We start from the raw sequence: 72,089 nt of genomic DNA on the forward strand, positions 1-72,089 counted from the left end.
TCTAACTTAAGTTGGCCTCAGCCAAATGTTATGAAACTTATACACAATGCTAATTACACCAAACCACAGCTGAAGTTTGCTAATTACCACAAATTTAAACACAGATCAAGTTCGAATTTTGGTGGTGTCACTTTTAACGTTCTAGAGTTATTCCCCTTTACAAATGGAAAATTTGCTGGATTTTTCGTTTCGTTTCACTTACTAAAGTTTGCCACAACTAAATGTTATAAAACGTATGCATAATGCTAATTGCAACAAAATGCAGATCAAGTACAAATTTGGGTAGAGTCAGTTTTTACAAATCTTGAGTTATGTCCCTTTATAACATTATATGCAAGTGTGGAAATCATCTGTGTCCCATTGACACTTTCCACATTTATTTATTTCTCCACTAAGGACAAACTTATTTTTTGTTTTAATTTAAAACACTTTATATCTAAAAGTTCTTTCTTTTACAATGGCTGAAAATAAAATTGAAGGAGAGAACAGGTTAAAAAGATTGTACGAGTAAAACAATCTGGGATAAAATTTGCCAATAAATACGACTCCTTTTATTTTTGTTGTGCTACTTGTACATGTGTTTATATATTCTTGTACACTGGTAATGCAGAGTTAAAAGCTTTTTCTATGCTGATTTTGACGAACTTTTTTAATAAACACTAAGGCTTGATCGAAGGGAACTATTGGTAAAGGTTTCATCCTCGAGGGTATCACTAACCCATTATTCAGCACTTCTGTGTTGACCTTAATTATTATTCTAATGATCATATTTATAAATCAACTATTACTAGACTTTGAATTGATAAAAAAGTAGGGTTCTACCCAGGAATAGATTTACCTCATATGTATTTGCAAAGCCTTTCGAAATTTAAGGCCCTCGTGGTATTCAACTTCTTAATTTATTTGGGGTTAAACATTTTTATCTTAGAGTTACTGATGAGTCTTTTGCATCTGGCGTACACAATTATAAACCTGGTATCTTTGATAATTTTTGTTTATTTTAGTTTTGATGTTTCCACCCATTCATGGAAACTAAAAGAAGAGAATTAAGATCAGAGAGAATTGTTTTGCCTGTCCCAATATCGTCACTGGTTGTGTTATTTTAATGTTTTATTATTTAGAGAATTTGTTTTAAATAGAAGATATTTTGTTGCTTCTGTTTAATATTGTTTTTTTTTCGTCGTTTGGTAGACCATTCTCAGAACTGATATAAACTTTCTAAGAATTATTATATGTTTGCTATTGATATGACCCTTTTCCTTCCGCTTCGATATCTTACGTTTTAAAAAAATAAAATAAAAAGTACAAATGTATCGATATTACGAACCAGTTCAGGATATATGATGTGCTAGTCATCCACCATCGACATCTTATACAAGTTAACTTAATGCGTAAATAAGCGGTACTAAGAAGTCTTGATAGAAACTAAACCAATACTTCAAAGGAAAATATAATACGATATTTATTCCATTCGTCTGAAGCTAGATAATCAAAAGTAAAGAATATTGATATGAGTTGCTGCTACCGGTATAGAAACATATCTTTTTATCAATCGTTTGGTTTTAAACTACGTTTAAATGGACCATGTCGTAAAACAATAAGAAACAGGAAGAATGACCACCACAGAATAGCTAATAATGCTGAAAGTGGTGTTAAACACCAACATTCAATAACCAATCAATAGAATGGACTACGTAAAACAACTGACTTTAAGAAAAAGGGAGAAGTCCTGATCTAGATATAAGAAATCATGAAACTTTTCAAATTCAAAAAGATTTCAGTTACAATACTATTTAATAGTATTCAATTTGAAAACTTTAGCTTTGGGAAATACATAAAACTCATGAACACGGAAGAAGATTCGCAGATGCCCAGAGAAAAATAAGACAAAACCATACTACGTGTAGTTGTCACATGTTGATTTCTTAGGATATTCAATTGTATAAGTGCACTTTAAGGTTTTAACAATTATTTTTTTTTTATTATAGTGTGGCTTATTTCTGACCAGGTAATCGATTTATAAATGCCTGAAAATGTCCAAAAGTGCAATTTGGAGAGACATCGTAAAACAGTTGGAAATAAAGTTATATATTGTCTTTCAGATACAAATTAAGACATATAAACGGTTACTTCCATTCAATTTTTTTTTTGTAATTGAAATACGTATAAAAAAATATATGCCCGTTTCTGAAACACCTTAATTTTCAAGTCGAATTCGAAATTCACGCTTTCTATCCATGTCACTCATTCTGAAGAACCTAGCTACATGTATTAGAGATAATGTTAATTTAAGGTTGTCCTAAATCTATACATCTATACATTATTGAAATCTACAACTAGAGGATAAGTAAACAGCATTCGTCAAAACTGATGCATGTATTAGAAATATGTTTTCTTGTAAATGAACACGTTACAACATTGACTTAATTGATATATGCTACTGCTAGGCATATGTTTCAAATATGTATTGTTAAATAAGAACGAGATAATTTATATCTGCACCCAAGCTACACATATTTCTGTTCATCTGACTTCTGCTTTTACAAGCAACAAGAAGCTAGTTATCAAAGTATCAAAGATTGTGATAGTTATGGTATTTTTGGAAATTTCGAATAAGTTTCATTTCTTTCAGTGTCAAATAGTATCTTCACTACGTCATTACTACATAATTATCTGATCAAATTATCCTTTCTAATAGTACATGTATTGGGTGTTGTATAAATCTAATGCTTACTTTCCAATGCAGTATCGCAGATTAGTTGTCCCTGTAAATCACAGTATAAATAGTCGAACTTCATAAAAATCTAACGTTAGATCACTTGCAAAATATTTTCAACAGGGCCTTTCGGTATTTAGACATACTGTGAGTTGTGTAAACAATACCATTTAAGTGTAGTGTTTCTTTTATTTTTCTTGTATTGAGGTTCAGTTGTCGTTTGAACTGCACCGCGGAGGAGGTGGCATTACGTTTTACCATTGTCAATCCATACGTCCCAAAATGAGTTTCCTATGTCTATCTTTAGTATACCCCAACTAAATGTTTTGAAACTTTATATACAATGCTTATTACCACATAACACATATCAAGAATCAATTTTGGTATTAAGACCGCGGTGACCGAAGGGATGTATAGCCAGTCAAGGTCGTTAAACACTTCCATCATCATACCACTAGTCTGTCAACACTGATGTTGTGGATACGAATCCCATACATGACAGGAGCGCTCGACTCCAAACTTATAATTGACTAGGATTTTTAGTTTCCTTACCGTTCTTATGTTATGCCCCTTTATACATGTAAGTAAATGGAAAAATTGTTTTTGCGTCACTTTTACTGTTCGAGAGTCATGCCCCTTTCGAAATAGAAAAAAATGCATAATGTTTCGTTTCCTTCTCTAACTTAAGTCTAAACTTAACACGGCTAATTACCACAAAACATAGACCAAGTTCGAATTTGGGTGGTGTCACTTTCACTGTTCTGGAGTTATGTCCCTTTTATATATGTGGAACCCCCCCCCCCCCCTCCCCGCCATTCTCTATAACGTTATATACAAGCGGGTGCATCATCCACATAATCCATTTATTTTCATGTGTGACTTATATGGATCTGACGAGTCAATTTGCAACCGATTTTTATACGACCGCAAAAATTGAAAATTTTTTGGTCGTATATTGGTACAGACTGTATCACATTGGCGGCGTCGTCGTCGTCCGAATATTTTTGGTTTTCGCACTATAACTTTAGCTTAAGTAAATAGAAATCTATGAAATTTACAAGTTTATGACCACAAAATGAAGGTTGTGATTGATTTTGGAAGTTTTGGTCCCAACAGTTTAGGAATTAGTGGCCAAAAAGGGCCCAAATAAGCATTTTTGATTCCAACTGTTTAGGAATTAGGGGTCAAAAAAGGGCCCAAATAATCATTATTCTTGGTTTTCGCACAATAACTTTAGTATAAGTAAATAGAAATCAATGAAATTTGAACACAAGGTTTATGAACACAAAAGGAAGGTTGGGATTGATTTTTGGAGTTGAGATCTCAACAGTTTAGGAATTAGGGGCCAAAAGGGGCCCAAATAAGCATTTTTCTTGGTTTTCACACTATAACTTTAGTATAAGTAAATAGAAATCTATGAAATTTAAACACAAGGTTTATGACCATAAAAGGAAGGTTAGGATTGATTTTGGGAGTTTTGGTCCCAACAGTTTAGGAATAAGGGGCCCAAAGGGTCCAAAATTAAATTTTGTTTGGTTTCATCAAAAATTGAATAATTGGGGTTCTTTGATATGCCAAATCTAACTGTGTATGTAGATTCTTAATTTTTGGTCCCGTTTTCAAATTGGTCTACATTAAGGTCCAAAGGGTCCAAAATTAAACTAGTTTGATTTTAACAAAAAATGAATTTTTGGGCTTCTTTGATATGCTGAATCTAAACATGTACTTAGATTGTTTATTATTGGCCCAGTTTTCAAGTTGGTCCAAATCAGGATCCAAAATTATTATATTAAGTATTGTGCATTAGCAAGAAATTTTCAATTGCACAGTATTCAGCAATAGCAAGAAATCTTTAATTGTACAGTATTGCGCAATAGCAAAAAATCTTCAATTGCACAGTATTGTGCAATAGCAAATATTTTCAATATCACAGTATTGGGCAATAACAAGAAATATGTAATTGCACAATATTGCGCAATAGCAAAAATTTTCAATTGGAGTTATCTTTCTTTGTCCAGAATAGTAGTTGAATCAACTTAATTCATTGTTTTATACAATATGCAATGTATATTCACTTTTACTACAAACTGAAAGATTAAAACAATCTTTACCATTCAGTGATAACAAGCACTTTTTTTTTAACATTTTAATATTTTATGATGTATTTAAATGAGTAGTTATTGTTGCAAACTCCATTAGTAATTTGAAATAAGGGAAAGGGGGATGTGAAAAAAAATTGGGGGGGGGGGGGGGGGGGGTGTTCAATTTTTCTCATTTCAGATTTCATAAATAAAAAGAAAATTTCTTCAAACATTTTTTTGAGAGGATTAATATTCAACAGCATAGTGAATTGCTCAAAGGCAAAAAACAAATTTTAAGTTTATTAGACCACATTCATTCTGTGTCAAAAACCTATGCTGTGTCAACTATTTAATCATTATCCAAATTTAGAGCTGAATCCAGCTTGAATGTTGTGTCCATACTTGCCCCAACCGTTCAGGGTTCAACCTCTGCGGTCGTATAAAACTGCGCCCTGCGGAGCATCTGGTTACAGTTTGTTCTTATGTTGTGCAGTTGCACTATCTCAGGGGTGTGTTGTGCGCCCATAATTATATTTATAACCGCCACATTTTGTATGTGCCTGTCTAAGTCATAAGCCTATCCCTCAGTGGATATTTTCTCTTGCTGTTTGTTAAATTTGTTTTACGTTTATGGTTTTATACATAAATAATTTTGTCCATCTGATGAGTTTAGCCTTTTTCAACTGATTTTGATAGTTCGTTCTTATGTTGTACTGTTTTGCCACTGTCCCAGGTTAGGGGGAGGGTTGGGATCCCGCTAACATGTTTAACCCCGCCACATTATTTATGTATGTGCCTGTCCTAAGTCAGGAGCATGCAATGCAGTGGTTGTCGTTTGTTTATGTGTTACATATTTGTTTTTCGTTCATATTTTTTTATATAAATAAGACCGTTAGTTTTCTCGTTTGAATTGTTTTACATTGTCTTATCGGGGCCTTTTATAGCTGACTATGCTATATGGGCTTTGCTCATTGTTGAAGGCCGTACGGTGACCTATAGTTGTTAATGTCTGTGTCATTTTGGTCTCTTGCGGACAGTTATCTCATTGGCAATCGTACCACATCTTCTTTTTTATATTAGTTGTTTTCGATCTCATTGTTGTATATTTTGTCATGTCTGGGAATTTCATAACCATATTGGTTCGATTCTCTATTGAAGGTCGCACAGTTACCAGTGAATGCAAACGTCTACGTCTTGAGGTCTGTGGTATTTTTAAAACATGTCTTATTTGCAATCATACCCTGTCTTTTTTATATGTTAACTATTATTATATATATTTTAATGAAACGATGGTCCAGCTTATTTTATGATGTGCATTCAATAAATTTCAATTGAGTAATGAAAAAAGAACAAACACACAAGCATTTGCGTTATTTTTATTTCGAATGTCAACATATTTTAAACAGTGAACACAAAAAAAAATCAAGAAATGAATCAAATAGAGGTAGATTTGATGGTATGTATGACTGAATGTTTATATGTATATGAGTCCTATGGTTAAATAAAGTGTATTTGCAACCTACAATTGTTGCTTAAACTTGCGTTAAAGTGAAAGACAGTACAGTTGAAAGTGTAACATTTCACTTTTTAGTTTCAGTTACTTAATAAAAAAAACACCCCCTTTGATATCATCAGGTCTCTGTTAACCGGTTGTAATATATATATATATTGAATTGAATAAATAATAATAAATTGTAAAAAAAAAAACAAATCCCCTCTCTCAACAGACCAAATGAACTAATACACCCCACCCACCCACCCCCAACCTAAAAAAAACACAAACAAGCTATGAAATAATGAACTAATTTATATTTAGACTTTCAAATACTTTGACCTCTAGAATCACCGAAGAAGAGAAATTTAATTATTGTCGAAAGAAATCTGGCGCAGTTCAATATCATTATGTTCGAATCATCGTAATAACAATTCCGTCTTCTTTTCCTCGATTATGACATCACCGTCTTCAGACTTACCACCAAAATTTCGTAAGTACCATGAGCAACGTGTCAGGTGCCACTAGTGGAGTAGGATCTGTTTAGTTCTGGAGTACATGATAATAAACCTAGCTTGTTTGCTGGTGGGGTTCGTCAGTTAAAAGTCTTATGTAGTGTTTTGTGGACTTGTTTGAGTAGCTGAATATATGGATCTCTTTCCTAAATACCTTTTTTCTTCGTCAAAAATTGACAAAAATATGGATCTCTTTCCTAAATACCTTTTTTCTTCGTCAAAAATTGACAAAAAAAGGTTCAATATTCATGTCTCACAAACAAACACGTGCCTCAAAATATTAATCGATACCAGCTTCAGAGATACATTTCGACATTTAATGTCTTCAGTGATACCCTAGGTCAAACTATTTAAAAGTAAAAAACTTATAACGAACTTTAATGAGCTTATTTAACTGAATAGGGTTAACAGTACAATAGCCAAAACCTGACAATGATCCAAAGATACATGTATGCACGAGGTAGATGCAATGTGAATTCCTAAAATTTCAATAATTTTTAAAACAGCAAATTTTGTTAAACAATATTTGTTTTTTTCATGCTAGTACTGAAAAGTACTTACATATTTTTAAAACGAAAAAAAAGAGAAAAGTATATACTCCATTATCATTTTGTAATGCTAATCTTCAGAACTACTGACAAGTATTCATTTGTCTAACAACAACTATTTACGAACAATTTTGTTCAATATTAGTAAACGAGAAAACATCAGAGAAATGACTTCAGAACAAATTGCAATCATTTCATAAAGTAATGGTAAATACATATCGTTCGGAACATAGCCATTACAGTGTAAATTAAATGACCGATAGAGAAAATCAGTTTTACATTGTGGCAATGAAAAATTCAATACATAAATACATACAGTAGGCAACTTTTGCTAATGTATAATGTAGTCGAAAGTTAACAATGTTTACAAAATAAGTATGCAAGTTATTTGGTATAAAAAGTATGCATTACCAATATAAAGTTATTATATAATTTAGTCTTTTTTTTATTATTAAATGATGCATGTCAATAAAGCCAAACTAATACTTTATATACTACATTTTCCAAAAGCATACATGTAGCATGTATATCAATGTTCTGATAGATGAAGTATTCATTTGATTTTACCAAGTAATTTTGCATTGCACAGGATATTAGGTCATGAAATTGCCGTACAAAATCTACTCTGAAGTTTAGCCGACGACATTAGAGTGCGTCACAGCGGGGTTTTAATTCATCAATTGAGCTAGTTTAGAATTGCCCAAAACGATTTTTTTTAAATGGAGCATCTTTAGTATTGTATTATTCTTATTATGTAAGTATCATAAAAAAAATAAAAATATCGTACTTAGCTTGTCATCGAAATTAAAAAAAAACCAAAAAACAAAAAACAAACAAATCCCGTTTTCCATATTTTAAAATATTCAAATGCTTATTCAAAATGTTAATCTTTCGTTATGTACCGTTTGGATCCCCTTTAAGATTTCAAGCCTTCATTATATTTATGGGATCCAATATATATCTTATCATTAAGCCTCAACCATATATAGTCCTAACTCTGTTCCTCAAACTTAAACCTAACCATATATAGTCCTAACGCTGTTCCTCAAACTTAAACCTCAACCATATATAGTCCTAACTCTGTTTCTCAAACTTAAACCTAACCATATATAGTCCTAACTCTGTTCCTCAAACTTAAACCTCAACCATATATAGTCCTAACTCTGTTCCTCAAACTTAAACCTAACCACAAAATGAACCTACTTCTAACGTACAGTCTCCCTTACGTAATTGAAGTCTGGATTAACATCTTTCCTCCACTCATGACGATTCAAAGCTACATCTTGTATAGTCACGTTTTTTTGTTGAAGACTACATATATTCAGATCAAGGAAATGATGCAACATATGGCGACATCAATATTATAGATATATTTTGATATCTAAATCATAATGAACTTCTTTCATCTGCGTGTAAAACTTAACACGGACGTAAAATGGGATAATTAATAACATGTTATACAATATTTTTGTTGGTTGCTATCATATAATGATTCATATTTGACCTCAGATGCACTGCACTATACTTTAACATTAATTTTGTTCATATATTACCTCAGTAACTTAATTAGCATTTACTTGTCCTTCATTTTTTTTAACACAAATCCAGAAAAGCGTCAGAAAAGCATTTTTGGTTGCACGAAAGTTATATTTGTTTTTGAAATTTAGGAAAACAATGTATGTAGCTGTTTCCACTGAGTGGATCAGATAGTCATTGAAAGCAATGAATGCTCATATTTCTTGATCAGTACGGTTTTTGACGCCAACATTATGCTTGTATTAGATGTTTGTTTAATATTGAACCACGATAATAAATAAGAAATTTAAAAGAAAATGTTATTACGTTAACATTATTGTTTTTTTCTAGATGCATTGGAGTTTGAATAACACAACCTCTAATATATTCACCTGCGGGAAAACATATTCACCGCACAAAACGTCACAAGCTTTTACGTGTAAAGTTATTGTAAAATCGTTTGATGTACAATTGTATTTGGTAAATAATTGTCTTTTAAATTGCATACATTTTCTATCTCGAAACTCGAAATTCACAATTACTGTCGTTTTGTTTTAGTAAATATGGGATTTAATTGGCTTTTGAAAAACTGATAATTCAAAATCCAATAAAACCAAATGTTTCCCTGAACAAAAGAAACTAATTGTATAATATAAAAATACAAATCTTTTAAATGTATAATTCTTGATAACTGCTTACAGTGATACAACTTTTCACAATAAAAAAAAAAAAAACAACAAAAAAACAAAAAAATACAGAAAAAAAATCAAATGGTACAAAATTGAATATCATGACATTTGAGAAATTCTACATGAATGCAAAATTTTTGTTCTTTAATATAATGTTTTGTCACTTATTCAAACACAAAGATGCCAATTACGTTTTACATAACCTACTTACTTATATTGCACATATGTTTTGTTTATATCCAGAAGGCCCAACAAGTGCGGTAGCCGAGTTGCGACTAACATGAGTCAGAGAGAATATTTCCCCCTTATTTACATAAATGGAAGTTTTGGCCTCCTCGTAATCGACACTTTGAACATCAATAAAACAGATTAATTGATGGTTCCTCTAAATATCAGCATTTATGATTGGAAGGCCATATACCATACCCAGACTTGTGGTGTTTGTTTTTGAGTATATGCTAGATAAATAAATAAAAAAGATAATACAAAAATAGATAAGCAAAAAAATAAGATGTTAAATGGTACATTATGCCCAAATAAGATACTCGCAGGTTCAAATGTACGGGGGGGGGGGGGGGTGTTTTAACTTATTGACGGTATAACTTATTGACGGGAAATAAAGGATTTATGAAAACTACATGTACACAGTACACACTTTTTATATTTTTACCCTTGCAATCTTAAGATAAATATACGGCAACCTGCTAGAAATGTGGTAAAGATCTGTTACTAAGTTGTAAGAGAATTTCAGTGTATTTATTTAGTTACAGCCTTAATTAACCCTGTATACACTTTTTGCTCCTCTCCCCTAAGATCAATTCTACCAAATATTGATTAAAATCGGGTGCATGTTTAATTGTTACATTTTAAATATTATGATCAGCTGTATAACAAATTCACCTAAATAAGTATTTTAGTGGCCGTTTATTATATGATTTTGTATTTAGAAACACAGCATGCGGTTTCAGAGAAAAAAATATTTTAAATGCAAACATGCGACAGACTTAAAGTTACAAAAAAAGCTGCGTTTAAATTTAACAATTCAGATCAGAGGGCAAACACACAATGTTAATTTACGGACGGACAGACACCATTATAATGTATGATTATTCGAGCCTGACAAGTCGTTACTCGGCTAAACCCGACATGCACTACGATGACATTTTTTTATGAATCCATTTTAAGTATTTAGACACATTTGTGTACAGTCCATATTTGCCCTTTTCTCCACAGCCTTCCCCATAACTTGTTACACCCGTAACATACCAAGCAATGTCGCCATTTTTTCTTTTTACAGGGCACATAAGCGGGCCGCCACTGTCACCTATACAAGCGTCTTTTGTTCCTTTTTTAAAACCTGCACATATTTGTGAGTTATTGATAGTAAAACTAAATGCCTTTTTGCATTTCTTCTTTCTAACAATTGGTACTTGCACTTCTTGTAAAGCGTCACTACCTTTCATAGAGGTTATTGATTGTCGACCCCAACCTATAGTTGTACACAGCGTACCATGTTTTATTTTGTATTTTTTATCAGGAAGGCAAGCTATGTTCGTCACATTTGTCAATGGAATTTCTTTCACTAATTTAATTAACGCAATGTCATGCATCACAGCATTATAATCAAACTTAGGAAATGGATAAAATTCTTCCACCCTTGTTTCTATTTCTGTTCCTTCGTGTCTTTTCCTGTTATGTTCCCCTAAACGAACCCGTATTTTCCGTCGCTTCACTTTTTTTGGAATGCAATGTGCTGCTGTTAATATCCATCTTGGATGAATTAACGTCCCTCCGCAGAAATGTTTTCTCTTCTTTATCAAAATCTCGGCCTGTAAATATATAAGTATACGTTGTACATTGAAAGAAAATATCTTCAAAGCATTTCATTGATTATCCATTTATCAAAAATAAACGAAACATAAGAATATATATATTTGCCCTTGAATAATGTTGTACTGCACCGTATAGTACAAATGTTAATAAAATGTTCATATATAAAATGAATGTTAACTTTATAGACTATAGCAGTACAGTACTGTAAAACACTATTTTTGCGTGCAAAACACTAACAGTTTCTATTTATGTATGCATAATAATTTGAATTACTTTATGAATTTGAAAATAAATGTCAAGCATCTTTTAATATCTTCTTAGACATAGACCTCGTAGCTGGTTATCATCTATACTAATGGTTTACTGAATAACTTTGCACTCTTAAACTTCCCACAACAAGATGTTATAGTCTAGCCTTCTTAATTTGAATAACCACTTCAGAGATACAACAGTTTGAGATGTTTCTCATTTGTCATAAACTTCCTAGCTCCTTTGTTTCAAATGTCTGCAACACATATTCAATACAAGTTGACCTTTGAATAAATAAGTTCTGCATTTTTTTTTGTCTGAAACAGGTCACATCAAACTGCTTTACATGCAAAGAAAGTGACATAATCAGAAATCGGGTTTAGAGATGCGAGAGCTTGAGTGGAAAAACAAATAAAGAGAACCAAATATGCTGGTTTGACTTACAAACTGAAAATAGGCTACTTTTCTCATAAAAGTTCATGAATGAGTTTGCAATTATGTAACATTATAAGGCGCCGTATTTTCCACTTATTAATTAATCTTTAACAAGCAAATATCTGGCAGAATACTTGTAAAGCAAGTGAGATTTTTAAGCAAAATACAACGGTCACAGATGACCACGTGACCGCAATCCAGGTCTCCCGTTCCCTTTTATAACATCCTAATCGACATGTGTCATCGGATTTGTATATGCCATGGAAATCCGGACGGGTGCAACTTGCAGTGTAGGAACTGCTTAATTTATTGCAACGTTTCGTAAACTGTTTTTTTTTAATTTTTTTTAATATCTTTTTGTAAAGTGCTGGTTGTCTTTCTCAAAAGTTATCATGATAGTTTAATTCAGTGCCCAGTTTATATAAAGATATTCTAGCCTGTTTTGACTGTTTAGCAGTTTTAACCCGCTTTAAACCTTTATACATTGATGCTCATTATTGGAAAACCATCAAAGTTAACGTAACATTTTTACAAGAAAATAAAATTTATTTACTTATTTAGCAGTTTCCTTTTTATTTTGTTATGACTTAGGTCTCCCAAACGTAACCGTTCAGGTTTCTCTAAGAGAGCGTTTAACACAATAACATTATAATTCACGCGTAACTATATCGGTTTTATTAGTATAAATATTAATTTTGTTATCAGTAAATTAAAAGCTAACTAAATATTACTAGTATGTTATATACATATACCTATTCATGGATCTACAATCTGTCGATACCTGTAACTTGGCATTGCACAAGGTCATGTTTTTCTCTGGCTGTTTATGACGTCTTTACACTAACACTGGATGTTGGGTGTGTACGGATTGATAGTTTAGTCTCAGATGCATGATTGTTTTATTAGTATAGTGGCTTTGAACTAGCTGTCAGATAACTGCGAGTACTCTCAGATCTGTTCATTGTGTCTTTTTGTGTCGGGATGTATAAGTACCCGGCCACGTCCACTTGTATTTTTGTCCATCTGATGAGTTAAGCCTTTTTGTAACTGATTTTTATAGTTAGTTCTTATGTTGTACTGTCATACCACTGTCCCAGGTTAGGGACAAGGTTGGGACCCTGCTAACATGTTTAAATCCGTCACATTATTTGTGTATGTGCCTGTCCCAAGTCAGGAGTCTTTAATTCAGTGGTTGTCGCTTGTTTATGCGTTACATATTTGTTTTTCGTGCATTTTGTTTTTATATAAATAAGGCCGTTAGTTTTCTCGTTTGAATTGTTTTACATTGTCTCATCGGGGCCTTTTATAGCTGACTATGCGGTATGGGCTTTGCTCCTTGTTGAAAGCCGTACGGTGACTTATAGTTGTTAATGTCTGTGTCATTTTGGTCTTTTGAGGACAGTTGTCTCATTGGCAATCATACCACATCTTCCTTTTTTATATATTGATTACTACACATGAAGAAAAATGCTTTCATTTATCTATCATCCTATAAAGATGTACACACTGGATATATTTAAATGCAATTGATTTGCTTGTTAGGCAAGAAAATGTGGGAAATATGATGAGTTTGTTAAAAATTAGTATACAATTTGCTAAAACCTGACATAATTCAATATACTAGATGTTACCTGCCATGGCCAGCTATGTGGGTATGCTTCTCTTCCTCCAACAATTCTAAGTGAACGCCTCGATATTGCAGGCCGTACACCGCAGGTACCACCAGTAGATGTTGACACTATGAAAAAGCAAAAACGTATAAAAAAATATACAAAACTTTAAGGTCAATTTAAATAGGGAAATCCAATAAAACTGAAATATCAAAACGTTAGGTTAAAACTGCTATTAGTATCGACTATTGTGGTACTCTTTCAAGTTTATAATAGTATGTGACGTGTTCACTTGTATGTCCTTAGCCAAGAATCTTGCCAGATGATCCTCTTAACATTTTTATCCTTTTATATGGTGTTGATATCGATTTGTTAACTCAACCAAATTTATACACATTTTTTTATAGCTTTTGATTTTTGTGTTCCGAAGTTGTGCTGTTGTTTCATTGACGTGTAACTATATCCCATCTCCTTGACGTGTACTTATACCCTTTGTTTCAATTATGTGTATCCATAACTCCTGTTCTTATAACTCAAGTTAATTTTTTTGTTTTCACTGACGCGTACCCGTAATTCCAAAACAAGTGCCTGTGCGTGATTCCCGTTTCATTGACGCGTACTCGTAAATCTTATTTCAGTGGCGTGTACCTACATTTTACGTGTCCTGTTTTAAAATGTGCATTTTATAGTCATTGTTCTGTACAATAACTAATAAAAGGTAAATAATATAAAATACAACTCACCAACACGATGTTGTATTATACGAACGTTTTTATGTATTTTCACACTGTAATTTATTCATATCTTTTTTTTATTATAATTTTGAAATATATATATATGCATTATTTAAAAGTGTATTCAATGAATTGTTCCAAATGTTATTTAACGTGCATTGTCTCATTGGCATCGGGTTAGACGTCATTCACGACCGGACATGCGTATTAATCCATCCCACACAGTCAAACGGAAGCATCCTTCTTTGACATGGCTTTTATTGCCGGATGGGAGAAGTTCAGATCATTATATCATTCCAGATATTTATTTGTCTTTAATGTTGATAAATGAAACATTAATATCTTGTTTTGATATGTAAATGTTGCATATTCAAACTTTACTGGTGAAATCGAAATAAAATGAAAGTTGAGCATTGGGCGGACACTTCTCTGTGTCTTGCAGTGTACAAGTGTAAAATTTAATCAGGCATATAGAAAATTGTTTTCCATCCGACCTAAAGCTGATTTATAATAGCTGCGGTTTCCTTCTTTCCTTCTTGTCAAGCCATTAACCTGCGACTGTCTATTTTTTTTTTCTTAAGCCGCCTGGTATCCCCCCCCACACACACACAGTTTTGGTTGGGTTCGTGTTGCTTAGTCTTTAGTTTTCTATGTTGTGTCTTTTGTACTATTAGTTGTCGTCTGTTTGTCTATTATTGTGATGAAATTAGTTCATCTGTTTTATTTTACTAGGGTTTAACTATTCGTATAGTTTGAGAATTGAACGGTTGCCTACTCTCGGTTTTGTTTGTTTACATTGCTATGACGTTACGCGCGATGTTCGTACATGTAAGCGTAACACAACGTCGCGAATATTTCGTAACGTTCAAACCAAAACGTCGACTAGAACGTTGTTTTTAAGCAAGTGCGACATTCTTGTAAGACTCCGCAAAATCGACGGTACTTTTTAACTACTTATTGAAAATTGATGTATTTTACATTTTTGAAAAGTTAAGAAAAATAACATTTTAAATTATAATAAAATTCTACCATTATAAGAGCACTGATAAGCAAACAATTGACGTAAATTTGAGATGAGTTCGTTTTTACGTCAAAAAATGGCGGTGCGACAACCTTGTAAGCCTTCGAAAAATCGCTCATAAATTACCATATATCATTTTTCAGGATATTTGTCTTTAAATTCATAAAATTAAGCAAATTAACATTGATGAAGTAAATACAAATACTGATCTTTTTCCATTTAGATAAACGTTTTTGATTCTCAAATCTGGAATCCCAATTTTTTTTTTCAGTGGGACAAATTTGTCCTTGTAGTATGGAACGCTTTTTTTTCTATGACGTCATCATAACGTCATTAAAAAATGCATAAGAGACTGAATGAACCTTTCTGTTAAGTAATGGAAAAAACTGTTTTTCAAAATATTAAATAGTTTAGATGAAAATCATAGTTTAGTGGTTACAATAAATGAAATATGTTACGCGGGACAGTCTAAAAATAGTCGTTTTATTAAAATGAAGCTTGTCGCATGCAGCATAAAACATAGTTTCATTAATTATTTTTTTCATTTTTATTTTAAAAACCATTAATTTTTAAAATCCGTAAAATAGCAATGAATATGATATCACAAAATTATATATTTTGGACTTGCATCTTGCCAACTACACCGATTTTCCAATGAGGTACGAACATCGCGCGCAACGTCTATGGAAATTTATAATATTTAGAATCGGTAACGGACAGGTTGTGATTATCAAACCCGGAAATATTCCGATCGGTAGTTGTAAACATAAGGGCCGTCATTAAAACGTTTAGCAATAGGGGTTTAGGTATATACAAACACTCATAAGAATAAGACATTTGGTATCGTCCAAAGTAAATGGTATGGTCCAATACCTTAGTATATAAGCTGATATTGCGACCTCCACTACTTGTTCCTGACCCATGGCATCAAAATATGATAAAGCTCACCAAACGCCTTCGGGCACCGAGCCGACCGTGCGAGGGCTGTATAGCCAGTCAAGGTCGTTAAACACCACCACATATATATAACAAGGGTCACTTGTTGGATAGTCAAGACGTATATAAAAAGCAAAAAGGTAATTATTTACACTTTATAAAAGATTAAATAGATTCTGAATAAGAATCTATCTGCGTACCTGAATAAGGTTGCAGGAGTATTAAAGTTGTATTTACGTACCGGGTAATAGGTGCATAGGCGACTGTGCGGAAATACGTGCACTGGTTAGGCAGTCCACAGGCTGAATAAGCAAGATAGTGCACAGGTAGTAGTAGCGCATAGGTATACATCAGCAAAGTTTGGAATAGTGCACAGGTTAGCACTGGTTGTTGCTTAACACAAGCTCTGTTCAGAGACAGCAACACGTGCTACAAATTGTTATAGGGTGTCAGAGACCGAAGTTAACAAATTAAAGATAAAAATATAAGAAACGGTGCAGCTTCCAATATCCAGGGGTAAAGTTTGGTACGATACCCATAAGTCACTACCCTGAGTACGTGACATAATTTTGGTGGCAGCGGTGGGATATTGGCAAGTGCACCGATACTTGATTAAACATGGACGATTTACAACAGCATATAATTACGTTAGAGGAAGAAGAATGGGGGTGATTTTTTAAACACTACCTTTTAAACAGACATACCAACCAGAGAGGTTGAAGGCAGTTATCGGACAGTGTCGTAAATTAAGTGCATGTCATAAGCTGGACATTTCATGAGTGATGAGGACTCTGAATAATAGAAGTTGTTTTGAAGTCTAGATTAACAGGCAGTTTGATTTGTAATTAAAAGTGAGGGAATCACTACTGAAAAATGTTATTTTTGTTGTATATTTTAATATGTATGTCCGTCGGATGTGGACGTTAAATCCGAGGTCCGGTGTTCAAGAGTACCACGCTTTGTGCACGTTAAGGGCATACGATACAGTTACAGGGAAGGGAATGACGTTGCTAACGTAAAATGTTATTTTCGCGACGTCAAACTATGACATATCGGGAAAAGATACATTTTTCGACTGATTTTTATCATTCAAACTGATTTAATTTGAAAACGAGTGCATGGACTCCTATGTTTTAAAACAGCAATTTGTTTCATTTTGCAAGGAAATTATGTGACCCAAATTTTATAAAACTCTAAATAGCGCATTTTTTTTTAATTTTGATAAACATGCAGCAAAAAATGACGTTTTTTCCTCTATTCATGAACATTTGATAAATATAGAGTTATTTCGGAATAAAAATTGCATAATTTTTTATGATATTTATAAAATACAAAAATTAACGATTATTAAACAAAAAATAATTTGTGTTTATCTTTTTAAACAAAAATGTTATGTCTTTCTTTCGAAAAAGAAAATAGGGACACAAATCTTAATTTTGAGCAAATATACAAAATTTCGACCTCATTTTACTCAAAGAGTAGTACATGAAGGTATATTTTTTATTACATTTTTGATTTAATCAGGTAAAAAATAGCCTATATGCAAATTTTCATCAACTTGTAAATACAGGTTCAAAACTGTATCGTATGCCCTTGAGTGGTCCATAAGTGGCCAGTTGTTAGGCAAAATTATTTCATACCGGTTTTGGCTTGGTGATGTTTTCAGTGGTTTTCAAATGGTTTGGTTGCTCAAAAATATGTCAGCATGCACATTTGAAATAACGATGTAAAATAAAATAAGGGTACTTAGGATAAGTCGATGTGTTTAAGTTGGTGCCCATGTTAAATGTTTCCTCCAGTGTTAAGACAAGAGTATATGCATTTGAGCGGGAATCTTGTCATGTCGGGTAGATCATACATCTACGAGTTGTTCTAGTGGTTAGCTACTGAAGAGGTAACGGTTATATTTGTGGTTTTTAAATGGCACGGCTCGAGGCAATACCCGGATAGAGTTTGGGACTGAAAAATGTCCACTTGATGTAGATGTGCTCAATTGATTTCGATAAATGCGGGGACGCATTTCCTGGAGGCGTGGGTAATGTGATGAAATTAGTTCATTTGTTTTATTTTACTAGGGTTTAACTTATTATTACTTTTATTAAGCTGACACATTGTTATACGAACTCGTATAGTTTGAGAATTGAACGGTTGTCTACTTTCGGTTTTGTTTTGTTAAATTTACATTGCTATGGAAATTTATAATATTTAGAATCGGTAACGGACAGGTTGTGATTATCAAACCCGGAAATATTCCGATCGGTAGTTGTAAACATAAGGGCCGTCATTAAAACGTTTAGCAATAGGGGTTTAGGTATATACAAACACTCATAAGAATAAGACATTTGGTATCGTCCAAAGTAAATGGTATGGTCCAATACCTTAGTATATAAGCTGATATTGCGACCTCCACTACTTGTTCCTGACCCATGGCATCAAAATATGATAAAGCTCACCAAACGCCTTCGGGCACCGAGCCGACCGTGCGAGGGCTGTATAGCCAGTCAAGGTCGTTAAACACCACCACATATATATAACAAGGGTCACTTGTTGGATAGTCAAGACGTATATAAAAAGCAAAAAGGTAATTATTTACACTTTATAAAAGATTAAATAGATTCTGAATAAGAATCTATCTGCGTACCTGAATAAGGTTGCAGGAGTATTAAAGTTGTATTTACGTACCGGGTAATAGGTGCATAGGCGACTGTGCGGAAATACGTGCACTGGTTAGGCAGTCCACAGGCTGAATAAGCAAGATAGTGCACAGGTAGTAGTAGCGCATAGGTATACATCAGCAAAGTTTGGAATAGTGCACAGGTTAGCACTGGTTGTTGCTTAACACAAGCTCTGTTCAGAGACAGCAACACGTGCTACAAATTGTTATAGGGTGTCAGAGACCGAAGTTAACAAATTAAAGATAAAAATATAAGAAACGGTGCAGCTTCCAATATCCAGGGGTAAAGTTTGGTACGATACCCATAAGTCACTACCCTGAGTACGTGACATAATTTTGGTGGCAGCGGTGGGATATTGGCAAGTGCACCGATACTTGATTAAACATGGACGATTTACAACAGCATATAATTACGTTAGAGGAAGAAGAATGGGGGTGATTTTTTAAACACTACCTTTTAAACAGACATACCAACCAGAGAGGTTGAAGGCAGTTATCGGACAGTGTCGTAAATTAAGTGCATGTCATAAGCTGGACATTTCATGAGTGATGAGGACTCTGAATAATAGAAGTTGTTTTGAAGTCTAGATTAACAGGCAGTTTGATTTGTAATTAAAAGTGAGGGAATCACTACTGAAAAATGTTATTTTTGTTGTATATTTTAATATGTATGTCCGTCGGATGTGGACGTTAAATCCGAGGTCCGGTGTTCAAGAGTACCACGCTTTGTGCACGTTAAGGGCATACGATACAGTTACAGGGAAGGGAATGACGTTGCTAACGTAAAATGTTATTTTCGCGACGTCAAACTATGACATATCGGGAAAAGATACATTTTTCGACTGATTTTTATCATTCAAACTGATTTAATTTGAAAACGAGTGCATGGACTCCTATGTTTTAAAACAGCAATTTGTTTCATTTTGCAAGGAAATTATGTGACCCAAATTTTATAAAACTGTAAATAGCGCATTTTTTTTTAATTTTGATAAACATGCAGCAAAAAATGACGTTTTTTCCTCTATTCATGAACATTTGATAAATATAGAGTTATTTCGGAATAAAAATTGCATAATTTTTTATGATATTTATAAAATACAAAAATTAACGATTATTAAACAAAAAATAATTTGTGTTTATCTTTTTAAACAAAAATGTTATGTCTTTCTTTCGAAAAAGAAAATAGGGACACAAATCTTAATTTTGAGCAAATATACAAAATTTCGACCTCATTTTACTCAAAGAGTAGTACATGAAGGTATATTTTTTATTACATTTTTGATTTAATCAGGTAAAAAATAGCCTATATGCAAATTTTCATCAACTTGTAAATACAGGTTCAAAACTGTATCGTATGCCCTTGAGTGGTCCATAAGTGGCCAGTTGTTAGGCAAAATTATTTCATACCGGTTTTGGCTTGGTGATGTTTTCAGTGGTTTTCAAATGGTTTGGTTGCTCAAAAATATGTCAGCATGCACATTTGAAATAACGATGTAAAATAAAATAAGGGTACTTAGGATAAGTCGATGTGTTTAAGTTGGTGCCCATGTTAAATGTTTCCTCCAGTGTTAAGACAAGAGTATATGCATTTGAGCGGGAATCTTGTCATGTCGGGTAGATCATACATCTACGAGTTGTTCTAGTGGTTAGCTACTGAAGAGGTAACGGTTATATTTGTGGTTTTTAAATGGCACGGCTCGAGGCAATACCCGGATAGAGTTTGGGACTGAAAAATGTCCACTTGATGTAGATGTGCTCAATTGATTTCGATAAATGCGGGGACGCATTTCCTGGAGGCGTGGGTAATGTGATGAAATTAGTTCATTTGTTTTATTTTACTAGGGTTTAACTTATTATTACTTTTATTAAGCTGACACATTGTTATACGAACTCGTATAGTTTGAGAATTGAACGGTTGTCTACTTTCGGTTTTGTTTTGTTAAATTTACATTGCTATGGAAATTTATAATATTTAGAATCGGTAACGGACAGGTTGTGATTATCAAACCCGGAAATATTCCGATCGGTAGTTGTAAACATAAGGGCCGTCATTAAAACGTTTAGCAATAGGGGTTTAGGTATATACAAACACTCATAAGAATAAGACATTTGGTATCGTCCAAAGTAAATGGTATGGTCCAATACCTTAGTATATAAGCTGATATTGCGACCTCCACTACTTGTTCCTGACCCATGGCATCAAAATATGATAAAGCTCACCAAACGCCTTCGGGCACCGAGCCGACCGTGCGAGGGCTGTATAGCCAGTCAAGGTCGTTAAACACCACCACATATATATAACAAGGGTCACTTGTTGGATAGTCAAGACGTATATAAAAAGCAAAAAGGTAATTATTTACACTTTATAAAAGATTAAATAGATTCTGAATAAGAATCTATCTGCGTACCTGAATAAGGTTGCAGGAGTATTAAAGTTGTATTTACGTACCGGGTAATAGGTGCATAGGCGACTGTGCGGAAATACGTGCACTGGTTAGGCAGTCCACAGGCTGAATAAGCAAGATAGTGCACAGGTAGTAGTAGCGCATAGGTATACATCAGCAAAGTTTGGAATAGTGCACAGGTTAGCACTGGTTGTTGCTTAACACAAGCTCTGTTCAGAGACAGCAACACGTGCTACAAATTGTTATAGGGTGTCAGAGACCGAAGTTAACAAATTAAAGATAAAAATATAAGAAACGGTGCAGCTTCCAATATCCAGGGGTAAAGTTTGGTACGATACCCATAAGTCACTACCCTGAGTACGTGACATAATTTTGGTGGCAGCGGTGGGATATTGGCAAGTGCACCGATACTTGATTAAACATGGACGATTTACAACAGCATATAATTACGTTAGAGGAAGAAGAATGGGGGTGATTTTTTAAACACTACCTTTTAAACAGACATACCAACCAGAGAGGTTGAAGGCAGTTATCGGACAGTGTCGTAAATTAAGTGCATGTCATAAGCTGGACATTTCATGAGTGATGAGGACTCTGAATAATAGAAGTTGTTTTGAAGTCTAGATTAACAGGCAGTTTGATTTGTAATTAAAAGTGAGGGAATCACTACTGAAAAATGTTATTTTTGTTGTATATTTTAATATGTATGTCCGTCGGATGTGGACGTTAAATCCGAGGTCCGGTGTTCAAGAGTACCACGCTTTGTGCACGTTAAGGGCATACGATACAGTTACAGGGAAGGGAATGACGTTGCTAACGTAAAATGTTATTTTCGCGACGTCAAACTATGACATATCGGGAAAAGATACATTTTTCGACTGATTTTTATCATTCAAACTGATTTAATTTGAAAACGAGTGCATGGACTCCTATGTTTTAAAACAGCAATTTGTTTCATTTTGCAAGGAAATTATGTGACCCAAATTTTATAAAACTCTAAATAGCGCATTTTTTTTTAATTTTGATAAACATGCAGCAAAAAATGACGTTTTTTCCTCTATTCATGAACATTTGATAAATATAGAGTTATTTCGGAATAAAAATTGCATAATTTTTTATGATATTTATAAAATACAAAAATTAACGATTATTAAACAAAAAATAATTTGTGTTTATCTTTTTAAACAAAAATGTTATGTCTTTCTTTCGAAAAAGAAAATAGGGACACAAATCTTAATTTTGAGCAAATATACAAAATTTCGACCTCATTTTACTCAAAGAGTAGTACATGAAGGTATATTTTTTATTACATTTTTGATTTAATCAGGTAAAAAATAGCCTATATGCAAATTTTCATCAACTTGTAAATACAGGTTCAAAACTGTATCGTATGCCCTTGAGTGGTCCATAAGTGGCCAGTTGTTAGGCAAAATTATTTCATACCGGTTTTGGCTTGGTGATGTTTTCAGTGGTTTTCAAATGGTTTGGTTGCTCAAAAATATGTCAGCATGCACATTTGAAATAACGATGTAAAATAAAATAAGGGTACTTAGGATAAGTCGATGTGTTTAAGTTGGTGCCCATGTTAAATGTTTCCTCCAGTGTTAAGACAAGAGTATATGCATTTGAGCGGGAATCTTGTCATGTCGGGTAGATCATACATCTACGAGTTGTTCTAGTGGTTAGCTACTGAAGAGGTAACGGTTATATTTGTGGTTTTTAAATGGCACGGCTCGAGGCAATACCCGGATAGAGTTTGGGACTGAAAAATGTCCACTTGATGTAGATGTGCTCAATTGATTTCGATAAATGCGGGGACGCATTTCCTGGAGGCGTGGGTAATGTGATGAAATTAGTTCATTTGTTTTATTTTACTAGGGTTTAACTTATTATTACTTTTATTAAGCTGACACATTGTTATACGAACTCGTATAGTTTGAGAATTGAACGGTTGTCTACTTTCGGTTTTGTTTTGTTAAATTTACATTGCTATGGAAATTTATAATATTTAGAATCGGTAACGGACAGGTTGTGATTAGCAAACCCGGAAATATTCTGATCGGTAGTTGTAAACATAAGGGCCGTAATTTAAACGTTTAGCAATAGGGGTTTAGGTATATACAAACACTCATAAGAATAAGACATTTGGTATCGTCCAAAGTAAATGGTATGGTCCAATACCTTAGTATATAAGCTGATGCGCTGTCAGAACAAAGGTCGCTTGTTGGATAGTCAAGACGTACTTTTTTTGCGCTTTTACATACCTGTTTTTTTATGAGATGTTTTGCCTTGAATTACAAATGACTTTTTACATTTGCCTCCGATTGGTACACATTTCCTTTCTTCCTCTAAATAACCACCTTCACAAATTGTTGTCTTGCACATTCGACGTCGTTTACGAATGCATCTATTATTGCATGCTTTCCATGAAGTCCAAGGGTTATAAAACAAGTCATATAAATTATCAACAAGTCTGTTATTTTTCTCTGTAGAGTTGTGTACTTTATACGATGTAACAATGCAATTCCCTTTCTTTCGCTTACATTTACGTTTTTCTTTGATTCGGGATCTTCCGCAAGTTTTCGGAGATATACATTTCCGCTTTCTGGTCTGTTGACAATGTTGATTACACTTTGACCAACCAGTCCACGGGGAGTAAGATTTAGCAAATAAGTCGTTATATGAGGTAGAGTTGTGATTGTTGCCTGTAAATGTCTTTGTTAAGTTCTGAGAGGTACCCTGGTCATCCTTCTATAAAAGCAAAGGAAAAACAATAACTTATAAATGAAACTAAAATAAAATATAGATATAAAAAACTAAAGCGAACAACCATAATGTATTAATATGATTTATACCTAGCATATGTCAAACAAACTTTACACCAAGCAAGTGACAAACAAACAGTGCAATTCAAAAAGTTAGTAAAAATTTACGACAAATGGGACAATTTTTCGTTCCCTATTGTTAATTTTTCATTTTTAGATGGTGATGTTTCCTTTGGCACCATCTTACGGGTATTATATTACACAGCTCGTTCGCTATGCCCGTGTTTGTTGTGACGTTTTTGATTTCAACGAACGCAATCTCTGTATTACTGGTAAATTATTAAACCAGGAATATCGTTACCATAAATTACTTAAAACCTTTACTAAATTTTTCCATAGATATAAAGATTTGGTTTTGAAGTTTGGTTGTACCTGTAGAAAACTTATTTCAAACGGGATAGCACATCCTCATATTTACAGAAATGGTGTTAACCGTGCCCCGAAATTTAGAAATGATCCTTGTAAACGTATCACTCCTTTAAATAAACTTATTCTAAAAGGTTACCAATTCAACACTGTAATAAGATCATTGAATACTGTTTTTATTGGTATAAATATTGATTTTATTATCAGTAAATTTATAGCAAACTAAATATTACTAGTATGTTATATACATATACACATTCATGGATCTACAATCTGTCGATACCTGTAACTGGCATTGTACAAGGTCAGGTTTTTCTCTGACTATTTATGACGTCTTTACACTAAATCCATTGGATGTGTACGGATTGATAGTTTAGTCTTAGATGCATGATTTTTGTGACTTTGAACTAGCTGTCAAATAACTGCGAGTACTCTCAGATCTGTTCCTGTCTTTTTGTTGTCGGGATGTACAAGTACCCGGCCACGTCCACTTATATTGTTGTCCAACTGAGGAGTTAAGCCTTTTTCTTGTGTTGTACTGTTATGCCACTGTCCCAGGTTAGGAGGAGGGTTGGGATCCCGCTAACATGTTTAACCCCGCCACATGATTAAAGTATGTACCTGTCCCAAGTCGGGAGCCTGTAACTCAGTGGTTGTCATTTGTTTATGTGTTACATATTTGTTTTTCGTTGATTTTTTTTATTTAAATAAGGCCGTTAGTTTTCTCGTTTGAATTGTTTTACATTTTCATATCGAGGCCTTTTATAGCTGACTATGCGGTATGGGCTTTTCTCATTGTTGAAGACCGTACGGTGACCTATAGTTGTAATGTCTGTGTCATTTTGGTCTCTTGTGGACAATTGTCTCATTGGCAATCATACCACATGTTCTTTTTTATAAAGTCAAAATTACTCATCATCATGTTCAATAATACAATATAGAAAAGAAAAAAAAACACGATGCACCAGTTACAGCACGGACACGACTGGAAAGACCATTTAGGAGATAACTGTATTGTATTTTAAGCTCCGACGGCATCAATTGGGGATTTGACGGTCGCAACTTAAGTTTACTGGCGACGCGTTAGCGGAGACAGTAAACGGGTATTTGCGACCATCAAATCCCAATTGATGCCGTCGGAGCTTAAAATACAATACTGTTATCTCCATTCTAATGAAACTGACAGAAAACAACGTTAAAACATGTATTTAAAATCTGTCATATGCCGTCTACGCTTGCGCGTACGTCCCATAGCATCAATTGTCAATTGATGCCATGTAAGAAAGTGACGTTATCCAATCAAAATGAACGATATAAACGTTGTTGCATTAGAATTTTTAATCTTTCAAGATTCATTACTCCTGAACGGTGAAAGTGAAAATCGTCAATACCGAACTCCATTTTGTCATCAGTTACAACATTATACAAATTAGAAAAAAAGTTTGGTTTAATGGTTCATGAGTAAATGCACGGACACTGTTTTTCTGCCGACCTCTCGCCCGCCCGCCGTAATAAACGATTTTTACTTCGTGAATATGGTTTTTAAAAATTAATTCATAGTAGCTGTTTTATCTGCGTGTTCAGTAACGGCATTTTTTTTTTCAGTTCTTGCACTTAGTTTGAAATTTCGACAACATTTGTGAGGTAAATATTACAACGAAAAAGTAATTTCATATGATGTTTTGAAAACCAATCTTTCAATTGATTAATTTTCGCTACATAGCTCATGTCTATGTTGTAGAAATTCGTATATCACATGTGTTGCTCTTCACAAAAAAAACAAAATAATACAACGCTAAACATTATGAAGTGACTATAAATGCCGAAATTGTTTAGCAACGGAAAAATAGTAACCCAAAATACACATTGTTTTTGTTTCTATTTTAAGATCGAATTTATGAGGAAGACTTTTTCATTTTCATTCATGTAGTCATGACTCGTAGTTTGAATTAAAAGTAAGACACTTCAATTTGCGGAGATATTTTTATCTGATAGCCAGTGGAACTTTTAACAGGATTTGTTTAAAAAGGAATTTTTATTGATATTTCTCCTTTAATTCTACATAACTAAGTCACGATTTCACGTCATTATTGGAATTTATTGTATTTGTAATATACTGACGGACTTTAGAAACGCAACACTCGATTAGTTTTTTAGTTTTTCATTTTTAAAATACACATTCGCATGAAATTCTAAATTGAATGTAAAGTTGTTTCATTTTTTTCATCGTGTAAGGTAAGTTTGAGATTCGAAAGATTGGCAGATAGTTTAACTTATACTGTTAGGAATGTTCTCCCTTTTGATATTGCCCATTTCAACCCATTTTAGTCTGTTTTTGCAGTTATTTGGTGAACACTGAAACACTCATAAACAATACTAAATTGGATTATGTGCCAATTTAGCATACGAGAAACATTGCTGATGTAAATCTGCCCACCATAACATCCAACGACTTGGTAAAAGACTGACGTTGTAGCTGTTATACTGTTCTATACACGCTCTGAAAATGTATATCCTGTTCTAGACCGTATAAATTAGATGCAGTTCTAGACCCGGGTTCTAGACTGTATCTTAAACAGTTAAATCAGCGATCCTGTTCTAGACAAATAATTTGTTTAAAAAAAGGACCCTGTTCTCACCAGCAGGGCATGAAAAAGCGACACTATTCTAACCTGCAGGGCATGAAAAAATTGCCCTGTTTTGCGGCACACTTATAACACTAAAAATATAGGAAGTAACCCCCGGGATCACCTGTCTTTAAAATCAAATAATGTTTCAACTCTCCACGTTATCCAGAATAGAAAAGTGCAATTGAAGTGCCGTTTGAATGATACATTTGATAAATAAATATCATTGCTCAAAATAAATTGCATTTACGAGAAGAAAAAAAAAATATACCTTATCGTTCAGAACAATTTACCAAATAAGTAAACAAATAGTTTATGTGGCAGTTCAAATGAATGTGTAAATGATTCATTAACCCCCCCCCCCCCCCCCCCCACCAAAATAAAAACCAACAAATTTATATATAAAAAAAAAAACAATAAAAAAAAAAAACCAACAAACAAAAACAACAAACAAAAACCCAACAAACAAACAAGCCAAAAGTGATAATTTGCCACATCACCTTCAGTTCTATGACTTTTTTGCACTGTGAATTTGAAATAAAAAAATTTAAAACCATTTAGAAGGTATGTAATTATTAAACAAATACGCATGTTTGGAGGACGAAATCGTATTCCACTATCCGGAAACAAAAACACATTTGAATATATATTATCGTTGAAAGTAATTTATTTACTGATCTTATCATATCCTATAAGAAATTGGTGTTTCAATTTACAACTGTTTTATAAGTGGGTCACAACTAATCGTTTTCTAAAAATACTTTAACGCTCAAAGGATATAATAATTTCAATTATTCTTATCTGAAAGTCATAAAGAATATTTTTTGTTTGCAATGTAAAATTTCGATGACAGGAAAATACAGCTTTTAACAAAACTGTAGTAAACACCTTAAGATAATTATAGGCCTATATTTTACGGCTTTCTTTACATTTGTGTTCTTCACAAACTAAATTGGAAATTTGAATTTGACAGAAATGAGAATAAACACTTATAAAGCCAAAAATAGCCAAAAGTACTCCACTTACTTAATTACTTTGCTTAAAGTTCAGCGAACTTTATTTCATATCCAGGTAAAAATGGCGAATGTGTTATAAAGAAATGCTCTCGGCATAAAAATTGTCATAAACGTTTTGAAATACACACCAATCTTAAATTTTATTGCTAGGTACATGTATGTCAACGATGAGGAAAAATGTATACGAAAAAGTAAACTAATTTTTTATTTGAAATTTTCTGCATATTACTCACTATTCAAGATTACCTAAAGAGGACCGGTTTCTTTAAAGAGGGACACATTTTATCCCATTTTACCGTGGGAACTGTGGTGTCTCAATACAAAGTGCAACCAATGGTCTACTTTAGGCGACTATCTCTGTGCGTAAAGAACTGCAAAATTAGTATGCAATATTAAAACCGGTGATTTAAAATTATAAAAATGGTAAAGATTTTGCGGAGTTTACCTAACTCCTTTTGTTTCAGGGATTAAACAAAAGTATGCACATGGATAGGATGTCTCCCAGTGGAATATATAAGATATTGTGTTCCATGTCACGATTTTTCTTTTATTTGAAAGAGGGTTCCTGTCTTGAAATATAATATAGCTTCAACTTATGTCAGATGATATCGGATATATTTCATTTATCATATCCAATTTCTCCTTTTCTCGTTTATTTATTATAAGCAAAAAAAAAAAAAACAACAATTACATGTATCTCCAGATGACCAGAAACACGACATGTACAGCAAGTATCGGAGTAGGAACAGCTCATACAAGTTTACAGCGTACACGAGTTCGTTCTCCGGTTAACAGGGGAACAGATGTAAGCTTAACGTTAGTTTTCTGTAAACACGATGGATGCAGCTAATATTGGAGCAGAAACAGTTCATACTTACGGGGTTCTCGAGTTAGTTTTGTAACAGATTAGCTAAACATTAGTTTTCTGTAAACACAATGGATGCAGCTAATATTGGAGCAGAAACAGTTCATACTTACGGGGTACTCGAGTTCGTTCTTCAGTTAACAGAAGAACAGATTAGGTAAACATTAGTTTTCTGTAAACACGATGGATGCAGCTAATGTTGGAGCAGAAAACAGTTTATACTTACGGGGTTCTCGAATTAGTTTTGTAACAGATTAGCTAAACATTAGTTTTCTGTAAACACGATGGATGCAGCTAATGTTGGAGCAGAAACAATTCATACTTACGGGGTACTCGAGTTCGTTCTCTGGTTAACAGGGGAACAGATTAGCTAAACATTAGTTTTCTGTAAACACGATGGATGCAGCTAATATTGGAGCAGAAACAGTTCATACTTACGGGGTTCTCGAGTTAGTTTTGTAACAGATTAGCTAAACATTAGTTTTCTGTAAACACAATGGATGCAGCTAATATTGGAGCAGAAACAGTTCATACTTACGGGGTACTCGAGTTCGTTCTTCAGTTAACAGGAGAACAGATTAGGTAAACATTAGTTTTCTGTAAACACGATGGATGCAGCTAATGTTGGAGCAGAAAACAGTTTATACTTACGGGGTTCTCGAATTAGTTTTGTAACAGATTAGCTAAACATTAGTTTTCTGTAAACACGATGGATGCAGCTAATGTTGGAGCAGAAACAATTCATACTTACGGGGTACTCGAGTTCGTTCTCTGGTTAACAGGGGAACAGATTAGCTAAACATTAGTTTTCTGTAAACACAATGGATGCAGCAACTAGTGGCACAGGAACAGTTCATACTTACGGGGTTCTCGAGTTAGTTCTCTGTTTCAACGTCTTCTTTTATTATCTGTCCTCCAACTTATGACTTAGTCTACTTTTAATTTCAATACTTGGTGCATGAATATTACTATTTTATAAAGTCCATCTGATTGTTTCAAATGACATAAATATGCAAAAGTAATACGAGTTCTTGATTTTAAATTGCCATTAGTCATTAAGTATGATTAAAATTCTCAGATATAAATAGAATTATTTAATAACCAGTAAGAATATTTTTAAATTAAGACTATCTAAATTTGACATAAATATACAACAAATCGTATAAAAAGATTTTTCATGACGTCATTCAATATTTTTGTTGCTAATATCAAATTAATTGGGATACCTTTTTAATTTCATTAAGAAATTTTGTGTTTTGTTACATTAAAAAGGTTAATTTGACGTTAACATACATCCAAAATGTGACGAATTCACTTAAATTTTACATATCTTTTTTCTTTATTTTATTGGATATCATAAACTGCAAGGAAAGAATAAATCATGACATATTTATGTCAAACAGAATTTTATGTTGACCTCATTCACTCCAGTGTACTTTTATCTAATTTGATCGATATCTTTTACAAATATGGAAATGCAAAAGTTTTGGTGCATCTGATAAGAAAAAAAAATAATTATAAAACGAGAAATAATTTTCAGTCACTCATCTCAAGCTTATACATTGTATTTCTGTACGTGTAATCGAAATCTTAGTTAAACAGTTTTATATTTAGAAGATGTCGACATCAAAAACCATTTTTTAATTGAGTTGCATAAAAATGTGAAGATGTGGTATGATTGCCAATGAGACTACTCTCCAGAAGAGCCCAATTGGCACAGTAATTAACAACTATAGGCCACCGTACGGCCTACGACAATGAGCGAGACACACACCACATACCCAGCTATTGTACAGTACTACATAAAAACAAACTTCTAGTATCAAATTAAGTTGAAAAGGCCTTAACTCATCAACTCGACACAAGTAGAATTACATCTAACAAAAACAGTGTGGATATTTATTTATTCAATTTCTTTCATTTAATTAGAAATTGTGAATCGGTATAGACGAAATTTTTGATTTAAGTATAATAGTTCTACTAGTAAATAACTCGTTTGACTTGGAGATATAAAGGGTTAATACGTGTAAACCTAATTTCGAATTTGCCGTCATTCATAATGCATTCTACATGTTCTATTTTCGGATTATTTATAACTATGATATTCGGATATCTTCAACGTGTATTAACATTTAATAGTGTGTTACATTTATGCAAGAATGGTTACTTCTATATCTAGATGCAAGACATAATGTGAAAGTTTAAATACAGGTTGTGATCATTCATTTAAATATTCTTTTTTATATTTTATTAGAAGTCTTCAATAGGTATAAAATATTGATAGTTTTAATTTATTACATACGAATGGTAAAATTGACATAAAGATACAATCAAAACGTAAAAGCAATTTTAAGTTTTAAAGACCACGTGTACTGAAGATGATAACTTAAATATAAGTTTATTTTATTTTTTCCTTTTGACCTTTCTCAATCAAATTTCTTTGCATATACCCCCATCACTCTAGGACCGCGATTCCACTTCTATCTCAGAAATTGTGAAAATTTGGAAAGTCGAACTAAGATCGTGGTGGTTATTGTTAGGTCGAATTTAGGACGTGTCAATGCCTTCATCATAGTGGAGGTACATGGTCAACTTTGAACATTAAAAAAAAGATCGGCCCGGCGATCCATTTCGCAGACAAACATAACGAGGTCTTGGTCAAACTTTTAATTTTGTATTTCGTATCTTTCATCGAGGGTTCTTATAAACGTTTTTGGATATTTGTTTTTATCTTTATGGAGAATGTCAGTTTAAAAAACTTTTAATGCGACTAAAAAGTAAATTTGATTGGCTATGCAATCATGTGAACAGGCAAATTATTAAATCAGGCATTTTTTTTTGCAACACGTTACATACAACTGTTATTAAATCGTTCATAGATACAAAAATTTGATTTGTAAGTTTTGATTCTACCCGTAAAAAACTAATCACAAGCTAGTTTTCAATAACCGAGAATGCTCTTAGATCGGTACATTTGAACTTTATGTTTTTTGTGTGCTGAATGACGATCTGATGAGCCAAACATTTCGTAACTGATTTTTAAAGTTTGTTCTTACATTGTGGTGTCATACCATTGTTTGAGGTAAGGAGAGGGTTGAAAGCTCACAAACTTGTTTTAATCCCGAACATTTTTTGTGCGTCTATTTCAAGTCAGAAGCCTGCAATTAAGTTAGTGTCTTTCATTGCTTATTTTGTTTTGACTGATTTGAGTTTTTTAAATCTATCAGATGACATTCGTTTTATGTCGTGACGTCACAATATCAAAAGGTTTGCGAGGACATTTGACATCATTGACCCCTGAACATTACAATGGGAGAAAAAGAGAAAAGAACATCATAAAGCTTAGAATATGGGAATGATATGTATGTATGTAATGCTGTTTATCTTGTCCACAATTTTTTCTTAAGAATTGAATGCTTCTTTTTGTAAATTTTTTGGGGTGTAAAAGCGTTGACCGAAGTACATTTTGTATGAAGCGCGGAAGCGCTTCATTCTAAAAATGTGCGCACGGTCAACGCTTTTACAACCCTATAAAGTTACAAAAAGAAGCATTCAATACTTATAATTGCATTTTTTAGCTATGATCATGAAAACACGAATTTTATATATATTTTTTTATTGAATTCACCTGTGCACTTTATTGTTGGACCACGTGTTATCATGAATGAAAAGTTGTATTGAGCAATGCAACTGCTTACGGAATAAGACGTGATGTGCAGTTAGCCAATCAGAATAAAGTATTATAATGAAACATACCTCTAATGTAATTATAAACTAATAAAAGTATGTTAAATTTGAAACAGTTGAATTCTCTTAAGTTAACGCCTATAAAAACGAAATAAGAAAATACTATATTGGCATATAAAAAGATCTATTTTTGTAAAATAATTCAAATAAAAGGCTATTTTTGTTTATTTATGATTCTCATAAAAGAAAGAAGTAGATCATAAGTAATACCGGTATTTACTTACCAATAAAGATATAAATGACTGTAACAAGAATATATACATGTATACATATATACAACGGGTCTAAACATCAATCCAACAATGTTAGATCTGTAAATTTGTTCTTCCCTCTCCGGGATTCGAACCCATGCTACTGAGATATCGTGACACCAAATCGCCTGCACTGTAGCTGTCCCTCTAGACCACACGCCCTCCTGGGCTTCATAAACATGAAGCTTTCGGTGGCTGGGTGTTACCTTTCAAAGTCAGTTTTTATCTAGCGTCGTACTACAGTACATGATATATAAGGCATGGAGATGTTATTTTTACAGATCAGCTAAATTATCTATAGTAAAGGATCCTATAAGTTAATGTAAGATACAGTCACAGAAAATAATTATATTTATAAGTACGTCCGAGTCAGTGATAGATCTAACATTGTTGGGTTGATGTTTAGACGAGTTGTATATATATAATGTACACAGCCATGTATCACCATCACTGCTGGTGATCCGATGGATAAATCTGTTGTAGAAATAATTTGGAGGTTTCGGAAAATTAACGAGAACAAGTCAATATGAACCCAGAGATATAGCTCCATGGAAAAATCTTAAAGTAATAAAATGATACTGAAAATTTACATAAAACACCCAAGATCGTCTGATCATTTCATTGAATGGAAAATAAAATAAGGTTGCCTATTGATACTCAAATATTGTGTTTGTTGTACCAGTTCTTGTGTAAATGCTCTGAGCACTTTTATTTCTAGTTATATCTGGTATTAACTACTTTACAAAAGTTATCGTACTTGTATTTGCCGTTTGCTTAACTGTGAACTGAATGTACTTGGTTCATTGACCGATTATAGACGTTTGAATCTCACTTGCAATCGATATTACGAATGATATTTGCATTTTATTTTAGCATGTTATATTTTTGTCCATTAAATTTGGTTCCTTTCTTGATGACACGAAAAACTTTAAATTTCAATAAGTTGCAATAACGACTGCTGTATATTAGTACCCATAGTTTGACTATATTTTGACTGTTTCACCCTATTTTGTCTGTTTCGTCACGCATCGTTGTAAATTTGATGCGACTGTCATACAAGTGAGAGGTTAAGCGCTATAAAACTAGGTTCAATCCACCATTTTCTACATTTGAAAATGCCTTTACCAAAGCAGGAATATGACAGTTGTTGTCCATTCTTTTGATGTGTTTTATCATTTGTTTATGGACTTTCCGTTTTGAATTTTCCTCGGAGTTCAGTATTTTTGTGATATTACTTTTTGCTAGGTAAAGAGTTAAAAAAATTAATTCCACTTTTAGACATTTTTTCTATATTACTGAGCTTATAATTGGCAACATGAAACATGAAACTTTACTGTCTTGTAAATCGCGCCTATTTATACACATACTGTGTACTTCTTCTTTATCAATGTATTTGTTATCTGCCTGTGAGTTGCTAAATGGAATCGGAGAGTAAATGGAATTATTGGAGACTGGAGAATTGGGGTAATTACCGGACGAACTGAAAACAGTGTTTGAATTCCTGTAGACAATTATAATAATACATACTGGGTTATAAATGTCGTCATTTATACCGTGTGTATTAATCAGGCAATTGGTTTAAATAAAGCTATCCTGCTTCAAAGATCCCTTCCTAAATTAGTGAAAGCTATAACTTCGCATTTAACCATGATATCATACTATTTTGTCAATTATATGTAGCCAGTCGGGGTCGATGCCACTGCTGGAGGACGCTTCGTCCCCGAGGATATCACCAACCAAGTGGTCAGCACTCCGGTGTTGATATGAATATCACTTATATGGTCATTTTTTATAAATCTATTGTTTGCAAAATTATGAATTATTCGAAATACTAAGGATTTTCTTATCCCAGGCATAGAATACCTTAGCCGTATTTGGCCCATTTTTTTTTTTTGGAATTTTTCGTTTTCAATGCTCTTCAACTTTGTTTGGCTGCCTTTTAAACTTTTTTGATCTGAGCGTCACTGATAAGTCTTATGCAGGTACTAACTATATTTTGCTTTCCAAAATTAAACGTTTCTACTGTACACGAGTTATTGACAATTTGAATGCATTCAACTTTTGAAGTAATATAATCATTTGTCATAGTAACTTTAATTACTGCTCTACCAGGATCTTGAAATATTAGGAGTGCATTTGCTAGATTTGTTTTTCCAATTTCATATCTGACCTGGTTACTTTATAAAAGTTTAAAAACTTTATATAAGATACAAATCCAACTGTGAATTAAAGTATAAAACTGTTTATTGGTTTATCCTGAACTCCACCTGTATCTAAACTACAAAATATTTCTTTGGAAAAGTAATAAGAATCTGGCATAAAAATGTTTGCCAAGTATGTAACTACTGCTAAAACATACAAATAATTCTAAGAATTTTATCTCTGATCATTAATGAGAAAAAAATAATTACGTTTTTATGTTTTGTGTACAATCTGGAAAGTTTAAATTCTATTAATAGAAGTATTTCCATTAACTCTCACTTTACTGTACATGATATATTAGTCGTTTTTTTTAAATAACGACTTATTCAATGATTGAACTCTTTAGTTACTCTACTACTATTACAATAGTGTTAAGACACAACAATTAGCGTTTAAACAATACACCATGCTAAACATTTTATATTTCTTATTTACGCTAATTTATTAAAAATGTTGTTGATTTTATTCTCTCGTATGTATTTATTTAAATCTAACTTGGTCTCAAAGATATGTTCAATACACATCAGACCGTCAACCCTTTAACTGTTAACATATCCCACAAGTTTTAGGAACTCATGGCACGTCCAGTATCTATACCTTTGTAATTTGGTGTGTGAGAATAAAGATATATAGAGTCAAGTGAAAGAAACCGATACAAGTCTTCAAAGGGGTTTTCACACTACCTACTGCTAGGGTAAAATATCCTATATGCGCTTATTTTACTTGGGTTTAAAAAGAAAACTAATCGCCTTTTCGTACGAACACAAACATTTTATCCTTTATTTTGTACTGTAACATGTTCTCGTCTTGCATTTAAACTAACTATTTTCACTGCATGTTTTCAAACAAACAGTTTATCAATCGGCATAAAGACCAATAATTATATATATAAAACAGCCGTTAAATTACCACGGGTGACGACCAGGCTAAAACATTCAAAACAATTACATACACATCTAGCATATCAATTTCCTAAAGGTGTTCAAGGTTAAAAGGAAGTCCAATTTCTAGATCAAGTCATCGTAGCCACAGAATTTACTATAAGATCGGATTAAGTGCTCTGCTGGATGGTTGTCTCATTGGCAATCATACCACACCTCCTTATTACACCTTAATAAAGCATACAAAGGTAAAGTCGGTTCGATGTGATTAGTACTGCTACTTTTATCCACACAAACTTTACAAATGATGAATAATACAGTTTTGAGTTACAATTGAAAACAATATCAAATAACCATGACTTTTTTTATTCGTCTCGAATTCTTACATCTTAATTAGTTGCAATGCATAACCATAATGATGGGGACAAAGTCATTTTACAAAAATATTGTACAAAATGTCCACATCGTATTTTTTAGGCAAGATTCTTTTGGAACACTCCTTTATGCCTTTTTAAAATTTATGCTATTGTTTATTCCGATCCTATTGTTTTTTATAGTTTGCCCTAGTTTGGTTCTTTTTCTGGTACATGAAAGCTTTTGAAGAAATTGTCTGTTGACAACTTAATACTCCTTGAACAACAATGGAGTATTTGTATTCATCTTGGTTATTAATTGCACAACGGTACGGAAAGGGTAGGGTATAAGAATCCTTAATTTATTTAAAAAAGAAAATATGCAAGACATTGGACACAATAACTGTGAAGTTTTCAATTTGATCAAAGGAATGTTGAGTACTGTTTGTCAGATTAGGATTAAGGCAGACTATTGGATATTCAGATAATGTCTGGTTTAAAAGAATTGATATTTTAAATCTTTATTTAGCTACATGGATTTTATGAGATTAAATAAGGTCGAAGGGCGAACATTGTCAATATTGAAGTATTATTTCCATTCATCTAAGCTTATTTCAGATCAGTAATATTATGCAATTTGGTGTATTACTAAAATCGTTACTCTATAATAAATTCCACCTCTCAAATTTATGTTTAAATTTAAATTTCAAATTGCCATCTTTTTTATTATTAAATTTTAGTACGAGAAAACTGAACTGAGATTAGATTGTAGGACCAACAATTATGATAAACAATTATACAATTATATGCATTTGTTCTATAGTACAACTTTTACGTTCACATTTTCCCAATAAACAGATATTCAACATAAACGTTTTCACTAGTCTAGATTTGTAATTCGGCCACAACTCAATCAAATAAGAATTTATGTGCACATTAAAACTTGTTTATTACTTCACCTTAGTTTATATATATACCCTGGGAGTTTGTAACAACTTGCAGAATGCCCTTCCTTTATTGTAAAACCAATTTAAACGTGCTAACAATCACATACAATCCATCACGTAAAATTTAAGTCATCAAATAAAATATAAAATGGCAAATTAATAACCATATATGCCAGTACTAACATTGTACAATTCGGTAAAATAATACCACGAGGTTTATTTTGTAAATATACGCAATACCGACAGGAAATATATCGACAAACATATAAAATTCCTAGAAAACTTTAGCCGTAAGTTTTTGTTATTGTTGCATTTTTTAATTAAAAGAATTAACCGAAACAACTAAATAAAAATCTCCAAAATATTTCAATTAAAAGAAGCTACTGCAAATAGTTTATTAATTGTCTTACCTGTAAATCTGCACGTGCACCAATAGCAATACACATAACTACCGTAACACCTGTCGATATAATACACATGCTCCTTCTACTGGTATTAAAACTGATTTCTAACAAGATCAATTCTTACAGTGATGTACGAGTATTTATACTGAAGTAGGCGATTCTAATACATTAATCTTTAAGGTCATTTCATTTATCTTATTGGTATAAATACGACAGAGGATGATTTGCCCATATTTGTAAATATGTAACCCTTCTTCTGTTAACTCACTAATAACTTTATTATTGCGTGACGCTGGTTTTTTAGGTTATGGCAAAATGAACTCTATTTGATAAAAAAAATATTTAGAATGTATCCACTCTAGCAGGTAATGTTGTCGCTTGTTAAAGGTGATTTAATGAAAGTAAACACGAAAAATAGTATTTATGTAAACTAAATAAGCTTGCTTCAATTCAGATTATGAATGAAATTTTATTTGTTTACTATGCTCGCTTCATAACATATGCGTAAATTAAATTTGGCATAATAATTCATTTAATTCGCATTACATGTTTCCATTGGGGTCTAACAAGTCATGTTGAAAGAAGATAAATCCATCAACTGTACTATGATTGTTAGAAAATATTTTTGTCTCTTCACTATTTTCCCAATATAGTATAAATAATACAGATAGATCGACAAGGCCACCCATTAACATGTCATCGGATAACCAAAATAAACATTATTGCTACTTTTTCTCAACCTTGTCCGAATTTTATTAGAAATTCAATGACCGTTTATACACATTTTATTTATTTACAGATATCAAAGGTTAATTTTAGTAAAAGTATCAAAAGTATAAACAAATTATTAAACATACAACGCAGAAGTAGTATAGGGTCGTCATTAATACCTTGTCAAATTATTAAACCTGTGGTCATTAATTGAAATGAATAAAAGAACAAAGCACAAAAACGAGATTCGGTGGCAAACGCCAATTAACCAACAACCATTAAACATATTATACTTTGAGAGGCAAATGTACAGTTTTCACCGATAGGGATGCCTGTTTAACAGATCAGCTTTAATGTTATTTCACACATTAACTTTCTCCCTCTCCAACACAATACCGAAAGCATCTTAACAGAGAGAGATAAAAAGATTAAAAAAATAAATGAATATTAAATAACGAAAATCAAATCGGGAAGAAGGATGAGTAATGCCCTACAATTAAGTTCCGATCAGTACATTATTTCATAACTTACTCAGACGAGTATACAACACGTTAAACAATAAGTAATCAGTCTTTTAATATAAGCTAAAATAAAAATCAGAGATCTTCACCGACTTTGCAAGAGGTATTTCAAAAATTCAAAAGTTTTGTAAACAGTTTATTTATAAATATGACCATATCAATGTTAATTCATGTACAAAAGTGCTAACTACTGGGCTGGTGATACCCTCGGGGAATTAAAACTCCACCAGCAGTGGCATCTATTTAGTGGTTGTAAAGAAACTCATCATATATAGCATTTTATTCAAAAGCAAAACCTTATTAAGAAATTTCCAGTGTGTAAAAGAACATAGGTCTTTAGCCTGATTTCGGTTTCAAAAGACAATAGATGAGAGTCTACATTTATCGTTTAAAGCCAAAATTTCTTAATTGTCAGTCTTAAATAATTGTCAGTCATAAATAATTTAATGGTGACGTCTTGGTTCGTTCGAAAACGGCTTTCTGTGGAAAAATGTCTACTCAAGTTAACACCCGTTTTTGTTCTCTTCTAAGGCAGTAGTGTTTTGACATTAGACCCGGAATAATTTTATTTTTATAAATAATTTAGTTTTGATAATTGCATTGATATATGTCACTTGGTTTTGACTAATCATCTTCCAGTCATGTGATGACTTTGTTCATTAGATAGAAGGATACGAGGAACAAACTGTAAAATGACGATAACTCTTTTTTTAAATATCACATCATCAGCAACTACCATAGCCATAAGTTTGAAAGCCAAGGATATATAAGTACCAAACTTATAAGAATGCCACACTACAGATAGTCGATATACTTAGTATAAAATAGTTGCCATGGTGATGTATATTGCTAACCATATATAATTCAGACCCGTTTTTGAACATTCGGAGGAACTGCAAAAACGTTCATTTTTTAATTTGAAGTTCACAAACAAGGGTATTGATGCTATAAATATAAGTAATATTCTTCACAATAAAAGATCTTACTTTAAGGATCACTCTTCTCCCAGTCTATCGTATTCCTACACCAACCCTGTTGCATCTTAATTTTTAATCACAAAAAAGAGTCAACAAATGGAAGCTTTTAACGACTTTGACTGGCTATACAGCCCTCGCACGGTCGGCTCGGTGCCCGAAGGCGATTGGTGAGCGTTTAAAAAATTTGTGCCATCGGTCGGGAACAGGTGGTGGACGCCATTTTTGGAGGTCACCATCTTGGTTTTGTGAGTTCTTTTTGGTTTGTTGACGACTATTTAGATGTTATTCCTTTACAACGGCTGCTTTCAAGGCCAGTTTGATCAGCTTTGTAGCCCGTTAACCTCGATGATGGAGTACTGGTAGATGAGTCTTGGACGTAGTGTTAAAGATGAAAGGAAGCATTATCAGGACCAAAGCCGTGAGGCAGTGAAATGAAAGTCAATCACCTAACACCTAGGACACAGCCCTCGGACGTTAATCGGCATAACATTCCCCCATCTACAATGGGTTTTGGAGTGCATGTTAATGCGGGAATACCTCAACTACTACGTTTACTGTACAGCATTGGATTGGTTTCTGTCATCTAAAGTAGGAAGTCGTTGATCATCTAACTGTAAACCCTCATCGAAGATAAGCGGGTAAAGGAGAGCTGGCCCAGCACGTCCGTTCAGCTGTAATGACTGAGACGTGAATGAATGATGATTCAGAATCTAAATATTGATGACCTCAAAGCTAAACCACCTGATTGTGCCTGTTCACATTCCCATTTCGTGTATAATCCTGCTGGCCATGTAATTTCTGGAGACCTACACGTAGTCAATAACTACAACTTTTGTCCAAGGGTGTAAAATACAGAGAGCCACAGCCAATCAATTGGAAGCAGAACTTCAAACTACTAATGGATTCTGTTGAGGGTTATGCAAAAGACTGGGCAAAAAGAGAAAAGGTTGAGGTTGACACTCTTTCGGAGTAGGTAAAATCAGTGAGGTCATTGATTCGGATAAGAGTAAGTAAGCTTAAAGGGTCAATGAGCACCAAAGCTCCTTCCATCTTTAATGACCCTCAGGCCATAGAGGAGTTGTCTTGCCTCCATGACAAATATGTTGTCGTTCTAGCTGACAAAGCCTCAAACAATATTGATTTTGTTTGCAAGAAACACTACATTGACTGCCTGACTCGGGATAAATAACACACTTGGAAATCCTACATAAACACTAAGTACGCTTACGAAGCAGGAGATCCTGGAAAACCACAAATCGGTTCTAATCTCCTTTGGTGTTAATCCAAAGGATGAAGAGCAGGATCTTCCATCCTTATATTGAATTCCTCAGCTTCACAAGAATCCTTATAAGGAAAGGTATATTGCAGGTTCTTCCAAGTGTTCTACTAAACTCCTTTCTAAAGTTATTACTGCCATACTCACAGCAGTCAAAGAAGGACTTATGAACTATTCCGAAACGGCATATTCAAGAAGTGGTGTTAATGAGATTTGGATACCGAAAAATTCAAAAGAATTATTGGTGAATTTACAATTCAATCATTAAAACATTGTACCAACATTAAAACCTTTGATTTTTCAACTCTTTATACCACTATTCCACATACTAAACTTAAAGCTCGACTGAAAAAACTCGTCAGCAGGAATTCAGCTTACTTTGTAAAAGGAAAAATACATCGAAGATGATATCACTGCCATGCTGGACTTTTAAATTGACAACATATTTGTTGAATTTGGAGGTTTGGTCTTCCAACAGACTATTGGAATCCCAATGGGTACCAATTGCGCTCCTCTACTTGCAGATTTGTTTTTGTATTCCTATGAAGCAGAAATTATTTAAGGGCTTGTACAGAAAGGAGAAAAAGATTAGCCCAGTCTTTTAATTTCACCTTTCGGTATATTGATGATGTACTGTCTCTTAATAATGATAGATTCAGTGATCACTTACATCCAATATATCCAATTGAACTTGATATTAAAGATAGTACCGACACAGATAAATCTGCTCCATATTTAGACCTTTTTCTCGAAATGACTACTGATGGTAGTCAACTTTCCATTTCTGTGTAGCAACACCCAGGCGGCACCAGCATATGGAGTATATGTGTCTCGATTGATACGTTATTCTAGAGGTAGTGCAAAGTACGTTGATTTTGTTGAACGAGGAATACTGCTTTCTCAAAAGTTGCTAAGACAGGGCTATGAATCAATCAAAATAAGGTCATCACTCAAGAAATTTTACGGTCGCCATCTTGGCCATTATGACAAAAGTGTGTCAGAAATCATATCTGATATTCTTCCTCAGTTATAATAACCTGCCATCATTACCGAACTGACCAAAGAAATAACACGACGGGTGCCGTATACGGTGCAGGAAATGCTTACCCTTCCGGAGCACCTGATTTCACTCCCGGTTTTTAGTGGAGTTCATGTCGTTTCTTATTTATTATTTATAACTGTTGAGGTAAATGTCCCTTGGTTTTGTGAGTCTTTGTTTACTACTTGGTTTTAATTGTTATTTTCCTTAACTATAAGTGCAAAGTTATTCCTTAATGTTGATAATCTGTTGAATAGACATTTCTGAAATACGTGCAACTATTAAGACGATAATTTTTCTGTAACCAATACACATTGTTCTCATTATACACATGAAAGTTATCTACCACAACTCACTCTTACTACTAGTAATTCAAACTATAATCGTGTCAAATGTCCTTTTTTTATCAAGTATAGCAGAAAACGCGTTCCCTCTCGACTCTTGTGGTTTCGCTTCTTTTGCGATTCATCAGTGTTTGTTGTTATCTTGATTTGTGTCCTTATCAATTTAGTCTGAAGGTCGGCAAATTACTGTTGCCTGAATGAAGGCATTGATTTAGGAATTTTCATGTTTCTCTTAAATTCCAAAAGGAGAAGGTAAACCTTAGTGTAAAATCGGCAAATAAATATTAAAATGCCTGATTTGCTGCATTAAAGAAACGTACCTAAATAAACAAGTTGCAGTATATGTTAAACATGTACGCTTTGTATGGGTTATACCAAGATCAAAACACACTAAATCTAGTACTACGACTTTCTACGCCTATCAAACTGGCCACCATGATTTTCACATGGTTACCGAAGTAGAGGTGTGTAACCAAGTCAATTTTGGGCTATAGATATTAATATAGCATATGTTTTGACTAATGCATTCACAGATGTGTTGTTCAATTTGTTCATATTGAAACAAACGTAATGCTCCTGGGGGATGATTTTGAGCTACGTTCGACTCTAATAACGTTGTCTATCAACTCTAACAACCTCGCCAATGGCTAGAAATAAGAGCCGTCTTCGATTCCATGATCTGTTTCATGGTATACTGTCATCAAATAAGTTTGTCTAAATCAATATCTGTAATGTCTGTTCCATTTCCTTGTTCAAGATCTTTCCTCAGGTTTTTTCAGATTGAGTTTGACAACCTTGAGATGTATGTTAAATAATGTAATGTATTCTTTACCAAGAAGAAGTTCATTTTTAGTATCAATATTTTCCTCTCTTATTCTTTTAATTGTGGACTTGTCATTCAAATGTATATAATTCTTATGAAGAAACCGTTAAGGAAATAACTTATTCGTTCTTAATTTGCAACTTCACTCTTATTTTTTTATTATCTCGATATTCAAATTTAATTTTGAAATAAAAAAAAAAGTGTTACAAGATTTCTTTAACTCGTCTATATGCACTCATTCGGTTATATTGTGGATCATAAAACCGCGATACGGAGAACAAACCTTGGCTTGGTACATTTGAATAGTACGAACAATTGTACGGAAATATAAAAAGGCTTGTCGCTTTCATGTGGTTTTATTAATCTAGGTTATTATCATGCATTCTACGTCATCAACCAGAAATATTCGAGAACACAGATACTATTTCAAAGGTAATAGAAAAATCCATTTCATAATACTATGACGACCTTAAATGACCACATAAATTGGGGTTTGTAATAATGACCGTGATATATTAATCCATCATAGTGATATATTCAGGTAAAGAACATTAGTACTGTAATATGATAAGCTTTATTCACGCCGATTTAATACCCAATACTAGTAAAAATCCGATTATAGGATAACGTATAAATTGACCTTTTCATACATATTTTTATTAAAGGTTTAAGAATAAATATAATTTGAAAAATACAATAGCCAAAATGAACGGTTTATTATATTAATGGACTAATTATAAACTCTTTAAAAAGTGTTATTTTCATTTAATAATGTTGTGTACCATTCTATTTGAGCTACATCAAAATTCACATACAATAAGTTAGGCTGATGGATTCATTTTTTTTCCAATACCGATATCACATCCGGTCATTAGTACATGTTTTTTTGGGGAAATTTACAAGAGACACTGGTCATGCACCAAAGACGTCATGCTGAACACATTAGTGTAGCATATTGCTTATTTAAGCGAACACATTTATTTTAAAATGTTTCTTCTTCGATTTCGATAAAAAGGTAATATGGCTAGCTTTAAAACCAGGTTCAACCCACCATTTTGTATTTAAAATGTCATGTACGAAGTCAGGAATATTGCAGTTGTTCCTGTTGATCCTTTGTTTTCCTCTTATACAAGTAATAGGTGATGTGTTTTTCTCGGTTTTAGCTCGTAACCCAGATTTGTTTTCGCTCGATGTATTAATGAATTTTGAACACCGGTATGCCTTTATTTATATGTGTAACCGGCTGACATGGCTTTGAGACTTCTGAATGTCTTACGACCTTGAGATAATAAATCGCATGTCTAGTGCTGTCATCAATTTGAATTTAACGTAGGAGTAATACATCCATATATATTCTATTTCTCTGAATGAAATTAACCTATTATTCTAAAAGTCACAATCAATCTATGGATCGGTATGTAGGCATTTTCAAAATCAGAAATTTAGAACTGTTCGAACATGTCGGTTGCAGTCAATTAGGATATGTTCAATCTATTTTGAGGCTTCCGTTTCAATTTACCTGTGCAAAAATACTAAAACATTTACTGAAAACATCATGCAATATCTAATTGCGACGGAATTTAAACAAATGAAGAACATTAAAAGATCATAGAATCTAGTTGACGTTAGGAAGATTTGGCTATTGTATTAAGGTTTGTTTTCGTCATATGGCCCATTAATTGTGTCTAATACATCTTTGACTTTAGAATGTTTGGCATTGAGAGTTCTTGATAAAAAAAAAGCGTTTGTAACGCATAAAATATATCAAGAGTTGTTGAAAAATTATCAATATCTTTCGACCGTCCAGAATTATTGCTGTTATCCTATAGTAGGTTTCTATTATTGTTGTTATATATTTCCATGTTGTCTTCATCATATGGCAGTCACTATAGCTATTACCGCGATAACTTATTGGTTACTCTAAATAATATTCCAAATTTGCATCATCCTTCGATCGAAATTACAATTTCTTGATTTTTAATGAAAAAAATCACCAATATTCATTCTTAAATATCATTCGCTATACTTTCAAGAATTTAAAGTCTATTTTTCTGCTTTTAGCGAAAGATCATATCAACACCGACATTTGAATTTTAATCGCGGTAACATATTCAAGTATGCTCCATTCTACATCACATTATATTAAAAATTTTGCCAATTTTTGTATACTGGAATTGAATACAAACATAGGCATTTTACATTTACTTAAGATTTAAAGTCAAGACGACGGGACCAGCATGCAATTAAGATATGATAATGGTTTTCTGGCGCAAAGTTTATTGTTTTTATAAACTCATCATATATTAAAACTTTTCATAGATCCCAGGATTGAAAATTCTTCAAAGATCTCAGGATTGAAAACTCCTAAAATAGATTCAAGAATAAAAACTCTATATAGATCCCAGCTTTCAAACCTCGTCATGGATCATAGGATTAAAAACTCTCCAAAAATCATAAGATTTAAAAACTTTTCATAGATCTCAGGATTAAACAATCTTTATAGATCCCCGATTTTAAAACTCTTTATTGAAAACCCTTCATAGATCCCAGGATTAAAATCTGATTATAGATCTCAGGATTAAAAATTGTTCATGGATCCCATTTTTTAAAATTCTTCGTAGATCCCATTTTAAAAACTATTCATAGATTCCAGGATTGAACACTCTATATAGATACCATGATTGGTTACACTTCATAGATCCCAGTATTGAAAACTCTTCATAGACATCTTGATTAAAACCTCTTATAGATTCCAGGATTAAAATCTCATCATAGATCTCAGGATTAAAAATTCTTCATAGATCTCATGATTAAAAATTCTGCATAGATTCCAGGATTAAAATCCCATCATAGCTCCTATGATTAAGCATTCTTCACAGATCCCATTTTTAAAAACTCTTCATAGATACCAGGATTGAACACTCTTTATAGATATCTTGATTGAAACCTCTTCATAGATCCAAGGATTAAAAACTCTTCATAGAACATATTATTTAAAACTCTTCATAGTTCCCATGCTTGCAAACTTTTCATATATCCCAGGTTTAAAAACTCCTCATATATCCCAGGTTAAAAAACTCCTCATACATCCCAGGATTAAAAAAATCTTCATAGATTAAGCCAGATACTTAAACTAATTGTTGCATACCTGTGTTGTTACTTTAGAACAATTTCTTGCTGTTCCTTAGACGACACATATTTAGATGTTTTAAAAGACATGTGTATTTTGTTGGTTTTATTTATAGTACTGTGTTTGGAATTTGCAGTCTGCTTTCTTTAACCTTAGTGTGACTCCGTCGACAATTCACAATTACCGTCGTTTTGGTTGATTTCAATGATGTTGCTCTGTACTTTATATACTGAGATTCCTATACTTTCTTTAGCTGTAGATTTGATAATTCTAGTTTTGACTCAATAGATATAAGAAGATGTGATATGAGTGACAATGAGACAACTCTCCATCCAAGTTACAATTTATAAAAATAAACCATTATAGGTAAAGGAATGGTCTTCAACACATAGCCTATGCTTACTGCGAACAACAAGCTATCGATTTGTGCACTTCAGAGGAGTTTCCAGGATGTTTGAAAGACGGGGCGTAGAATCAAATCTTTCGCTGAGTGTAGCGAGGCGAAAATATTTTGGACACTTTTTTGGCTAAAAAAACCATTTAATAATTGTGAAATGCACTAATGGAACGGTTACTGACTTGGAGCATGTATCAGTTATAGTTAAAGGGTCAGAGTTTGACATTTTTTATGCCGACTTCTCTCCATTAATTGACTATGGTATATTGAAATGATTGGATAGGTCTTAACAGCAATAGACCAATAACAAGAAATGACAAATTATAGGGCATAAGGCGTTAATTAACAGTTTAATTGACCCCCGAGTAGAGGTAGAATGGCCATTTCGGAGGTGTCACATAAACACACATTTCATGTATAGATTTACCTACCGATTTGGTTGTTTATAAAAGGTGTCCAATTGATCATTTTAAGATCTTTTGACGCTTTTGTTTTGACGTCGACATCTTTTGACGATTTAACTATTTCACGTCAACAACATTAGATACTAATCACAGAGTCGAATACGGTGAAGAAACGAAATTTTATGGATCACCTGTCGGATAGGGGAATCACTATAAAAAGAAATCAGAATATGTGTTAAGTTAATGATATAATATGATAAATTGCCATACTCAATGCAATACAAGCAGATTACGAAAGTTTTTTTTAAAAAGGGATACGCCCATTTCGTCTTAACCTCCACCCTCTCCTGCACGTTACCTAGTTTTTGGTGGTGTTCGTGTTGCTTATTCTTTAGTTTTCTATGTTGTGTCATGTGTACAATTGTTAGTCTGTTTGTCTTTTTCATTTTTAGCCATGGCGTTGTCAGTTTATTTTCGATTTATGAGTTTGACTGTCCCTCTGGTATCTTTCGTCCCTCTTTTATATACTGAGATTTCTATACTTTTCTTTGCAGTAGATTTGATACTTCTAGAGTTTTTACGCTATAAACGATCTATTAACTTTATACTGAGATTTCTATACTTTTCTTTGTTACAGATTTGATACCTCTAGGGTTTTTATTCATCTGTGTACTTTATATACTAAGAGTACTATTTTTCCTTGGCTGTAGATTTGATACTTCTAGAGTTTTTACTTTATATACTAATATTTCTATTCTTTCCTTTGCTGAAGATTTGATACATTTTTACGTAATGTTGATCGTTAATTACGATCTTCTTACAAATAAGTAGGGAGACTTTACAGATAAAATAACATCCCTTTTGATAACAAGAAACCAATATGATGCAATACAGATTTTTACCTAATTATGTTAGTTTCCAAAGGTGACTTGTAAATGTTAAATATGGAGCTTATCAATAGAACAATTACCTGGAATAGTAACATGATTGCATTTTAATAGACACAATTCCTATACCAAGTGATCCATGCCTTGTCAATATGAAGACATGGTAACGTAGCGTGAACAGTGATACGAACGGAAATATAAACGATTCTAAAAGCAGAATGTAATAACCTATTGAATAAAAATAATTTAAGATACGTTAACTTGTACGCGCGGACGAGTACTTCTCTTTAACATTTCTTTTAATTTAACGGGAAATGAAATCGGTTATCGCAATTATTTTTAATGTGTTTTAAAAAATCAGAAGTTTTTGTTCGTTTGTATAAAATAAAGTAATTAGAAAACGTTCAGCTGTTACTTTATGTAACTATTTCGCAGTTGATATATGTAACGGGATAAACCCTGTTTTATTGGTACACAGAAACTAACTTTACCAAAATCTGTTTTTGTTTTTGTACAACCAATTATATTGTATTAAAGACATTTCGCATTAATGGTTGAAATTTATATTTTTTCTTATATTCACAAACAACAAAATTTATAGTTATTATCACTAATTTGTTTGGTGTGAGACGGTCATTTAAAAAAAACAATTATTATATTCACACATTAACGAAATGTAACCACCCTCACATTACATTTTGTTGTATTCTTTAAAGAGTAGGCTGCAGACAGTAGTATACCGCCTTTCCAAAGTCATAAATTGATTGAGAGAAAACAAATCCGGGTTAAAAACCAAAACCGAGAGAAACACTACAACTATATGAGAAAACAACGAACCAATAAAAACAAAAAGCAAACACTAATGCAACGTACATAAAAACAAACTATAAGATAATAACTACCAGTTTCCTAACTTGGTACGGGACATTTTGAGAAAAAAATGTCGGATTTAACCTAGTTTTTACTCCATGTTAAAAAAAAAAACAGCTAAAATGGCAACATTACATGATAGAAATACAATACAAAAAATGCAAGAATACTAAATTTGCAAAAAATTCCAAGGGTTAGCAGGAATTTAAAATTTCTAGGATAGTTATCATTTTACAGTTTTATTGTATGATATCACTTTTTTATTTATTGTGTGTCTTGCTTGTAAATGTATAAGTATATATGTAATTGTTAATGTATAATTGTTATCCTCTTGTAGCACCATACGTCTGCCTAAGTTGTAATAGTTATGAAAGGTACCAAGATTATAATTTAGTACGCCAGACGTGCGTTTCGTCTACATAAGACTAATCAGTGACGCTCATATCAAAATATTTATAAAGCCAAACAAGTACAAAGTTGAAGAGCAATGAGGATCCAAAATTCCAAAAAGTTGTGCCAAATACGGCTAAGATAATCTTCGCTGGGGTAAGAAAATCCTTAGCTTTTCGAAAAATTCAAAGTTTTGTAAACAGCAAATTTATAAAAATGACCACATTATTTATATTCATGTCAACACCGAAATGTTGACTACTGGGCTGGTGATACCCTCGGGTGATACCCACCAGCAGTGGCATCGACCCAGTGGTGTAAATAGTTATCAAAGGTACCAGAATTATAATTTAGTACGCCAGACGCACGTTTCGTCTACATAAGACTCATCAGTGACGCTCATAATGTGTAATAAATTGTCTTGTCTTGTGTCGCCTTGTCTACAATAAGCACACTTTTGAAAGCCGCACAAATCCCGCGAACGGTGTTTCATCAAAATGACCATTATCATTTGACATGAAGAGTTTGATATCCTTTCCGAATAATACCATTATAAAATATACATTATTCACCTTTTTTTATTTTATAAATTAGTTGGACTTAAACAATATATATTAAAAAAATCATAGATATAAAACTGTTTAAATGGTTTATCAATACTTGTGCATACTTCATGCTTTTTAGTGCAATTTGAAGTATTAAAGAAACTGTTTCCAGATTTAAAACATTTGGATCACACAACTATAACTTTATATAGGATTTGTTATAAATTTGAAGAAAAAAAACAGGTGATGGCAATGAGGTAAAAAGATGACAGACTATGTCTATAATAAAAACGAAAGGCAAAAAATAAGTAAACAAAAAAAACACAACCAGTAAAACTTTAGGTTGAAACACGTGAATCCGCAAACAAAACAGACACTAGATAATTTTTAAACTGAGAAAATAAGATTAAAAAAATCTGAAACTAATTTTGATTAGGCAATTCATTTTTAAATCACTCAAAAATTCTAGCGAGTCACTATAATATGGCGTGTGTGTGATTTAATGAATAGCGAAGGGAAAAAAACGCGTGTACAATAATTAAAAAACTTCAATTAATTTTGCTAATTTTATTCAATAATCCTCTCCAAGTGTCTCCTTTACTATATAAATCTATATATATGAGATGATTTGCAACATGTGTTGTTTCTTTTTCTTAGGCTAACAACGAGGAAAGTTGCTACCGACATTTAAATATTTTTTTGTGTCAACAATATTTAAAATTATATATAAAAAAAAATAGGCAAAAATTCCATTCATCTCAAGTTGTTGCTGTGATATATTTACTAAATGTCCTCGCTAGTACGTTATACTAGTAACCTTGAAACGAATAGATCATGTTATCTTATAGATCATTGTCGTATTTGATACGATTGTTGCACGCAATCAAAACACTCTAATGCACTTGAATGCTTCTGGTTGTAGGCGCAGAAATTATGATACCGAGTAGTAAAAAAGACAATAATTAGACTACTATTTATATCTGTATGAAAATAAACAAATCATATCAAGTTATTTTCATTAAAGTCATAAGAAACGAGTGACCGGTGAAAAACAATGTCTTCCAATTCTTGAACTAATGCATACAAACATAATAAACTTAGTCTTTTGTGCGAGAATTTTTCCTTTTTTTTCGCATAAATTTCGTATAATCGTCGATTTTTTTCAATCAGTCAGTGTTGTTGTGAAAATATGGCAGGTAATTAAAGTTCGTGTTTTGAAGCCGAAGTTTAACGATGGTCACCTGTTTGTCAACAATCAACAAAAAATCAACAAAAAAACATGGAAATTGAGCACGTGTTTAACATGTAGATTCAGAAAATAGTTTGTTTTAAGGACATCCATGCGTATTGCGATCACCGGATTTTTACGAGATGGGTAACACTGAGGTCACTTTGCATACGGAAAATATGTCGGGGGAATTGCTTCCTGGAAGGAAGCAATTAAAATCAAGTAAACTACTTTTAAATATGAATAAATTAAAGAACTTTCTTCAGAAAAAAGTATATGTACATAAGTTTTATAATGAAAACTATCAATTGAGATGTAAAAAACAGATGCATAATTTTTTTTAATTTGAGGTTTCTTATGACTTTAAACAGTGTGATGGAGGAAAATTCAAAAAGGAAAGTTCCTAATCAAATAGCAAAATCAAATAAAAAACTCATAAAGCTAATGTCTGTTTTTGTTGCATTTCAGTGTTCTGCTGTTTTGATGTTTTCCTCTCATAGTTGATGTGTTTCCCTTGATTTTAGTTTGTAACCCAGATTTTTTCCCTCTCAATCGAGTTATGACTTCTGAACAGCGAAATACTACTGTTGCCTTATCTAGTAGATTTATAAAGGAAGAACGAATGAAATCGACACTACATTAGTGTAACGGTCGTTATCAAGAATTGATGACCGATATTCGTTTTGTTTCAACTCATTACACATGTTTTCGTACTTTCAGAACTTTAGATACCTGAACATTGGCAAAATTAGTTAAGTGATGCATATAACATAGGAGACTCTCACTTTTCCGACTCACTTGGTCTCGTTCTTTTTTGAGTACATACAATTCGGTGAGTATTTATTAGGTACATTGACTTATATTCTTAATCAATATTTTCAGAAAGATCCTTCGAAGCTTACAAATTTCATTCTCATATAAATAAATTTGGTGTTTTTACTGTCTTCTGATTGGTTAAAATCATTAGTTTTATTTTCAATGTTATCAATTTTAATGGCGACACGCCCACTCTGACGTTGTGTATTCATACGCTAATATGTGTGTACGTTGTCATTGATAATATAAATAATATATAAAAAGTTCTTTGAGCCTTATTTTTGAAAGAAATTTATTTATAATGAATGGCAATAATTTATTTTGATTTTATTGAACCATAAAACTAATTTTTGACTCTTCACATTTTACATAATCCGCTTCGCGGATTATTCAATGTGAAGAGTCAAAAATTAGTTTTATGGTTCAATAAATTCAAAATAAATAATAGCCATTCACTAAATATCTATAATAATTCGTAAAAGCTTATAATGCATTTAAAAAAAAACAATATGCCGTAAAAGAGGGACGAAAGATACCAGAGAGACAGTTAAACTCATAGATTGAAAATAAACTGACAACGCCATGGCTAAAGTAAAAAGACACACAGACGACTAATATTACAGAAGACACAACATCGAAAACTAAAGAGTAAGCTACATGAACCCCACCAAAAACTAGGTGTGATCACAGGTGCTCCATAAAGGTAAGATGTTTTTATTCTATGTGAAATAATGTTTTTAAATATAAATATAGATTTATACTACTAGCTATTATAACATAATTAAACGATGGGTTTTTAAATTCTAGGTGTATAAATATTTTATATTTCATTATTTGAAAGAAATTTCGTCTTATCGAACATCTTGGCCACCATCGTAGGTAGAAATTTACGTAGGTAAATACAACCGCTTAACAAACCTGGCTTGTTTGGTAGCTTTCCTTTCTCAAAGATAGTTGTTGCACATGAGGTCTTCAGTTTTTCGGTTGTTTCTTTGTTTTCCTCTTACATGTGATGTGTTTCGGTTAAAGCTTGTTACCGGGATTTGTTTTCTCTCGATTAATTTATGACTTTTGAACACATGTGTACTTCTTTTGCCTCTAACTATCTTCGGGTTCCCAGATATGATATCCAAATTTCATGTCATAGAGACGTAATTTGGCGATTTTACCAGTATAAATACACATTGATAGCGACCAAATCGAATTTTGAGGAAGACAAAATGCGAAGGGAGGGGTGGTACAGAATTTTAGTACAAGTTTTAACTCTTAGAAGTTCGGACATATACATATTGCCAATATGCCGCACAGTCCTAGTTTTGACCTTAGAAACAAAGTTGTGTATATTAATTTTTCATATTAGGATATATTTTTTGCGAACTGTCATAATAATAGATATAGTTTTAGCCGTACACGGATTTCCTTTGTGATTTTGCATTGTTTTAATTAACAGTTGTCTATATTTACAGACATGCAACTTAAAGGGCTTTTGTCATATTCCAAACTCTAATGTTGGAAACACCTTTAAACAAAGAGTATTCAGAATCTGTTATTATTCAATTTTTCTTCATTCGTTTTTGGCTTTCCTATATTTGAAAACACCGAGGAAAAACCCGCCTGTAAGTAATCTTCTTTAACGTAACGTTTATCTTTATGTTTAAGCCTTTCTAATTGAAACAAAGATGCTAGCCTTCAAATATGTCTACGTAATATATTAAAAAACAGTTCAATGATCTATTAAATGTTTGTGTCTGTCATTTTTACACGTACAGACGAAACGTATAGGGTGTGCCAAACATATCGCGTCAGTAAACAGTACACTGAGAAATACTTATTTGTCTTTTAAGAAGCATATTAATGGTACCAATTCTACTGGAAATTGCAAACAGGAAATTGATAATAAATTCTTATAAATGAAGGTTTCAGATCATTCTAATCGACTCTTATCTTAATTGAATCAAATTTTGACTATCCTGTACAAAAAAAATCGATCTTTCGATGTAACTGACTGACGTATAAAATTTTACGACAAACATCAATAGCACATTAACCTTACTTTATTAAAAAAGATCCACACAAAAAATGCAGTTCATTTGTTGTCCATTCGTTTGATGTGTTTAAGCATTTGATTTTGCCATTTGATTTGAATCTTTCCGTTTAGAATTTTCTTCGGAGTTCAGTATTTTTGTGAATTTAATTTTTACAAAGTATATAATTTGTTGGAACGATATAGCTTTACCATCTATAGAAACAAACACAAAAAAGCTATACAATGAAATAAAAAAAGTTAGACGATGAACTTAAGCCATATACCACTTATATTAAATATAAATCGGTCTTCGTTTTTTTTTATGTTAAGATCTAAAGACTATTGATTGTCTTTAAGGTTTTTAACATGGTTTTGTCTTTGTGTTTAAAAATGTATGATCCGTTTTTTTGTAATTCTATAAACTACTTTGCATAATGAATGCACATATAGATATAACCAAATACATACATGGAATGGAACAATATGTTTTGAATCCCATACAAAATGTTTTGTTTCTATGCAATAGTTATCAAAGGTACGGATTATATATAATTATTTACTGCGTGTGAAAAACGAAAAAGAAAGTTTTTAGTAAATTATGAAAAAGTAAAAGTTTTTTTTTCATTGAACTAGATTTGTATCCACAATAAAAAAAAAGTTTCAATATCAATACAAATCAGTGAAATTTCGGTTAATCATTAATGAAATATGGGGTCATAAAAGACATGCAAATATATATATGTATGTCAGTAATAAACATATTTATTTTATTTTTGTAATATATTGGCAGTGTAACAACATTTGAATCATCTTGTATTATAAGGTTGTTGAACTGATCATATATAAGTTTAATTGCTGTTTATGCATACCTACATGCGATCTAACAAACCACTTAATGTCTTATAATGTTTGATGTAACTAGTTGTTGAACTTATACAAATTTTTGATCGCTATGATATGCATGTTTCTTTTAAATCCCCTACATTATTTTGAACTTGCATGCATTTAAATGGAGAACATATCTGTATAAATGCGAGAAAAGGTTTGTAATTATTCATCATACCAGAAGACGAAAATATAGTATTGTCATAATCGAATGCATGTGTATTTTATAATGTAAGATACCGTAATCGGAAAATTTGAAAAGGGGGCGGGGGCTCCCCTGTTTTGTTTTCACATAAGTACGTAACATAAAATTGAAAATAAAATTGAAACTGGTAATGGGGAATGTGTCAAAGAGATAACTACACATCCAAAGAACAGAAAACAAAGACCACTAATGGGTTTTCAACACAGCAAGAAAATCCCGCACCCGAAGGCGTGCTTCAGCTGGCCCCTAAACAAAAATGTGTACTAGTTCAGTGATAATTAACATCAGAATTAACTCTAAAACATATAAATGAAAACAATTAAATATACAAGACTAGCAAGGGTCTACGTTCGAATAACTCCCGCATTAAAAAAAATGTTGATAGTTGTAAATGTTGCAATACATGAAGATACGCGTTTTTGTGTATAAAGTTAAGTCTAGGGGAGGAAAGCCATTTGAACTATTGCTTACTTAAAAGAAGGACGAAAGATACCAAAGGGACAGTCAAACTCATAAATCTAAAACAAACTGACATTGCCGTGGCTAAAAATGAAAAAGACAAACAAACAACAACAAACATGACACAACATAGAAAACTAAAGAATAAACAACACAAACCCCACCAAAAAACTAGGGGTGATCTCGGGTGCTCCGGAAGAGTAAGCAGATCTTGCTCCACATGTTGCACCCGTCGTGTTGCTTATGTGATAACAAATCCGGTAAATAGTCTAATTAAAATACATGTCAGTTTTGAAATAAGGTTTTAGTGTCTACAACTTCGTTTATCTTCATTTGCTACTGTTGTTTAGTTGTTTTGGATAAATAAAGGCAACAGTAGTATACCGCTGTTCAAAACTCGTAAATCTATGGACAAAAAACAAAATCGGGTTAACAAACTAAAACTGAGGGAAACGCATTAAATATAAGAGGAGAACAACGACACAACATTAAAATGTAACACACACAGCAACGGACTAAGCATTAGACAAAATCCGATGTGAATAACCAATATAACATCAAAACCAAATACATCATGAATTTGGGATAGAAAAGTACTGTGACACGTCTTATAGTAATGTGAATTCACACTCAAATATAGGAGAACACAAACGACACAACGGAAACACAATGTAAAAATGTTACACACACAGAAACTAACTATGATATAACAATGGCCATTTTCCTGACTTGCTACAGGACATTTTTAAAGAACCTGATTTTGTGGCCTCGCACTTTAATGGCATTGTTAAATATAACATTAAAATGACAACATAATAATACAGGACAAGCTAATCTATATTGATTTAACACAAATACCATCCTTAAAGTTATTTAAAATTTTCATAAGTGATTACAAATTGTAATATCTTACATTAAACTAATACATGCCACAATTGTATATAGGCTTCCAGTATGGAAGCATTTCTACCAACTTTTAAGCAACAATGCACGATGAAGTATGTAAAACCTCAAAAATTATTTTGAAATAAAATAGTTGTTGATATGGTTCCCTTGAGACAACATTATATATTTTATAACAGTTATTGTCTATTCGTTTAATGTGTTTGAGCTTTTGATTTTGCCGTTTGAGGGACTTTACGATTTGAATTTTCCTTGGAGTTTTGTTATTTTACTTTTAAAGCTATAATTAATCCAGTCAAATAAATCTATGTGCCTCTACTTTTCATAAAAATTTAACAAAGACCCGTTAACAAAAATTTCAAAAAAATTTGAACCAACCACTTTATCAGAAAATTTTCATTAGTTATATAGCAGTTTGACAAACACTAGTTTTGATCATTGAGAAGATTAATATTTCCTTTACAATACAAAAGCTGAGTTTTACAGAGTTTTCTTCCTGAGGTGCTAGGTACCACCTTAAACGGTAAAACGATAGGTGCATGAAGCATTATAAAGCAAACATAATATCACAAATGATTATGCTTTTATGGAATTTACAAACATAGAAGGAAAGACATTTGGGTAAAACCTGACTATCATAGGAAAGGGTGTGGTACTGACTGATTATAAGGGCCAAATACTTTCTTGTACACAAGAGTAGAACTATTTGTTTATATATAGAACTTATCATTGACCCGTTTTATCCTGTGGTTCTTGTGCTAGCTGGGTATCTGTTCAATATAAAAAAAGGTAATCAATCTTCTTCGGTCTTTCCAACTGTCTGTGCATTCTTACTTTTTAGAATTAGTGTGAAATGAAGAAGTATACAACAATCGGAATTTGCAAATTGTCTACTAGGGGTAGTGTTCTCGAAGCTATCTTAGAATTAGGATGTGTCCATCTTATGACAAGTCTATGTCTTAAGTCGTGTTCTCGAAGCGCTCTCAACTTAGGACACCTAATAAGGTGTCTTAAGGTAATCACATCTTCATTCTTACTGTGTGCATGCTTTTTTCTTTCTTTTTTTACGTGAAGATGAACATGAAAGGAAACGCACCATCGGTTATTAACTAGTATATAGAAATTGTGCATGATTTTAAACTTTGAACTTCGTGTTTTACGATACGACGACACTACGAATTCAATATTCTCATTTCAAATCAAATTGTTTTAAAGTTTAAATCACAATCCTTTTTGATATTATTTCATAATTCCATTTGAAATCATGTATTTAATTAACTACATGTTTTTATGAAATTTTGTATTTTTTTTAATTATTTAGTTTCATCTTTAATTAATGTTTTATCAAATAATTACTTTTATTATTTAAAATTTCTCACATAGGATATGTTTTGAACTTCCTAACATAAGATGCGTCTGAGATTGCTTCGAGACGCAACTTAAGAGTGTACTAAACTTGGTCTTATCTATGACTTAGGAAGAATCTTAGGATACTTTCGAGAACACCACCCCAGATTTCTAGCATAACTGTACAATTCCTTTAAAAAACCGAAGGATAAATACAATAAAAAATGCAAAAAAAAAAAAAAAAAAAAAAATTAAAAAAATAACTTAGTAATAAGAAATTACTTAACAATATACATTAAAAACCACAAAAGTGGAATTATTTCCAAAGACTTATAATGGAACCGATGAAAACTTTATGCAAACACACTGCTGATACATTTCCGCTACAATTGAATGCACTTAGTAAATACATTTAATGTCATTCGAGTACCCGAAATATTTAGTCGGAAATTTAGAACTTTATTCAATAAAAGATACACATTAAACATATGCGCGTATCAGATTGCATCAATTTCTAATGAGAAAAACTTTTTATTTGTACAGGTTAATTGAGATAAATATTGAAGTTTGCCACGAGCCGTTAAGCAAGCAATAACTAATCATAAAATATATCTTCAACATGGTATGTCAACGCAATTTCAATTTTAAAAAACGAACTGTGAAATGTATTGCAATCTCAGCACATTTTGTAAGTATAAAGACGGTTCTTACTAAATGTTTATCATTATTTAAAATGTATTAATCAAAGGATCGTACTTTGATTTTCTCTGAAACAAATTAATTTCATTTTTATAGTACATGTTGTATATTGATACTGTTTTTATGAATGAACAGTGAAATTCACTGGTGTTTATCACATCGATATTAGTTACGGCGATTTACTTATCTAATACGTCTAGTAATGAACATAAAACACCAGGACCATTCTCCAAACGCTTACATGTACACCAACAACGTTCAGTTTAGATTAAGTTTCATAATTAATTTCAAAAAGTTTCAAAAGTATGAAAAACAAATGAGTGAATATTCCCCCCTAACTTAACTTTGACGAGGGAGCGAGATAAGGCAAATTCATGGTTATTGCCTATTTTATCAACCAAATATAGCATCAGGATCCAGATTATCCTGTATCACAAATACACTATTTTTTTCAAAATTAGCAAGATTAATTCACAGCGGAAAGAAATTTATGTAAAGAAAACAAAACGAACACTCTAAAGTATGTCTTTTGTAAACCTGAATAAATAAATCAGGTGTCTATGCCATAAGAAAAAAGGTGTTTCAATCCCATTCCGTTGATAACGAAATGAATCAGTTTACAAGGAGAGACCTAACGAATTGCTCTACGAAGATTGCTGTAACTCAATCTATATTGTTTGGTTTGCATCTATTGTTCTTGTGTCCATGCGATTTCGAAAAAAGAATAGGAGACAATTATATCATTTTCATTTTCAACAGACATGTGTTATTCTACTCAATAAAACGTCTCAATATCTAAAGTCAATTATAGCGTCGTATCCGCATAAACAAAAGCAAGAACACACTTAGTTTTTCCTTATCCTGTTTATTAAAGCTCCTAAAATCCGTATCGAATTGGTATATTTGATTTTATCTGATAATTTGTAAAGTAAATCTAATATTTTCTCGTGCTAAGACGTTTCCACAGTTTGTTATTACTTCTGTACTAATCTACACTAAAGACAATCCTTGGAAATGATATGTGATGCCTGTTCGTTGGGTATCCCTATTTAGGAGTAATGACTGGTTTTCCTGAAGTAAACATAAAATGTCCTGGTCCGGCTGACAAATTTTGTACTGAATTTGACCTTGTGAATTAGCGTGTAATAAATTCAGCTCTGTTTGATCCTGAATCTTCATACAAGTGTTGCATGAACATGATTTGTTTTCATTTTATAAGCATGAAATATTTGCCACTAGACGTTAATATCGATTAATATCATCGCACCACACATTAAAGTTATAAGAACAGTGATCTGGAAAAAAAGCTATTTTTAAATTTAAAACTCCTTTAATTGATACTGGTAATATAAATAAATACTATCCATGCAGTGTGGCGTGTTTTTGTTTAAATAGAAAATCCACCCTTGAATAAGAGTACACGGGTAAATTCTTATCTTTTTATTTACCATTGCATATGATCAGTTATTTCTTGTTCATTACTGCATTGATAGTATTTATTTATATATTATATACTGAACTTAGAGGAAAATCAATTCGGAAAGTCCATAATCACATGGCAAAATCAAATAACAAAACGCATCAAAAACGAAAATGAAGAACTGTCATATTCCTGACTTGGTTCAGACATTTTCAAATGTAGAAAATGGTGGATTAAACCTGGTTTAATAAGAAAATTTCCGAAATTAGTACACATTAAAAAAGCAATTTAGGGACCAAACGTTCAATCATGGTACATGGTTTCCAGGATTAAACACAGAAGATCTCCGTATCACAGATATGCAACAACTTTGGGTGAAAAGTTTAAAGCAAGATGCTATTTTACCAAATGGCAATCCAAATAAAATGCTTATCCATGGGACGTGACTGACCCAGATAATATGGAGAACATAATGGTAGATATTCTTATATATACAAGAAACACACCGAGATGCTAGACATGGAATTTCACAGGGAAATTTAACACCATGTTCAAGGCGTTCGATGTTGCGTCAAGTCTATTGGACTTATGCTACCTTGGCAAAACCAAGAAACCAACATTAGCTTCATATATGGAAACATATGACAAGTTTGTGTCATTCTGATCCAGTACTGCATCCACAGTATGATCCATTGAACAAAGTTTGGCCATTTATTGATGTATGCTACACAGTTTTTGAAGGGAATAAAAATAAAGCTGTTGTGTTGTTTTTTTTCTTGTTGCGAAGACTTCTTTTAAGTCGATAGAATGGTTGTTTAATTGAAAATCTACTGCTTAAGCTCAAGGAGCACGTACTGTATGCTTCTTCAGAGCATTCATTTATCCAGCAACAAAAAATATGAAACCATGATAGTAAATAATACGTTTGAATAACAACATAAACAAAAAAACAGTACCAATAAGCTAATTGGTAAAATGTAATAATGCATGTTCCATCATAGATGAAACGAATATTTAGAAAAAAAATCATACTGTAAAGTTAGTTTTAAATCAATAAAAGGAAACTTTTTGACTATTTTTTCCTACTAAATCACATATGGAATGACATTCTGGTCAGTCAGACAACAATGACTTTTAAAGAAGGCAAATAAAAAAACAAATATGTAGGTGTTTGAAAAAAAAATTTAAGGTAAACCATATAAAATAGGAAGACGTAGTATGTTTGCTACTGAGACAAATCTCCAAAAGAGACCAAATATGACACATGCATTACGAACGATAGGTCACCATACAGCCTTCAACAATGAACCAGGCTTAAACCGCATAGTCAGCTACAATCCAATACATATAAAAGAAAATATTCCATTAATTGGGAGCCAATATATGGGTTCTGAGGGAATCTGATACAGGATATACTGAGCAGGCACATTTGTATAATGGAAGACGCAACTATCAGTAGTCCTATCCTCATGAATTTGCTATTGTGATGTAACGAATTGAATATCGCCCCCTTTAATAAATCATACCATGTAACAACACAACAGTTCCTTTACCAGTCAATGACTTACTCATGACCTTCTTGATACAATCGTAATAAACAGTTGATTACAATTTCAATGTTGCACTTGCAGTCTATGTTTTATCGTTCGACCTTGTATATTTATGATATATTGTGATTTCGATAACCATCTTCAATGAAAGTACGACTGCCCACTCGCTGAAACGATTTATGGACATGTTTGCACAATATGTTTTGATAAATAAAAGACTACAAATCATGTATCTAATTTAACAATGCTATTATATTCTTGCTAGGAGTGAATGCAGATATTTACCAGAATTGATCATTGCACTTGGGGATAAAAGTTACCAGATCTTCAATTCCAACAAGAAATTGTGACTGGCTTATTAGAGGGAAATACAATTCAGACTTGTGTTTAATGAAAGAATGGAGCGAAAACGACTCTTAACGCAACACCAGAGCATTTTGTGTATGAGATTTCTGACAGATTATCACACACACAAGCAAGGTGAAAACAAAGTGTAAAAAAACTAGTAAATAGATCACTATCATAAAAAAGTTAAAACATTAGATAAACAAATCTATTTAGGTTTCAAATAATACATTCAATAAATTTCAAACTGGTCAGTAATTTGAAGTATTTTACGATTGCGTTATAGTTATAAAAAAATATGTACGTTATCTTTTTACATACTACAAATTGCTTGACATTTTTTTTATTGAAAAACCTTAAACTTGCTATAGACATGCCGTTTTAGATTATGACGTTATAAGAATTCATATCATGAACGTTATTAAAATCTCTGCTTTCTAAGTATGAAATATAAAAACGAAAATTTGGAATGATTGCAAATTAGATTACTATTTACAAGAGACTTAAGACAAAGAAATTAACAACTACATGTCATCATATGGCCTTCAACAATGAAAAATAAAAAAACACCCCGTAACTCATAGTCAAATATAAAGGCACCCATCAATTGGCGCTATTTAATCAATAAATGGAAGAATGCATCCGTAAAATGCAAAATCAGTCAGTTAAAATTGATTGTGAGCAATTGATCACTATTGAAACTCTCTCTATAAATGCATTGAGTTTTATATGATGTGCTTAAAAAAATGATGGACGAAAGGGGGTATAAAATTAAAGAGGAAATGACACTCTGCATAATATAGATTTAAATTAAGATACACCTGTGACATAAATATGTTGTACTATAAAACGCTCCATTATTGTTCCGGACGAATTCCCAATACTGTTTTCCCATAAGCACTTACAAAATGGTGTTCACCAACGATTCTTATTAAGAGGGGTTAACGTGACAGTGAAGAATACAATTTTTTTTAACACAGAAATTTAAAGGATATCATCCCGATGGGCTGTTCTGAGGCTACACAAAACTGGAAATCAAAATCGTAGAATTGTAATCATATCTTTTTTCATAAAATTCATATATATATAACGACCATCATTGTCAATTTATAGTCGCAAGTCAAGACATAATACAGCTTATCTGTTTCTGTGATATCCTTTAATTGAAGTTCAGATCTAACACAACGACCATTGTCAATTTATAGTCCCAAGTCAAGAAATGAAACATCCTATCTGTATCCCTAATTTCAAGTTCATAAGAATATTACAAAAAATCACCAAACTTTTAAATTAATCAATGAAAGTACATATTTATAAAGCTGAACTTGGAAATAAATGTTGAGGAATTTGTTTTCCTTAAAAAGCTGTTTGAAAAGTCTGCCTTATAATAATAAAGGAACAAGTCAGTGACCCTTTTGTTTTTATCGGAGCGTTTTTTTTTTACACTTTAGTTATTTGTATTTGGTTTTGTCGTTCTGTTTCATGAAAGACAGTCGGATTTTTAACAAGACAGGATATAATTTTTAATGTATATTACACTACTGTTGAAACAACCAAGACATGCAGATATAATTTACTGTTTGTAATGTATCAACCTATTTATTTTTATTTTTATGACAGTTATTGGAAATCGTCTATTAAATAGAAATATGAAGTAGGTTAATTTCATTTGTTTTTTTCAAATCAAATAGTTAATAATATACTTCAAACAATGATCATTCGAAAATTGGATATATGCGATATGTTAAGTCTGGTATTTATTGATAGGAAGATGTCTATGTATGTTTCTGTAGTATCCAAAATTGCACTTATATTTACAAATGTAAGAATAAATGGAAATTTCTATCAAATAAAAGTCTTTTTTTTAATATATATCTTACGCCCGATACAATGTTGTAAAAAATAATATAATCCACGATCGAAAACGTGCAAAGTCAGATTAACTGACAATTCATTCATATTCTAGTGCCATAATATAAGTTCGCAGTTTTGATTATATCGTTATGGTCATACAAACCAACACCTTCGTTTGCGAAAGAGTATCATCTCCTAAACGAAGCAAGTGGATCTAGCAATGATGTATTGCGTGTTATAAGACCTTGAATGGTACTGCGAAAGTAAATATATTACAATAAAGCTTCCTGAGAATTGAAACATGTACATGTATAACAGATAAATGTTAATAACTAGGTACTTTAAAAAACATACTAGCTCCTGAAAATTAGCCTCGAAGTTCGTTTTATTTCCTTTTGCAATAATATAATCAAAATAAAAAACAAAATCTGGAATTTGAAATTTGTCAATTGACATCATAGATTACGGCAACAGTTGTTTGCCGATATTCAAATATCACAAATCGATTAGAGAAAAAATGTATCAACAGAACCTGAACAAATGTCAAATGAAGATAGAAAAACCTAGCCTCGCTAGTAACAAACAAAAAAATAACCAATCCTTAAAATTGATAATCGAAATGGGGAATGTGTCAAAGAGACAACAACCTGACCAAAGAGCAGATAACAACCAAAGGCCACCTTTTGGTCTTCACTGCAACGAGAAACTGCCGTACCCGGGGCGTGATTCAGCTGGCCTCTAAACAAAAAGGTACACTAGTTGGGTCCTCAATGCTCTTCAACTTTGTACTTTTTTGACTTTATAAGTATTTTGATCTGAGTGTCATCGATGAGTCTTGTTTAGACGAAACGCGAGTCTGGCGTTTTAAATTATAATTATGGTACCTTGGATAACTATTTACACCGCTGGGTTGATGCCACTACTGGTGGACGTTTCGTCCCCGAGGGTATCACCAGCCCAGTAGTCAGCACTTTGGTGTTGACATGAATATCAATGATATGGTCATTTTTATAAATTTCCTCTTACAACACTTTGAATTTTTTGAAAAAACTAAGAATTTTCTTATCCATGGAATAGATGAGTTAGGTTTATTTGGCACACCTTTTTTGAATTTCGCGTCTTAAATGCTCTTTAACTTTGTACTTGTTTGAGGCTTTATAACTATTTTGATCTGAGGTCACTGATGTCTTATGTAATCCTGGGATCTTTGATAACTATTGGTTCAGGTATTTTCAGAAAAAATGGGTTTCAAGTGTACACTCCTGAACTGACAGCTGGGAACTGGTCCTTTTATGTTAAAACTACATACCGTTTGACAAAATGCATTCTTATAACCTCTTCTGTTAAGGTTCATGTGGACCCTATGGCTAAAATGGCCGTATTTTCACCTCAAAATATATTCTGAGTACAGGCAAACCTGTGCATTTGTAAACGTTTTAAGGCATAGCATGCCCTAGATAAATGGAATTTTAGCCATAGGGTCTCCATGAACCTTAACGCACTGAATGTGCAGTTAGTAATTGATTAATACAAATCGGTTGGATTTAATATGTAAACAAACAATGAATAGGCAATGTATCTTTTTTTGTAATAAATTCAACATTATCCAATCACTATTATAGTTACAATGATTACTACATTAAATTATAGTTGAGAGGAAAATAACTTTTTTACTTAATTGTAGTGAGGCAGTACTGTTCATTAAAAATTAAAGATAATTTCAATCTAGTATTAAACTCTTAAGAATAAATAGTTAATAGATCGAGTTCGCTTAATAGGAGTAACCACCAACGCAAATATTTCATAAATCTGATGAAATGAACAAAAAGGTCATAAAGAATGAACAAATAAATGTTCAATACACGCAAAATGTCATGTAATTAAATTATTCATAATTTTTTGGAAGAAATACATGAATGAAAACATAAATTATTTTGATATAAAACGGTCATAACCAATTAACAATCCCTGAATGACATTTAGATGACTGATGTACGAAAGAAAATTTAGTGTTGAAGGAAGTAACTATTAAGATATTATCGTGTATGTTTTGCAGAAAATTACGTCATAAACCAATTTATTGGGATACATATGATAGCCCAACAATGAACTTTTTTTCCAGTCTTTTGAATAACTTATCATTTCTCAATCAAGTGCATGTAAAAAAGTGGAAGGTATTGATGACGTTTTTGCACTTCGATGTTTATGTCATTGTTTACCTGTTACCGTTCGGATTTATAACGCTCGGAGAACACTAATGTCATATATATCTGACATTTCTCAGTGAACTATTTGTACGTACACACGACAATCTAAATAAACTATTGCAGTTAGAGTACATGACTTCGAATGAACGAGGTGAACATATATTAAATAGGAAAATGCCGTTTATGATTCAACGTATTTTTTTTGCTACCCTCGAGTTTTCAAAAAATAAAAAAATTGTTTCCGACTTACACTTCGTTATTTTTAAATTTGTCAAAAATAAATTAAGATATGAATGATCATTTATGCCTTTCTCACAATCAAGGACTGCCAGAAGTAATGTTCTATATTATCTAAAGTTTTTACATCTTAATTTCATATTTGAATAAGATACTTTTTATCAATTGAATGTTTCAGAGTACGTTCTGCTGGAATATTGTCAATATTAATACATAAATTTAACAATGACAAAGGGATTAATGTGTTAAAATGAAGATATATTCTATTAAACTATTGGACGCATTAGAGACAGTAACCATATGTACACAAGCGATTGAACTCTTTTCAGATTCCATGTGATACCTGAAAGTCATGTTTAACCTCAATTTGTATATGAAAGGTCATGTTTTACCTTTATTTGATATCAAAGGTCATGTGTTTTACCTCTATTTGTATAAAAACGGTTTTGTTTTACCGTTATTTATATATATATGGCTGTCAGACTTTTTGAACATCTATAAACCACTGTTGTCTCATATAATATAAGTAATGTCATATTCCAGATTGTAAAAGTTTGACTGAGTGTGGATTCGCATTGCAAAAGTTATCAAAGGTACTGGGCTTATAATTTAATACGCGCGTTTCGTCTACATAAGATTCATTAGTGACGCTCAGATCAATAAAGTTAGAAAACCAAACAAGTACAAAGTTGAACAGCATTTATGAACCAAAATTCCAAAAAGTTGTGCAAAGAACGGCTAAGGTGATCTATGCCTTGGATAAGAAAATCCTTAGTTTTTCGAATAATTCATATTTTTGCAAACAGTAAATTTATAAAAGCGACCATATAATAATGATACATACATAGCAGGAGATACTTACCATGCAGATGAAACTGATCATGCTCTTCTTATAGTCAATTGGATTTCCCCTTTTTCAACTTTATTTGTATATAAATTGATTTATCAGATTTGAACATTCGTAAGCTGTCATTGACCCGTCTTTATTGTTAACTTATGGTATATTTGAAACATAGTTCGTTAAATTAATGAGACTAAAACATTTACAGAAAGAGAATCGATGTATTTTGATTTTTCGTAAACGTGATCAATCGGATCCGTTTTTACGTTTTTCCGCTATTATCCAGGCTTTTATACAAGTGAGAGGTTCAGTTAGCTATAAAACTTGTTTGAATTCACGATTTCCTGCATTAGTTATATGTTCCCAGTCAGGAATATGGGAGCTGTTTTGCCATCGCTTGATGTGTTTGCTAAAGGTCTTTCCATTTTTTAATTTTTCTTTGGAGTTAAGTGTTTTTGATATTTCACTTTTTATCAAGTGAAACTTAACTCTTGCAATATGGCATTGTTTCTCAGTTGCTAAGTTGATAGAGTTTGATTTTGTCAGTTTCTATAGTACTAACCCTTTGGAATTCAGTATTTTTGTGATATTAATTTCTTGACAATCTTCCAACAATTTCAATTACAGCTGGTGTTCATTATTATTTCAGGCTAACCAGAAAAAAAAGCTGTATTCAATATCATATTCAAATAAATTTAAAAGGACAAACTCGGCAGATGGATTAACTTTGTGGAATATGATGTTGATATTTTATCAATGTTCATTTATCAAGATATTCAGGTAACAGTCCGCCGAATGAAATTAAAGTATCAATTTACGTTTTGTTACTTAAGACTTAAAATGCAAACTTCTTAATAAATGGTTAGTATACCATTGCAATATTACTTTTGTCCACTTCTGATACTCATTTTGCAAACAAAGCTCCTACACCAACACTTTTGCATCCCAACAAAATTACAAAATCAAGCATTCAATTCTCCAAAAAATGCTTAAAGTTTACTGAAGCTGGTACGGGATACTTTATCCTATAAATAACAAAGTTCATTCTTAAATTCTTATATCAACCATTGTTATGTATATTGGATTTACGTGGCACAAACAGTAAAAATCATTAGTTTAAAACTTCAAATAGTGAATAAAAAAAAAATCACATTTTTAAGAACTTTAAAGATATGATAATCACAGAAGCAAATTAGCAGTTTGTCCATCTATCCTTCGCAATTGAAGGGGTAAAATATCACATACAGGTTACCAAATCGACTAAAATGGAATCACTACGAATGAATTAGACCGATGACCATCAACAGTTTATATTGCTTAAAAAGATTCATCCATTGAAGATCATGACAATTTGACTGTCGTCTAGGAAAAAGGCTTGGGTTCTGTACCTTGAGTTAGGCGGGTATATCGGCGGTTCTTGCTTTGTCAATTAAGTCATGTTTTGTTACTGTGCGTTTTCAGAAGTTGTTTCTCTGTAACTTGATCAAGTTACATACACATAAATTAAGTACTAATATTATGCTAGGAGTTTTCTGTAAGGAAATCGCAATTGATTTCTTAATCAGGTTACAACTTTACCGATCATCGAAAAATCACTTATAATTGTTCTTAAAAGTTACAATAGTGCTTAAACACCCATTTCCAATGTCTTTCTAACTATATTTTAATTGAGAAATAATGGATGCGGGCTTGAATATATCGTTCTATGACGTCAGGTAGCTCATTCATAAAAAGTAGAGTACGATCGGATAAGCCCAGACAATATATTCATGTGTACAAAAAGCGTTTGAAGGCGGTCATGTTGCAATCAGGTGACAACTATTGCGGTAATCGAGTAGTCTCTTACGATTGTGTACTACAAGAGTATGAAGATATAATGTTTTTTTCAACATCTTTGAATGCAGTACCAATTTGTACTTTATTTTGGTCACATTTTTTTCGAATCCTCTTAATTTAATATTTTTTGCTCGAACAAATACGTATAGTAAAATAAACTCATCACAGATAACGGGCTATAATTTTGTATGCTAGACGTGCGTTCCGTCTATAAACGACTGATCAGTGACACTCGAATAAAAAAAAAGTTATGAGGTTATAAGTTATAGACGATACTGTAAAAGCAACAGTTACAATAATTCTAAGACCACAAATCTGATATAATAAATAGAGCAGTTTTAAACAGCATTGAACGTCCTTGATTGATGCTTTATATGGAATCGAGCAAACAATCCTTTAAGTTACATCATTTGTCAGATTTATCAAATAACAAATCATATAACATGCCAAATGGCTATCAGTATTTTTTTTATGAATGAAACTTTAATCACTTCTCCCACGCACATTTGCACTGTGCATGGCTTGTCTTGTTCCTTAAATGAACCACTCTGACAGGTTTTATCGTTGATAAATCTGGGGGAAATTACTGTTATATATAAATTAGGTGAAAGAATTTATTACTTGGCAATTATAAGAATTCTTAGAAAAGGCGTTGTAATGGAAGTAGGACATGTGTATACAGAGACCCCCTTGACGAATAAAAGTTCTTAAGACTTCTGACGGCGCTAGGGAATACTGTTACGTCTATATAACTGTTTTTTCCAAGTCATTGATTAAATTGAAATATCTTATTGAGAATCATATCAGTTGTTACTGTAAAAAGAACTTTATAAAACTGCCTGGAAATATGTAATTGGTGCATGGTACATTTGTTGTAGAACTGTCATGGGGAAAATTTTCTACGAAGTGTGGGAAGTTTAATATTTGTTTCGATCACGTTGCAACGACTGTTATATTTAATATACGTAATAATTAAATTTAATCTCTGAATAAAGAAAATGTACCAGACAAATAAATTTTATATATCAGACAATGTATGGTCTTTTAATTTCGTGCGAAAATGAAGAATTTCAGACATATAGTGTACAATGCAAAACCTTCGCGAACCTTCCCAGCGTCATGAATCATATTCCACGCAAACATATGGTCAGTGACCCACACAAAGTACTATACGGTCAGTGACTATATCACGAATTTTATATTTAATATAATCCGACAGCAGGGTTGCAACATAAAGTACAGTATCATTGATTTGATACGATATACGTAAGTTATAGGATATTTTATCATTCATTTGTATGAATTGAAATAACAAGAAGGAAAGTTAGTCTGTTTTGACATTTTTACCTATTATGTCTGTTTTGTTAACGCATTGATGTAAATATAATCGAATGTGGTTCTACTGTCATACAAGTGAAAGGTTTAGCGCTATAAAACAAGGTTCAATCCACAATTTTCTAAATTTGACAATGCCTGTACCAAGTCAGGACTATGACAGTTGTTGTCCATTCGTTTGATGTGTTTTATCATTGATTTTGCCATTCGACTAGGGACTTTCCGTTTTGAATTTTCCACGGAGTTCAGTATTTTTGTGATTTTACTTTATAGTCATGCCGAGATTTTCTCATGTTTCGACGAAATAAAGAAGTTTATTTTATATTTGTTCTCATCGAACGTACTCGTAAATGTAAATTTCCTTTTCTAGCTTTAGATATTACATTTTTGACAAGAAAATCTACATCAAAACTTACAAAAGAGACGAGTTTTCTTTCCCTTATATTAATTTTCCTGTTACTGGTAGTGATGTTCCTTTGGCATATCTTTCGATATTTATATATCTCAACTTGTTTGCTATGCCTATGTCTGTAGTTACGTTTCAGGATTTCAACGAACGTAATCTATCATGTATTACTGGTAAAACATTATGTCAGAGATTTCGTTACCACAGATTACTTAAAACCTTTACTATATTCTCACAGATATACAAAATTTGCTTTAAAGTTGTACAAAACTTACTTGTACAAACGGGATGACACATCGTACTTGTTACGGTTAGGTTTTTTTACAAAGCCCAATATTTTAGAATCTATCCTGAAGATAAAAAATACTGCAGTTCTCCCATATCGGTACTATGTATCTTCGTTGTGTTTGGTAGTTGTATGTTTTGCTTTGTTTCGATCTGATAAAAGTTCAGTAATTTTTGTTGTATTTTCTGTATATGCCTTTCCCTTGTTAGCTAGGAGCCTGAAATTCGATGGTTGTCCTTTAATGATGTGATTTTCCTTAATGGTTAATAAAACAAATCAGGAACTTTTTTAAAAGACCGATCAACGACTTATATATTTGTTAATATTAACATCACTTGGTCTCTGTCGGATATGCAGTCATGGTACATCGTATTCTATAAATACAAAACATGTAAATTTACAAACTGTGATAAATGTTTGATATATCTAACTTGTGTGTATCACATTTTAATTTATTGTTTATAAAACAAATCACGACTTTTTTAATGATATAACATTTATTTACGTCGAGGGCTTTTATGTCTTGCTATTCAGTATGGGCGTTTGTCATTGTTGAATATGTTGAAGGCCTTACGGCAACCTATATTAGATAACATATACGTCAGTTGATACATGTATATATGGTGGATATAGTTGTCTCATTTGCAGTCATAACACATCTTCGTTTATCTTTACTCTTGAAAGACAGTTATTTTTTTCAGAGGAGTTGGTCTGGTTTGCTGTCTTATTTTTTTGTGATTTCTTTTATAGTTTTCAGGTACTGTTTTAAAAAATAACACACGTTTTACAATTCTTTAACTTCTTTGTGTTTTATAAGACACAATGTTACTACTTATTGCCTATCTTTCAGTTCACCAGCTTTACTGTGTTTTTTTTAATCATGAATATACATGAAATATTTGACACTGGGCTTCAAGAATTCAACAATCAGTGTTTCGATTTTAAGAGTATAC

General features: G+C 32.4%; 1 protein-coding gene and 1 long non-coding RNA gene across 4 annotated transcripts; one reads left to right on the forward strand and one right to left on the reverse strand.

Annotated features, from left to right (window-relative positions):
- Positions 1 to 8,366: 8,366 nt before the first annotated feature.
- LOC143045418 (coagulation factor IX-like) lies at positions 8,367 to 38,264 on the reverse strand. 3 transcript variants are annotated; one of them, XR_012968950.1, is made up of 5 exons: positions 37,944 to 38,264; positions 23,718 to 24,204; positions 13,705 to 13,811; positions 8,535 to 11,385; positions 8,367 to 8,409 (listed from the first exon to the last, which is right to left on the reverse strand). XR_012968950.1 is itself a non-coding variant. In XM_076217904.1 (4 exons), exons 1-4 carry the CDS (start codon positions 38,010 to 38,012, stop codon positions 10,708 to 10,710), a joined length of 1,341 nt encoding a protein of 446 aa, XP_076074019.1. In that variant the 5' UTR covers positions 38,013 to 38,264; the 3' UTR covers positions 8,367 to 10,707. The 3 variants fall into 3 exon arrangements, 1 of the variants encoding a protein (XP_076074019.1); XR_012968949.1 differs by having other exon boundaries at positions 8,367 to 8,492; XM_076217904.1 differs by having other exon boundaries at positions 8,367 to 11,385.
- A 13,932-nt stretch (positions 38,265 to 52,196) lies between these two features.
- On the forward strand, positions 52,197 to 62,273 carry LOC143046992 (uncharacterized). The gene is made up of 3 exons (XR_012969350.1): positions 52,197 to 52,311; positions 58,664 to 58,808; positions 62,055 to 62,273. It is a non-coding gene; the product is annotated as an uncharacterized LOC143046992 (long non-coding RNA).
- Positions 62,274 to 72,089: the final 9,816 nt, after the last annotated feature.

This window comes from Mytilus galloprovincialis, chromosome 9, assembly GCF_965363235.1.
Source record: "Mytilus galloprovincialis chromosome 9, xbMytGall1.hap1.1, whole genome shotgun sequence".
NCBI classification, from domain to species: domain Eukaryota; kingdom Metazoa; phylum Mollusca; class Bivalvia; order Mytilida; family Mytilidae; genus Mytilus; species Mytilus galloprovincialis.

Coding starts and splice junctions, on each gene's coding strand:
- LOC143045418 (XM_076217904.1), bottom strand. CDS start 38,012: ATGTGTATTATATCGACAGGTGTTACGGTAGTTATGTGTATTGCTATT. Junction 24,205..37,943: donor GTGCACGTGCAGATTTACAG/GTAAGACAATTA, acceptor TTGCTTTTATAG/AAGGATGACCAGGGTACCTC. Junction 11,386..13,704: donor CACATAGCTGGCCATGGCAG/GTAACATCTAGT, acceptor ATATATTTACAG/GCCGAGATTTTGATAAAGAA.